Source organism: Tribolium castaneum, chromosome 1 (assembly GCF_031307605.1).
Source record: "Tribolium castaneum strain GA2 chromosome 1, icTriCast1.1, whole genome shotgun sequence".
Classification (NCBI taxonomy): Eukaryota; Metazoa; Arthropoda; class Insecta; order Coleoptera; family Tenebrionidae; genus Tribolium; species Tribolium castaneum.
Genome location: NC_087394.1, coordinates 14,168,587 through 14,240,675, shown reverse-complemented (window position 1 = coordinate 14,240,675; position 72,089 = coordinate 14,168,587). Strand labels below are relative to the sequence as shown.

Here is a 72,089-nt window from a genome sequence, read left to right as displayed (position 1 = left end):
ACCCACCACGACTGTATTCTTTCGGGGAAGTGACGCAGTAATTCATCCAGCAACACTTCCTCCGATAAAGGTGTTGTTAACATGTTCGCCATGTCGACGTAATAAGCAAAATGCGACAGCATCGTGCCCCTGGTTTCGTCATAGCGGCCTGTAGCGATTTGAAATCTGATGTCCCGTTGACGCTTGGCCGACCAGTAGGTCCGGAGAAAGTCCCGTCGAAAGTCCTCGTAACCACGCCACTTCTTCTGGAATATTCCCGTCCAATGTTTGGCATTGCCTTTCAAGCAATCCATGGCGACTCCCAAAAGACGCTGCGAGTCGAGCCCGAAAAAACGTCCATATTCTTCAATGGCTCGTAAGAATTTCACCGGATTTTGCCTTTTCAGGCCTTCGAAAGATGGTCGTTCAGGAGCTGGAAGTGGGCGATCCAGCAAGCTCCGGAGTACTCCGGAAATTGCGGCCACATTGTCTGTTGTGATTGGCATAGGTGGTGAGGCCATCACTGCTCCCGAAGTCGCTGATGTGGTCGAACTTCCCGGCTCTTGCACAAGAGGGCTCGCAAGAGGGGCTGGTTCCGGAGCTACCGGAATTTCCGGGTCGGGTTCTGGCGAAGTCGTCCCGTCGCTAGGTAGTGGAGTGACTTGCCAACCATCGACATCAGCGGCGGCGCTGGTACTTGGACGTACCTGAAGGATGGCTTGCGGTCTTTGAACCGCTGTCGACGTCGATGGCGCCGCGAAGTTTGGCACATTCCTTGGTTGTTGGGAGTTTAACCAACGAACGAACCACGTCGGCATTTCTTGCGGTGGGGCTCCGGCGTTTCCGGTGTTCCTGTTGTTTTCCATGTCGACAACCTTCAATCTCGGGTATCGAACGATCAAATAAATTGGAGTCCTAGAAATTTTAATAACACAGCAGTATCTTATTTACGGCAATTTTCCCCTCGGAAATGACACTTTATGACTTTGAATCCTGGTCACGGCACCAATAAAAATATATATGTAGTGAGACTGTGATTGATGATGGTTGATCGATGTTTAAATGATTTACAACTTATTTTAATTGATTTATTTAATTAATCTTGAATTTTACTTTTGTTTTCTTTTTTCGAAATGGTTTGGCTCGTCTAGTTAATTGATACGCTACATGATCATTTCACTTACCTACGTTGTGTTGTTTTGATGTACGAAGTCACTCTTATAATGATATCGTAATTTGATCTTAATTCTTATCAGAAAGGGTTCCGGATTTATCCGTAACGCAAGTCCGGATTCAAAGTAGTGTCAAAACGCATGGGAGAAGAAATTTAAACCACAAGTTTCCTCCAAAGTTATTTATTACAAGAATAATGAATATTCCGTTGGATGGATTACAATAATCAATGGTTATGAAAGTTTGATCAAATTTGGCCAATTGTTATTTGTTTTTGTATAGTAATGTCGTCAAAACATATCTCAGAGTCGTAACCACAATTCGTTTGAAATTCCAAGTAAATAGTTTCGAAGTTGCTGAGTGATACGAAAAAGTTTTATTGATATGATATGACGTTAATATTTAACATGAATTAATTTAATTCGATAATGTCCAAATAAATTAACCTACGTTTCAGATGATATTGTTCGAACTCATAGGATCTAGGCAATTGACAACGCGTTTCTAAATTACTTGTACCAAAGGCGGATTATAACATGCTCGCGGAATCTTTGATACGTGCATCGCATTGAATTTTGCGCCCTAGTGCCGAAATTCCGTCTCCGGTAAAAGTCAGGTGATCAACACCTAGAATGAATTTCGAATAAAACCCGGACATACAAGCTTTTACAAATCAATCTGAATAAATGTAGAAGTAATTTCTCTCTAAAGTTTTCCGTCCACGAGCTTTGACAAAGACTTGTGCAGAACTTTGCCATGTCGCGATATCAGTTTATTACAGATAATCACGGATGATTATGTCTGCTCGATCGTCCGTAGTAGCCTGCAAGTACGTGGAAGTACTTGCCGTTGGGACGGGAATTACAACGTCCATTCTAAGTACAACGGGCGGAAACTACGACCTGCCACCGCGTCTTAGACCTTGTTAAAGTTGGGGAAGAGCGTCCCCGGGGACTACGACTCTTCCCATGAAGATGGCCAACTCACGAGCCTGTAATTTCTGATCTGGACGCAAAAGAGAAACACTCTTTTGCTTTATCGCCTAACGCGTTGCGGAAGAGAAATCGTTCTACTCTAAACCTATCCTTAACTAGCAACAAATCCTTCTATTTCGTAATATTTTGGTGTATGCAACCTTAAATTATCTGTGTACAACAGTTTGAATAGCACCGTGGGTTTTGGATTTAGACTTTTGTTGTAGTTGAATATTTGTTTGATGCCGTTTCACTCAAATTTGTCGTAACAGATTTAGAAGTTAGAAGCAAAGAATATAAAGAACTTTTAATATTGTAATTTAAAGGTGGGATGGTTGAATTGAAAAATATGAAATTGTTTGTTGCGAGTTATTTTAAGTTGAAAATGATTTATTTAAAATTTATATAGCTGACGTAAGACGAAGCACAAGAATTTAAATAATTACTGGTCTTTTCGGCATTTCCGATGCTTAATAACTTGGTGGTTACGAGAGAATTTATGAAATGAATGATAATGATCACTATTTCGAAATGACTTAAATGATTTAATATTATAATATTAAATGAATAAAAAATTAATTAATCCTTTTGAGGGCCTACCTAGAAATTTTAATCCTCCTAACGCAGGGGGTTAGCTGCTTCCCAGGTGTTGTAGTTCGCAGCACTACCTAATCGAACGAACACTAAACTTGTCTCGTTTTTAACTTACTCACTAATCACTAACGCTATCACTTAATTCAAGAATTTAAATTAATTTAATTTAAAATTACGCTTAAATGCACTTAGTACAATTTAGACGCACTAAAAGGTAAACGAAGATGTTTTTTAAATTTATAAAAATTTAAAAGGGCAACACGACAATCGACTACCTCGAAAGACCGTCAAAAATCGAATCCCTCCTAAAGTCAAGGGCTCATCTTGCGTAAGCTACACTAACTCGCTTACCCCACTACCCTTGTTAAGTAGTTTCCACATATGCGAAATTTTGCAAATTTGACTCTTATGATGTCTTGGCATTTGATCAAACCTTGTTTAACTTTCTAAATATTATTATTAATTAACAGCTGGGGTGTTTTCCGATTAACAATTTCATTATAATTAAACATTAAATTTGGTAATCGTCGATCTGAACTGAATACAATACAAGAACGCTATGGAATTTCCCCAAATATCCTGAAAGAGAAATTAAACTCCAAAATTGGTTGTTGTCAGGTCTGAAGTTGTTTTTGGGAACACAATGAAATGAATTTTGTGTAACAACAAATTTTGTTTGTTTAAATAACACAGAAAATATAAGGAAGAACCCCGTGAGGAAACTGTAATTTTGGTCGTACTACCCCTTGTTAGATGTCGCCCCCAGTACTACACCGGTACTATTTTAACATTTCCGCGTTTTTCTCCAATTTCCTTAGGGATTTTCCTGTCTACTTTCCTCTTAGGATTATGTTAGTAACGGGCAGCAATCGTGTCATGCAATTTTTTTGCTTACAATAATTTAATTAAATAGAATGATTTATACATCCGAATTTCGACGGCTGCGCCTTAAATATTAGGGTTAAATTTTACATCAAAATGTTCAGAAAAATTTCGCGTGTTTTTCTAAACTACTGGTTTCGTGATCTGATGTTGATTTAACAAAGAAAACGTTAATTTCGCTGCAATTTCTTATAAGGAATGCACATGTGTGCTTGTAATTTGATATTCTTTTAAAAAGCTCTGTTCTGTAACGAATTTGTCAACACCCCCTATTCAAGCGGCACTTGCCCAACGTCGTTTTGGCTATACTAATCTAGTTAACAGACATGAATTTCAATCGACCAATTCGTTCTTGAAGTTTTGCAACAATTTGTTAACAATTACGCCGAATAAAATAAATTATTCAATTTTATTTGATGACTGGAGTACACTGCATAAAGACTCAACTTTTTGGTACGAAACGTTACGGGAATTTTTGAATAAGATGAAATTTTGATTCTTTCTCGAGTTGTTTACTGATCATCAACGTGCCTTAAATTGGCTCATAAATTCCTTTCTTTTTGAAACGTGACTAGTTAATTTCTAAACAAAATTTTGGATTTAATTTTAGGTTTATCAATAAATTTTGGCTATTTTAAACGAAAGTAAATTAATTATGCTTTTGTGAGAAAATCATTGGATTAGCTGGGCGACTGTGGTGCAGAGCCAGGCCGTCGCCAACCCCCATATCTTTGCATATCCACTTGTTAAAACACATGGCCTTTCGACCACCCAATTTGGCGATTTATAACGTTTTTAACAGTTCTTGGAAAGTTTCGTGGGAACGATAATTTTCTAAACATTTTAATGCTAACAAAGGAATAAATAAGTTAAATTAAAATTTGTTGCAACTTTTGAATTGAAGTTGAATTAATATTGTCAAAGAACTAAACGTTTAAACTGACTCCGAATATTTTGCGCTGGTTAATAAAAAAAATTTTAAATACCGCGATCATCACAGTACCTTCAGGGGGAATTTAAAATTCATGTTTGTTAGAATCTGTTTTTCAAAAAAATCCTATAATTTTTTTAAATAACAACTCACGTTTTTGTTCATTGCATTTGATAGCATACTCCTACATCTTTCTGATGTGTGTAAAAAAATCTAAAAGAAAAAAAAAATAGAAGAATAAAAATATTTCAAAAAGTAGTGAAGAATTTTACATGAAGGGCTTTATTTTTCTGATCTAGTTCTACTTCATTAAAAAATAAGGGAATAACAAAAAGACTATCAAAATTTATAAACAAAAATGTCGGTTGTCATATAAAAAAATTAAAAATTAGGTATCATTATTCAAAAACAGTAATATCATAAAATAAATACTAATATGGTGTCAAACCATTTTACTGCAAAATAACCCATAACGAAGAAAAAATTCCACAAAATGCGTTTTTTATAATAATACCTTTTTTCACATAACTTCTTTCCTGTAATAACCTCATGTGTCTCTTGTTTACAAGTATTCTTCTATGGTTAGCAGATAGAGATGTCCATTTTCCAATATAAATAACGACATATCCCCAACAATCTGTGAAGCCAAAATTTCCAAAAATTGAAAATTTGCGTTTAATTTTGATTTCTGCATTCTTACGCCATCTACTGGTGCAAACAAGTATTAATTGTTTATATATCAACCGTTTAGTTCAAATTATGAAAAGTGAGGGCCAGAGTCTCCCCCTTAAGCTTGATCTTTCTTCTTTAAGGTGGTGAAAGACCCACTTTACTAGGATTCTTAGTTTTTATGTAATATTATTCAAATTAAGTTTCAAAAACTAAGCAAAATCGACCAATAACAATTTATGGCAAAACTGCTATAAATTAAAAAACATAAGTTTGATTTGTAGCTAATTTTGGAATCTATATACCTACTTGAGAACAATTTTGGGTGAGTCAGGAAATTAGTATGTACGGCTTTTGAAAAAAAAGTTTAATTTTCAAACATTATTAAAGATCAGTAATATACGTTTCCAAATCGTTGGGGTGTCTAGTTAGTGCTTGTAATTGTTTGTAGTTATTTTAGAATCTAGAATTCTATCAAAGTAAATGCGAGCTCTCGTGGTTGAGTTCCTATTACACAATTTTTTGTTGCTGTAGGATGCAGCAAATGTGACAGCCATGACAGGATGCATAAAAGCAAATAGTCATTGCAGACAGGTAGGATGAAAAGTATTATTCTATATGTCACGTCTCGACTTGTATTGTTTCCTTGCGACTATAAGGCGCCAGAGGTACCTGACTGTCGCGTACTTGGCATAGCAATTAGCTCCTTACTTACGAGTCAAACTGTAAATTTTCCCCGTCCTATAATAAGAAATTCTCCGCCAACACTGATTTATAGGGTAGTTTTCACATAAGAGCTTTATATGTGCCATAAAAGAGAGAATTGCGAAGAATGATAGTTGCAATTGAATTCGTAAAAATTTGCGAATTTGCTTTAACAGCTGAGTAATGTTTATTTACACTTGACGGCGCTTTCTGCTCGCTTTAACAGTGCTGTAAATTGCCAATTACATAAGCACGATCGAGTACTTATTTGAAGTTACTGTGGAAAACTGTACATATTTCTAAGAAAAGTAAATTCTCAATATAAACAAATTTATGTATTTGTATTTAACAACAATTTGAGAAATTTGAAATAGAAATATACGTGATATAAATAAACAAAATGTTTTATTTAGAAAATATTATTTCATGGTTTATATTTGCTAAAATATTTAAAGACTTATATTCTCAGTAAATTAAAGTAAATTTAATTTGATCAATTTTATATATATTATAATCTTTAATATACCACCCATTTTCAAGTTTAAAAATTGTATGTAAGGTAAGTGTAGTGCTATCTATCCTATATGGGTAACACTTTGACAAACGTATTCTTGCTACTCATCAAGAGATGGCGCTTCAAACATTACCTTTCCACTGTAAACTCTCCCATAGCGATTAAACACTAGCGGCTAGCCCCTGCCGGTCTACAAATGTTCGTTCAGTCGAAATGTTGCGAGCGAGGTCGGAACAGTACGAACGGAGACCATAACGGACTTCTCATTTCAGCTGGGCATATTGGAATAGTGGTTTTTATGGAAATATGTTGCGCGTGGCTGGGGCTTCGCCCCAGTTAACTAAAAGGAAACAAACCCCACGACCAATTAAACTCGAAAACGTGGAACTCGAAACGTGGAATAGTGTTTATGTTTATGAACTGTACGCCACCCTAGCTCCATAAAAAAACACTATTCCACGTTTCGAGTTCCACGTTTTCGAGTTTAATTGGTCGTGGGGTTTGTTTCCTTTTAGTTAACTGGGGCGAAGCCCCAGCCACGCGCAACATATTTCCATAAAAACCACTATTCCAATATGCCCAGCTGAAATGAGAAGTCCGTTATGGTCTCCGTTCGTACTGTTCCGACCTCGCTCGCAACATTTCGACTGAGCGAACATTTGTAGACCGGCAGGGGCTAGCCGCTAGTGATTAAACTACAGAGAATTATTTCAATACTAAAAGACGAAACGAAATACACAATCGGTTTTCTATACCCAAAAAAATAAGAAATGAAAGAAAAATGAGGGCGCTTTAGCGTTTCCTCTCCGCCAAATGATTTAAAATATTGAAACTAGTTTATTGATCTCTATCTATCTATATATAGTTTCAATATTTGAATATATATCCAGCGTGCTCAAAAACTGACGCACCAACTCAATGGTGTGTGGTAGAGAACTGGTTACATATAAATGTAAAAATAGTAAAAAAATTCTTTGTATTAAACTTATTGATAAATAACGGATTTTAGATTAATGATATGTGGCTACGTTGTCTAACAGTCATGATCACAATAGAATTTGATCAACAATGAAAATAAATTATTTTTGAAACGTTTTCCTAGGAAATAATTCCCAGTGTTGGCACATCTACGTATTGTGATTTTTTTGATGAATTTTAATTTTTTAAATTAAAGAAACTGCTAAAGTCTGATAGAAAATTTAAAAATAATTATTCATCGTTTTGGTAGGGAACGATTACCTAGTGTGAGGCACAGAAACATAAAAAAATAATGAAAACTAAAGATGTTAACACAATAAGTTTGTAGCTCCAGGTTTTTTAAAATATGACTTTAGGAATTTTTTCAACATTTTTCCCGTAATCTGCACTTGCTTCTCAATAACGTACCACTGAGTTGGTGCGCCAGTTTTTGAGCATCCTGTATATATATAAAATTGCTTTTCCTGAATGACCTATCAACGCACAGTCTAGACGGCTCAGGATAGAAACCTGAAATTTTCACAGTAGATAGCTATTGTAACGTAGGAGTGTACTAAGAAAGGATTTTTGGATAATCACCCCCTAAGAGGGTTAAATAGGGTATTAAAGTTTTGAATAAAAATCCGTCAGTTTTTAAGTTATATCTGTGAAAATTAGTATTTGGGCTTTGGGTTAAAAATAAAGAAAGAGGTGTTTCAGGATTTTTGAAAAATCAACCCCTAAAGGGGTTAAATGGGGAGTTGAATTAAGAATTAGAGTTTAGAAAATCCGTCATTTTTAAACGTCCATTGAACTTATGTCCTTGAAAATTAGTATTTGGGCTTTTTGTTAAAAACTAAAAAACGTGTTTCAGAATTTTCGAAAAATCAACCCTTAAGAGGGTTAAATAACGTATTAAAATTTGTATAAAAATTCGTAACATTTGAATTTACATTGATTAAAGTCGGTATTTGGGTTTTCAGTGAAAAGTGAAAAAACACGTGTTTTAGTTGAAAATACCGACCCCAAGAGGGTTGAGCAGAGGTTGGAATTTGTATAAAAATCCGTAAATTTTACTTTGTATCCATGCAGTTAATATTTGAGTTTCCAGTTAAAGATGAAAAACGTTGTTTAAGAACATTTGGAATTTCCACCCCTAAAGGGTTCAATATCAAAATCCGTCATTTTTTTACCTGATATCTATGAAAATTTGTATTTGGGCTTTCGGTTAATAATAAAGGAAGACATGTTTTAAAATTTTCGAAAAATTAACCCTTAAAGAGGGTAAACAAAGTGTTAACATTTGAATAAAAATCCGTCATTTTTAATGTTATATTAAAGTTTTATATTTGAAAATTATTATTTGGGCTTTTAGTTAAAAATAAAGAAACACATATTTTTGGATTTTGCAGAAATCAACCCCGAAGGGTTTTAAAAGGAGTAATAAGATTTGGATAAAATTCTGTAACTTTTAAATTTACATTCACAAAAGTTGGTATTTAGGCTTTCGTTGAAGAATGTAGTCTTTTAGTTGTTTTGGTAATTCTACTCACAGGGGGGTTAAACAGGGGATGGAATTTGTATACAAATCCGTTTTTTTTTAATTTTTATCTATGCAAAATGGTACTTGCGGTTTCGTTTAAAGATGAAAAATGAGTGTTTTAAAAATTTTGGAAATTCCACCCCTAAAAGGGTTATATATAAAAATGCGTCATTTTTAAGGCATATTAATAAAAATTGGTATTTCTGTCTTCGGTTAAAAAAATAAAGAAAAGCGTTTTTCAGGATTTTTGGAAATTTTACCTCATATGGAGATTAAACATAAAAATTCATAATAATATTTTTTATGAAAATTTGTATTTGAGTTTTCGGAATAAAATAAAAAACACTTGTTTAAAAAAAATTTTTGAAATTCCACCCCTAAAAAAGTTAAACATAAGAATCCATAATTTTTAAAGTTTTTAAATTCCCGTTTTTTTTATCAAAATAGACTTAATTTTTCAGGTACTGTGATGACCCAAAGGATCCCCACCTTCTTTTCGTCCGCCTTGACTAGAGAGAGGTAAAATTCAAATAGAAAAATACAAAATACAAAATGGCCGATGTTCATGATCGTCATCAAAATGGAGGAACCTACGTTGTGTTTTACAAAAAAAAGGCGGACCGGATCGTTGTAATACGCTTATGTGGGGATTTGACTTGGAAAAGTACAATAAAACACCTGTGGGGAGGAAAACATTGTTTAATTCCTGCAGTTGATAATAATTTTCAAAAATCAAAATGAAATATGAATGATTCTAACAATTACATCAAACAAACCAACAAGAAACAATCGGACAATTGAACACAAACAAATTAAACAACAAAAACAAAACGTGCAAGTAGCTGGCATAATTGGCGTAACTACAAGCCGACGAGAAATAAAAAACCATAAGCAAGTAACAGGCGCCATGGCATTACTATCGCTGATAAAAAAATAAATAAAACGATAAAAATGTTAAATAAAATGATATGTGACTCAACTGCAGAAAGGACCGGTTAAAATTTCCCTAAACGTATCCACAAACAATGATAAATCTTTTCATAAAATCAATTACAATATAAATTGACAAAACATAACATAAATACAAGATCGCTACGGCTAACCGTTCGGAAGATATCGTCAAAAAAATGGTCTCGTTACAAGAATGTCTCAACTAAACTTACGTCATTATCTGTCAATCTTTTGAAGTTATTTCTTAAAAGTTGAGTGTTTCTAAAGTAAAATGACCGATGGAAACTAAATCTGCAAGAATCAGATCGCTACGGCTAACCGTTCGGAAGATATCGTCAAAAATATGGTCTCGTTACAAAAATGTCTCAACTAAACTTACGTCATTATCTGTCAATCTTTTGAAGTTATTTCTTAAAAGTTGAGTGTTTCTAAAGTAAAATAACCGATGGAAACTAAATCTGCAAGAATCAGATAGCAACGGCTAACCGTTCGGAAGATATCGTCAAAAATATGGTCTCGTTACAAAAATGTCTTAACTAAACTTACGTCATTATCTGTCAATATTTTGAAGTTATTTCTTAAAAGTTGAGTGTTTCCAAAGTAAAATGACCGGCGGAATCTAAATCTGCAAAAATCAGATCGCTACGACTAACCGTTCGGAAGATATCGTCAAAAAAATGGTTTCGTTACAAAAATGTCTCAACTAAACTTACGTCATTATCTGTCAATCTTTTAAAGTTATTTCTTAAAAGTTGAGTGTTTCTAAAGTAAAATGACCGATGGAAACTAAATCTGCAAGAATCAGATCGCTACGGCTAACCGTTCGGAAGATATCGTAAAAAATATGGTCTCGTTACAAAAATGTCTTAACTAAACTTACGTCATTATCTGTCAATCTTTTAAAGTTAATTCTAAAAAGTTGAGTGTTTCTAAAGTTAAATGTCCGATGGAAACTAAATCTGCAAGAATCAGATCGCTACGGCTAACCGTTCGGAAGATATCGTCAAAAATATGGTCTCGTTACAAAAATGTCTTAACTAAACTTACGTCATTATCTGTCAATCTTTTGAAGTTATTTCTTAAAAGTTGAGTGTTTCTAAAGTAAAATAACCGATGGAAACTAAATCTGCAAGAATCAGATAGCAACGGCTAACCGTTCGGAAGATATCGTCAAAAATATGGTCTCGTTACAAAAATGTCTCAACTAAACTTACGTCATTATCTGTCAATATTTTGAAGTTATTTCTTAAAAGTTAAGTGTTTCTAAAGTAAAATGACCGGCGGAATCTAAATCTGCAAAAATCAGACCGCTACGACTAACCGTTCGGAAGATATCGTCAAAAAAATGGTTTCGTTACAAAAATGTCTCAACTAAACTTACGTCATTATCTGTCAATCTTTTAAAGTTATTTCTTAAAAGTTGAGTGTTTCTAAAGTTAAATGTCCGATGGAAACTAAATCTGCAAGAATCAGATCGCTACGGCTAACCGTTCGGAAGATATCGTCAAAAATATGGTCTCGTTACAAAAATGTCTTAACTAAACTTACGTCATTATCTGTCAATCTTTTGAAGTTATTTCTTAAAAGTTGAGTGTTTCTAAAGTAAAATGACCGATGGAAACTAAATCTGCAAGAATCAGATCGCTACGGCTAACCGTTCGGAAGATATCGTCAAAAATATGGTCTCGTTACAAAAATGTCTTAACTAAACTTACGTCATTATCTGTCAATCTTTTGAAGTTATTTCTTAAAAGTTGAGTGTTTCTAAAGTAAAATAACCGATGGAAACTAAATCTGCAAGAATCAGATAGCAACGGCTAACCGTTCGGAAGATATCGTCAAAAATATGGTCTCGTTACAAAAATGTCTCAACTAAACTTACGTCATTATCTGTCAATATTTTGAAGTTATTTCTTAAAAGTTAAGTGTTTCTAAAGTAAAATGACCGGCGGAATCTAAATCTGCAAAAATCAGACCGCTACGACTAACCGTTCGGAAGATATCGTCAAAAAAATGGTTTCGTTACAAAAATGTCTCAACTAAACTTACGTCATTATCTGTCAATCTTTTAAAGTTATTTCTTAAAAGTTGAGTGTTTCTAAAGTTAAATGTCCGATGGAAACTAAATCTGCAAGAATCAGATCGCTACGGCTAACCGTTCGGAAGATATCGTCAAAAATATGGTCTCGTTACAAAAATGTCTTAACTAAACTTACGTCATTATCTGTCAATCTTTTAAAGTTATTTCTTAAAAGTTGAGTGTTTCTAAAGTAAAATGACCGATGGAAACTAAATCTGCAAGAATCAGATCGCTACGGCTAACCGTTCGGAAGATATCGTAAAAAATATGGTCTCGTTACAAAAATGTCTTAACTAAACTTACGTCATTATCTGTCAATCTTTTAAAGTTAATTCTAAAAAGTTGAGTGTTTCTAAAGTTAAATGTCCGATGGAAACTAAATCTGCAAGAATCAGATCGCTACGGCTAACCGTTCGGAAGATATCGTCAAAAATATGGTCTCGTTACAAAAATGTCTTAACTAAACTTACGTCATTATCTGTCAATCTTTTGAAGTTATTTCTTAAAAGTTGAGTGTTTCTAAAGTAAAATGACCGATGGAAACTAAATCTGCAAGAATCAGATCGCTACGGCTAACCGTTCGGAAGATATCGTAAAAAATATGGTCTCGTTACAAAAATGTCTTAACTAAACTTACGTCATTATCTGTCAATCTTTTAAAGTTATTTCTAAAAAGTTGAGTGTTTCTAAAGTTAAATGACCGATGGAAACTAAATCTGCAAGAATCAGATCGCTACGGCTAACCGTTCGGAAGATATCGTCAAAAATATGGTCTTGTTACAAAAATGTCTTAACTAAACTTACGTCATTATCTGTCAATCTTTTAAAGTTATTTCTTAAAAGTTGAGTGTTTCTAAGGTAAAATGACCGGCGGAATCTAAATCTGCAAGAATCAGATAGCAACGGCTAACCGTTCGGAAGATATCGTCAAAAAAATGGTCTCGTTACAAAAATGTCTTAACTAAACTTACGTCATTATCTGTCAATCTTTTGAAGTTATTTCTTAAAAGTTGAGTGTTTCTAAAGTAAAATGACCGATGGAAACTAAATCTGCAAGAATCAGATCGCTACGGCTAACCGTTCGGAAGATATCGTAAAAAATATGGTCTCGTTACAAAAATGTCTCAACTAAACTTACGTCATTATCTGTCAATATTTTGAAGTTATTTCTTAAAAGTTGAGTGTTTCTAAAGTAAAATGACCGGCGGAATCTAAATCTGCAAAAATCAGATCGCTACGACTAACCGTTCGGAAGATATCGTCAAAAAAATGGTTTCGTTACAAAAATGTCTCAACTAAACTTACGTCATTATCTGTCAATCTTTTAAAGTTATTTCTTAAAAGTTGAGTGTTTCTAAAGTAAAATGACCGATGGAAACTAAATCTGCAAGAATCAGATCGCTACGGCTAACCGTTCGGAAGATATCGTAAAAAATATGGTCTCGTTACAAAAATGTCTTAACTAAACTTACGTCATTATCTGCCAATCTTTTAAAGTTATTTCTAAAAAGTTGAGTGTTTCTAAAGTTAAATGACCGATGGAAACTAAATCTGCAAGAATCAGATCGCTACGGCTAACCGTTCGGAAGATATCGTCAAAAATATGGTCTTGTTACAAAAATGTCTTAACTAAACTTACGTCATTATCTGTCAATCTTTTAAAGTTACTTCTTAAAAGTTGAGTGTTTCTAAGGTAAAATGACCGGCGGAATCTAAATCTGCAAGAATCAGATAGCAACGGCTAACCGTTCGGAAGATATCGTCAAAAAAATGGTCTCGTTACAAAAATGTCTTAACTAAACTTACGTCATTATCTGTCAATCTTTTGAAGTTATTTCTTAAAAGTTGAGTGTTTCTAAAGTAAAATGACCGGCGGAATCTAAATCTGCAAAAATCAGATAGCAACGGCTAACCGTTCGGAAGATATCGTCAAAAAAATGGTCTCGTTACAAAAATGTCTCAACTAAACTTACGTCATTATCTGTCAATATTTTGAAGTTATTTCTTAAAAGTTGAGTGTTTCTAAAGTAAAATGACCGGCGGAATCTAAATCTGCAAAAATCAGATCGCTACGACTAACCGTTCGGAAGATATCGTCAAAAAAATGGTTTCGTTACAAAAATGTCTCAACTAAACTTACGTCATTATCTGTCAATCTTTTAAAGTTATTTCTTAAAAGTTGAGTGTTTCTAAAGTAAAATGACCGATGGAAACTAAATCTGCAAGAATCAGATCGCTACGGCTAACCGTTCGGAAGATATCGTAAAAAATATGGTCTCGTTACAAAAATGTCTTAACTAAACTTACGTCATTATCTGTCAATCTTTTAAAGTTAATTCTAAAAAGTTGAGTGTTTCTAAAGTTAAATGTCCGATGGAAACTAAATCTGCAAGAGTCAGATCGCTACGGCTAACCGTTCGGAAGATATCGTCAAAAATATGGTCTCGTTACAAAAATGTCTTAACTAAACTTACGTCATTATCTGTCAATCTTTTAAAGTTATTTCTTAAAAGTTGAGTGTTTCTAACGTAGAATGACCGGCGGAATCCAAATTTGCAAGAATCAAGTCGCTACGACTAACCGTTCGGAAGATATCGTCAAAAATATGGTCTCGTTACAAAAATGTCTCAACTAAACTTACGTCATTATCTGTCAATATTTTGAAGTTATTTCTTAAAAGTTGAGTGTTTCTAAAGTAAAATGACCGGCGGAATCTAAATCTGCAAGAATCAGATAGCAACGGCTAACCGTTCGGAAGATATCGTCAAAAATATGGTCTCGTTACAAAAATGTCTCAACTAAACTTACGTCCTTGTCTGTCAATTTTTTTTAAGTTAATTTCTAACGACTGAGTGTTTCTAACGTAAAATGACCGGCGAAATCTACTTATTAGATTTGACTTTCTAGTTTCTTTGATCTCCTGGTAGTTGACTTACTAACATTTGTCTGCAGCACATTTCTCTAACTATTTATTCCCTTCTCTAGTAATTCTCTTTTCTAGCTCTTCTTTCGTTTGTAATTTTTGATTTGTTTTAGCATATTTCTTCTCTTTTGCTCTTCTCTTCCCTGGGGCAGTACTCAGCAATGCACATATGCCATTACTAAAGAAAAATACCAAACTCTACGATTTTGGTAGGGCATTTAAATAAAACACGCATGTAAAGAATCAAAATATTTAATACTAACATAATTAAGGCATGTTACAGTAATATAAATTTTGCCTTCAAGCATGACAGCCTCTTGAAAGAGGAAAGGCACTGTCCACTTGGTCTCCATCATTTCGTATGAATATACACTTTGCTTTACATAATCATAAGTAGTTCTTATGCAAAAGAAATTATTTAAAAAATATTGAGATAAATTTGAAACAAATATACAAACAAATCTTCTATAAATAAGTAATGAAAATACTACAAATTAGTGATTTGTAATAATAATAATAATAAGAACGGTACCTGAGTGCAAAATTATAAATAATCAATTGGATCAACTTACATTGTAACCCATAACTAACAATATTGACTAAAACATAGACCAGGTAATTGAATGCTAGAAACACATTATTTTCACTATGATCCATTCAGCTTGAAGTGTTGCATATTATACATAACAATAACAATAAACTTTAAACAAGTGTTTCATAGTTAGGTAACAGGAAGAATAAATAGAATGAAAATAAATAATGATAAAAGATATCAACACCAGACACAACAAACATTCGTTTTTTACTCGCAGGTAAAATTCAGAGGCTCTAAAAATACATAATCAACATTATTTTAAGCGATTCCGTTCCAAACATCAATATTAATTGCAACCGTTTCTCTAATAAAATTCTTTAGATGAGACTTGTATAAAACACAAAGTAACTTACAAAAAAACTATATAATTTTATTTACAACTTTTTGGTATTTTAATGAATTAAGATTCAGCCTAAGAAGTGCACTTAATGATAATGATTTACCTAAATGGAACTTAACACTAAATGTGATCATCAATCGAATTCATCAGCATTTTAAGGTTAACATTTTATCACAATCGCAATAGCGGTGAGCCAAAGCCCCGCCTGCCCCAATTATTGCATAAACCACCGCACTATGTACACAAATACTTCCCACGAGAGGGCCGAGCTTTGGTTCCACCGTTAATGTCTTTTGAAAGATCACACCTAACGAATTGAATAATTACCTATCGACCGATTTTGCTTTTTTTTGATTTCCTAAGCGGCGCCATCGTCTTTTTCCTCTTCGAACTCGACGATGTCGACTCTATACTCTCTCTTTCGTCAACCTTCCGCTTCCTGTTGTGTTTCACAGGAACCGGATCGAGGTCAATCTCCTGGCGCTGTCTCCTGCGAATGCGTTCGCTCCACCTCGTCTGCACGTAAACCTTCTTCTGCCTCTTCCTCCCCACCACCTTCGTATCCACCGAATTCTTATCCGACATCACGATGCCACTGGAACTCGTCGACTCCCGGCACGGAGACACCGTTTCCGGGTCCAGGGGATTCGAACTCATCGTCTCCAGAAACTCCGTCACTCGGTTTTCCCCAAAGTTGAAAACGTTGCCTCCGAGTGCGACTTTATCAGTCTTTTTGACGTCAACAGATAGTTTTGGTCCGCTTTTTAGAGAGCCTTCACTCGTGAAACTGGACGAGGAGGTGCTGTTGTCACCGGAGGAGCTCTTCTTCATCCTTCGCCTCTGCGCCAGCTTGGCACTGAACACGTCCTGGAGCCGGAAGCCCTCACGCTGCGCCTTGTGGAAGGCGTTGAACGTGGTCTGGAGACTCTTCTCGGGGGCGGTTTCCAGCAGCACATCGGGCGTCATCAAGGGGGTTGAGACGAAATGTTGGCTCCCTTGCACCCAGGGGTTGGTCTCCAGGTGGCTCATGCGCAGCCTTTGGCCCGGGTTCACGGTCAGGAGCCCCCTCACCACCGACTTGGCCTCGTTGCTAACACCGGTCCAAGCCGACGAATTGAAATTAAAATCGCCCTCTTTGATGCGCTCCATGATGGAAGAGACGTTTTCGTCCCTTGAACGTGCATGGAAAGGTGCCTTCCCGCACAGCATCGTGTAGAGAATCACCCCCAAACTCCACAAATCACAGTTTTCGTCGTACCCTTCCGGGTCACCCTTTAGCACCTCAGGGGCGGCGTAATGAAGGGTGAAACACGGCGTATGCAACGACTCCTTCTCCTGCTTGAGCCTCGCAAAGCCAAAATCAATCACCTTAATCTCAGCACTGTCGTCATCATCGGTAAAAACCAAATTCTCCGGTTTAAGGTCCCGATGGACGACACCACACGAATGCATGAAGCTCACAGCCGATACCAACTTGCGTAAAATCCCCGATGCTTCCGATTCGGTGAATTTCGATTTTTTCCGAATGCGTTCGAACAGTTCGCCACCTTTGAGGTACTCCAAGACCAGGTAGGTGTGCGCTTCGTCTTGGATAACATCGTGGAGAGTGACGATGTTTGGGTGGCCTTGACAGGCGCGCAATAGATTAATCTCTTGTGAGCAATCTTTTTTCCTGCTGACGATTTTCACAGCGTATTCTTTACCCGTTTGTAAGTTGACACATTTACGACATACTGAAAAGGTGCCATCGCCTAAAATTGGCTCGTTTAGGTCGATGTCGTACGTTTGGAAGAATTGCGAATTGTTGATTTTGCAACTGATCAGTTTTGTACTATCGTGCTGTTTGGCCGGTTTGAGGATCTCGTCCGAGATGGCGTTTTTGGTGAAGAGGACAGAGGGCGCAACGTATGAATAGCCCTTGAAGATTTTATCGTAGTTTGGAGGAACGACGGCTGGTGAGTCGGTTGGAGGCATTTGGGTGAATTCTTCGCTGAAGTTTGACACGTCCAGTTCGCTCCTAAAATAGTATACATTATGATACAAGTTTTATAAGGAAGATTTTAGTGCACGCACGGGTTTAGAACACGACGAGCTTGCCAAGAGTGTCATAAAAAAGTATGTGCGACACAATGCTTCATAAACGAGATATACAATATTTTTTCTACTTTTTACCTTTTTTAACAAAAAGAAATCTAAAGAATGTTGTAGCATTTAACAGCATTAATTTGCGTGGGCCATAAAATAAAATTAAGTCCATTGCCATCCCTGTCTAAAACATTTCGTAAAAACAAATTTACTGATTAATTTTGAAAATAAGAAAAAATTCCAAATTCTGAAAACGGACAATTTTTAGTGACAGCGAGACATACGACATTTTTGTCATACTTTGAAAATATGTAGTGTTTAACCCCTATGTTACCCATCATATCAACTTTAAAATTTTAAATAGCTCCACTCCTCTTGTGGCACCTCAAATGAACTGCCAAACTGCATAAACTGCTCAAAAAATGTTAGAGACTTTGGTCTTTTAATATACACTTATACTTATACAGGGCGCTCAAAAACTGGCGCACCAACTCAGCGGTACGTTGTTGAGAAGCAAGTGTAGATTACCGGAAAAATCTTGAAAAAATTCCTAGAGTCGTATTTTAAAAAATCTGTAGCTATAAACTTATTTTGTTAACTTCTCCAGTTTTTATTATTCTTTAATGATTTTATGTTTCACATCAAGTAATCGTTCCCTAATAAAACGATGAATAATTATTTTTAAATTTACTATCAGACTTTAGCAGTTTTTTAAATTAAAAAAAAAATAAAATTCATCAAAAAAATCACAATTAGTAGATGTGCCAACACTGGAAATTATTTCCTAGGAAACCAGGCCAAAATAATTTACTTCTATTGTTGATCAAATTCTGTTAAGATCACGACTGTTGCCACATTTCATTTATTAAAAATTCGTTATTTATCAATAATTTTAATACAAAGAATTTTTTACTATTTTTACCTTTATATGTAAGCAATTCTCTACCACACACCATTGAGTTGGTGCGCCGATTTTTGAGCACCCGGTAGACTGTTTTAAAACAGCATTGGAATATGATATAACAAATCAGTAAAAAATATGGATCAGCTTTTAGCTTCATAAATTTTATCACTTGATATTCATTAAATTCATTAATATCTTTAGTTTTTCTTTAAAATCATTTTCAATTAATTTAAATTATATAGCAACCTAGTTTTTGCACAAGTTCTCTACAAATGCAAGATAGTTCTAAAAATTAAATTAGTAAACCCGAAAAAGTTCTTACTAATGTCACCAAACATGCACAAGATTTTTAAATGCCTCCTTTATTTTCTAAAATATCTATTAAAAAATAATCCTTGATTTATCTTAGAAGTTTTTCTTTTTAAAAAACCTAACCATTTTAACGTTTTTTTTCTATGTCTTTGAAAAAAGTCAGTGACACCGTAAAATCTTACTGTATTGTATACTACTCACGCTTTCTATTATTCTACTATTTCTCTTCGTAAGTTTTCTATAAAATGAATTGAAACTATTAAAAACTTCTTCAAACTCATTAGCCAAACAATTAAGAAATTACAAAAAAATTAGGACAAAAATCGAATCAATTAATTAAAAAAAATGCAAACCGTCTATTTACCAGGTATTCTCTTAATCAAAATAAAGATATTTTTGCCGCCCCTAAAATTCTGCCGCCCTGGGCTATAGCCCATTCAGCCCATACGTAAATATGACACTGATTAAAGAGGATACATTCTTCTACTCCAAAATAGAGGAGAAAATGTTTTAAAATACTACTAGTTCTTTATTTAATTCAGAAAAAATGGTGAAAACTGAACTCATTTGAACATTATTTCCCTTTAACAATAAGTGTTAAAGAAAAAACGAAATACATTTGGCCCTGTAGTGGACTCTTAGGAATAAAGTGGTTTTTGTTTTACCTTGAAATTGTCAATAGTTAACTCGTAAAACTCTTAAAACGAACTTGAGGTACTAACCTATGAAATTATAGTTATAGTTGGGGCGCAGATATCTCAAAAAAGGACTCGTTTACTGAACATTTATTCTTACGCAAAATTTTCTGCTAAATTTAAATACCAAGTTAGTTTTTTGTGAAGATTTTTAAAAAACTTAAAATTCGTTTACATCGTTATATATTCCTTTTGGATAAAGTTAGATACTTCTTTTTTTGCAAAAGACTGCTAAATGAATGTTGTTTTGAACGTAAATACACAACTTTTAGTTTTGAGAAAAGAAAACTGAGAAAATTGAGCAACACTACGAGTACAAAGGGAAATACGCAGCATAGCCACTTCAAGTGCATATCATAGTAAATTTAAATTGCAATAACTTACTGAGTGATAAAGATATCATAATTATTCTTGCACAAAAAACTTATGTAAGTATTAGCTTCATTTCACCTCGATTTTGTATAGGTCTCTCTTTTAAAATAAAAAAATTCTCGCATCTCGAAAATTTCACTGCACAAATATGAAACGTCACAATAATAATAATAATAATAATAATAATTTATTTTTCATATCAGTGACATATGTGCATTAATGAGTGATACAAGTTAAAGAGTAAAAAAATTTGAATTACAAAAATATATTGATACCAAAGTCGTTTAAGCAATATAGTTCCGCAGTGACTAATTTTTGTTTAACTATATTTTTAAAACAGTGCAAATTTAGTTGTTTAATATGACTGAGAATGCTATTATAAAATTTCAAACATTGGTAAGTACAGCTTCGCTCCAAAAACACAGTTTTGTGATAAGGATAATTAAAAATTTTATTTCGTCTAATATCATGTGGATGGTCTATTAAATGAGTATTAAAGTATGACTGGTATTTACGGATCAAACAAAGACATTCATATACAGGGTGCTCAAAAACTGGCGCACCAACTCAGTGGTACGTTGTTGAAAAGCATGTGTAGATCACGTGAAAAACTTATTTTGCTAACTTCCTCAATTTTTATTAGTTTTTAATGTTTATATGTTTCGCACTAAGTCATCGTTTCCTAACAAAACGATGAATAATTATTTTTAAATTTACTATCAGATGTTAGCAGTTTTTTTAATTTAAAAAATTAAAATTCATCAAAAAAAATCACAGTTTGTAGATATGCCAACACTGGAAACTATTTCCTAGAAAACCGTTTCAAAAATAATTTATTTTTATTGTTGATCAAATTCTATTGCAATCACAACTGTTAGACAACGTTGCCACATATCATTTATCTAAAATTCGTTATTTATCAATAACTTTAATACAAAGAATTTTCCTACTATTTTTTCCCTTTATGTGTAAGCGATTCTCTGCCACATTCCATTGAGTTGGCGCGCCGATTTTTGAGCACCCGGTATATATAAAGACTTGGTACAGTAAGAATACCCAGTTGTTTAAAAACATTCCGGCACGTTTCTCTTGATCTTTTACCTGTTATCGCCCTAACAGCCCTTTTTTGTAAAATGAAAATATCTTCTGTTTTTGCTTTACCCCAAAAAATGATACCATATTTAATAATTGAATAAAAGTAGCAATTGTTAACATCTAGCAATGTGTCTTGATTTAAAAATTTTTTTAGGTCTTTTTATAGGTAACAAGAACCTAATTTCGCACTAATTTTATATATGTTTTCCAATTTAGGTTTCTGTCAATTAATAATCCTAGGAAGGCGGTAAAATGGACTCAGGATAATTATTTTTATTGAGAGGATGTTGAATTAATATACAGTTAGTTTTTTCCAAATTTAATTTTAGTGAGTTGATTTGAGTCCATGATTGAATGTCTGTAAAATTGCTCTCAGCTTCTGTAAGAATATCAGTAAGATTATTGCATGTAATCAGTAAACTCGTATCATCGACATAATTAATAATGTTGACAAAGCGATTATCAAACATGTGCAACAAGTCGTTAATGTAAATAAGGAATAAGAGTGGTCCAAGTATGCTGCCCTGTGGAACACCTGATTTAATTTGTAGACCAGGTGAAACATATTTTATATGGTCCTTTATAATAATGATTTTCTGAATTCTGTCAATAAGATAAGAATGTATCCAATTATATGCAACCCCCCTAATACCGCAGTTTTCGAGTTTATTTAGCAAATTATCATCATTTACACAATCAAAAGCTTTTGATAAGTCTAAGAACATACCCAAAAAAATGTTTCCTTTGTCAATGTTATCATATATTTCTGAAACATACTTAAAAACAGCAGTAGATGTAGAGTGCCTTGCTCTAAAAGTGCAATTTTCCCAGTTTTCAGTTCCAACTAAATTACCCTAGTTTTTAGTACTTTTTAGTATAATTTTTATAGCACTCTCTTAAGCTACGATACGACGCAAAACGCGTACGAAACCAAAATAGAAAAAAAAATGCAAAAAAAATCACCAACGTTTACCTAATAACTGGTTTGAAAGGCGCCGGGATCTCCTTCCTGGCCAACTTCTCCCAGTCCAGACTCTTGAAGAATGAGTGCTTTTTCAGTTCTTTGGCGTCTCCTTCGCCACCACCTAATCGCTTTCTTGGATCCTTGACTAATAATTTACTAATAAAATCGGCTACATCTTTTCCTAAAGCTGTAAGAAAATTCAAATTATTACAGATCGAACATCTCAAGGACCTTACGAAGAAGACTTACAATCAGGTATCGGCGGAGTAGTTTTTAGGATTCGTCTGGAGATTTCTTGTTGAGTGTTCTTTTCACCCTCGACGGTGAAAGGGGAAGCTCCAGTCAATAATTCGTAAGTCAGTACGCCCACGGACCACCAGTCAACGGCCTTTAAATAATGAATGTTATTTGTTACGAGTTGTATTCCCACAATTAAAATAAACGCAGATAAAAAATACGATTCAATTTGCCACATTGAGTATAAATAGACTAGCTTCAAGGAGAGTGATCACAGGTCGTTACCCAAACTTTGCACTGTTTTTGTATTTTTTCAAATGTCATTTCATACACGGCATGTGCATATAAAACTTTGGTATTTGTGCCAACTGTCAAACACTTGGGTGCAAAACAAGACAATATGGAACACAAATATTAATGACCTTAATACATTTTTATTTCTGATACTATTTTACATTTTATTGCACACATCGTGTCTCTCAGTGTGATTCAGCCAAGAAATTGCCAAAGAACCTGCCTGTCAATAAACTATAATAAAAAAAAACAAAAAAGTAAAAAGATTGTGAAATTTTGCATTGAAATTTAAAATGTTTTCGTCCCTTTGAAAAGCAAATCCAACACTGCTAACTGAAGTTTAGGGGTTAAACTAAAGGTTTGTAGCTAACATTGTTAAAAAAATTAAAACCAAATGTTACCGAATTTTGTAAAATGAGGTTATACATTGACAGAGCCACATTTTTGCTAGAGCTACAAAATCAATCATTTTAGATTCCGATGAAATAGAACAAAAAACATTACAAATTTGAGTCAAAAATTCGGAAGTAAAATTACCGTTGGGGGCGCCACTGAGCTAGGTCGAAAACAGTAACCATAAATGGCGGGAAAATGTTTATTCGGATATTTTGAGCGTTGTACGAATTTTGAGGCTTCACAATTATTGCATTGCCTATGCGGAATGATTATTGTATCTTTGATGCAAGAAACTTATGTTGACAAATGAGAGATGACGAGGAAAACACGAATAACGAATGACTGGTTCACTTTCTTTATTGGAAAATTATTACAAAGACATTGAAAAGCCTACCTTTTGGCATAATTTACGTTTAAATGTATCAGCAGTTGTAAATCTTTATTGTAGTTTGTAGATTTACTGCAGCATTTCATGATTTTTTCAGTGGAAAATTCTAACCTAAAATTCACAAACTTCACTAATTTATTGGTTTCTTGAGCTCAACTTTGTGTTCGCTGTGATCCATTACTATAGTCTTTAATTAAACAACTGTTTGATAACACTTTGTAATAAAAATTTAAATCTTTTTCACTTTTTATCCACTTTCAAATCCCAACAACAAACACTTTATACCACGAAAAACCGCAGAACCAAAGTCAGAGCTAATATTTACCACCACGTACTTTTAAAATGATTCTCTCCAATGTAAGCAATTAACACTATACACGCAAAATTGTTAAACAATTTATTAATGTCAATTAAATGTGGAATTACGAAAATTTCGTTACTGTTTTCGACATAGTTCAAAAGTCATCACCAGAGGGCGTCCAGTTAATTTTATTTCCGAATTGCAGTAGCTTCAACTTTTCAGATATTTTACCACGTTTTTTAAAAGCGAAATGCTTAGTTTCGTAATACTTGTGAAAAATATCCCATGCAACAGAGTTTAAGCACAAGATTTCGCAAAACCGGTCCAAAAAGTCACTAAATTATTTCGAAAATGGTGTTATTTTAAAAACCAAATACCTTAGTGTCGTAGTCAAAGAAGGTTATAAATAATGTAATTTAAACTCCTTTGAAAAGCTTAAACTTAAACTTTAAACTTAAAAATCTTTCGAGACGTCGCTAAACCAGACCAAAAATCATTAAATCCTTGGAACGTTTTCTTTAAAAAACAACCAAGAAATCATCGAATTCTTTTACTATTTTAAAGATGTAAACCGTTTTTTAAAACTTTTATTTAACATGCTTTGTTGTCTGTAAGTCTGTTTCATATTTTTGAAGCCAAATTTGGAAGGGTTCCTGTTGTCCGAATGAATTGAAATTTTGCATACTTACGTAATTTGCGTGACAATGCTATACTATATAATTAATTATCCCTTAAACAGGTAACCAGTCTAAAACGTCTTATAAATTTTAAAATCCTAACCTGTAAACCTTTTCCTTTGACGGAAAAACATTTTATTCTTCAACACTGTCAAAATTTACGGTTTTTTTCTCGTGTAAGAAGGTTTTTTTAAGAGATTTAAAGCAATTTTAAGCCTTGTTGAGTCTAATTCGAGAAATAAAATGTATTCATCTCCTTTTTGTGTAAATCGATTTATTTATTTCACCTCGTGAATAATAAACCTCTTGTAATCACTCGACGTCTAAAAATTCACATGGCAATAAAACGTCTGATTTACACTCAAACTCGTTGAATAATCTATAACTTTTATATATTTTTCATTAAAAAAATAAAACAATACTAAACCTGTTTTAAAAAAAAAACATTATCTTACTGTTTGATATGAAATTAATTTAAATTTACATCTCCAAACGTAATTATATCGCGAATCATTTTTAGAAAAATGATAAAGTTAGGTCATAAACAGTATTATTTTTATGTTTTTCATCCAAAAATGCACTTGACAATTAGATTCTCAAAATTTTGTTAAAAATACTCAAAAATGTCAAAAATGGTGTTATTTTAGAAATTTTTAATATGACAAACTCAATTTTTTTACACATTTAATTTTTTACAACTTTTTACAAGTACTTGTCATCATAAAATACGATTTAATAAAAAAAAATTACAACTGTTTAACTGATTCCTCTTTTCTGTAAATCTGCTAGAAGCTTGCGAATTTAAATTTTTTTCTTTTTTTTAGAGAAAAGTGAATAAATTTATTAAATAAATACTTATCAACATAAAATACGATTTAATAGAAAAAAATTACAACTGATTCCTCTATTCTGTAAATCTGCTAGAAGCTTGCGAATTTACATTTTTTCTTTTTCTAGAGAAAAGTGAATAAATTTATTAAATAAATACTTGTCAAGATAAAATACGATTTAATAAAAAAAATTTAGAACTGATTCCTCTATTCTGTAAATCAGCTAAAAGTTTGCAACTTTACGTTTTTTTCTTATTTTCGAGGAAAGTCAATAAATTCATAAAATAAATACTTGTCAATACGATTTGAAAAAAATAGTAACCAAAAACTCAGCATACTTAGTTCTGAGCAACATCAACAAGCTTCAAACCATTTCATCAATTCGATCGTTTGATTGTTATTCAAGTTTTTTTAATTCAAGTTTTAATTTCAAAAAACCCACAAATTTCCGATAGGTCAACCTTAAGTTTTTTTATTATTAAAGACTACAAAAGAAAAAAGAAGCAAAAGGAAACTAGTTAATTTGTTAGCAGTGAAAATATTATTTATCCACTGCCACTTTATTAAAATTTGTCTCATTTTCCTGTGTTAACACTTGTACACAATAAGTCTTCTATCAATTTAATTCATTTAACATTGAATAAAACACAATTGTATGTAAATGAAGCGTGATACACATGTGTTATTCCACAATTTCGAAAATTTTACAATCGTTATTCTTCCATAAAAGTGCGCCAAGCATCTTCAAGGAAATTTTCCAAGGCGAAAAAGGCCACCTATGTACACACACTCGCACGTTGGCCAAACATTGAAGGTGAAATATGGCGCCTAAAGTGGAGTACCAACAAGAATTAATAAAAGTTGAACGCAAGGATCGTTAGACAATTTCATTGTGTTGTAACGAGCAGGTACAATAAACATTGCGTACAATATGATTCTGGCGCTGCTGCTATCAATCGCTGACACACTTTTCTGACCCAGATTGCTGCAGGATTGCAAATGTTTTGCACACTCGCGTTATTTCATGGCAGAAATACCACGACGGACGGTCTACATAATAATCACCAATTCGACTTTTCCCTCAAATACCACACCGAAAAGGACACTTTTTCCAAGTGTAATGTAATGGTTCCCGGATTGCATAACTCAATCACATCAAGGACTTTCTAATAATAAAATGTGCTCTTTCTCTCTTGTTTACACGTTTCCGAAGTAGTTCATGATTAGTGTAATAATTTATTTGAATTTCATATTATAATGTTGGGTTTTTTGCGCCACAATGCACAGTTTACACCGTTCCGTTTAACTAGGTCTCGACTTTTCGACCGAAATATTCGAAATATCAATTTTGATAGTGCTAATTTATTTTTAGATTAACAGACCGCTGGCATGTGGTGCGAATTATTTTTATCCATGCTTTCTATTTATCGCTCAACTGTAAATAAACATTTTCTTCGATCCTTGGGACTGGTATTCGCGCGTGCAACGCCGCACATAAGAGTGCAATCAGCGTGCCCCAAAGTCTACCAACCTAACTGTAAAGCGGAATAAACAGTTAACAAAATGATTTAAAAAAAATCCAGCCGATTGCGGACGGTAAGTACACTGGAAAACGACAGAAGTAGGTCAGATTCGGAGTCAGCCAAGTGGGACAACGATAGAGAAACGGACACTTGAGAAACGCCAGACGAAGAAGGAAGATTGGCCACTGTTAACAGTGAAAGTAGGATATACTGTATTTACAGTACATTACTAGTTGCACCATTATTGCCAATATTTTGAAATCCGTCACCTTATTACTTCCTTTTTCAATTAAAAACAACGCGAAAGAAGAAAACGATTTTCATTTCAACCAGCAATTAAAAATTCCGAATGTGATCCCACGTTCTCCTCAGTAACTGTTCTTTTGCTCACTTCCTGAACCTGCCTCGATACAGCCAAGAGTTATGGAAGGAATTTCTCGATTAACTGTCGTAACACTTTGAGCTTAGTGAATTTACTCTCGTTTCTCACAGAACGAGGTGTCTAGCCGAAGGCTCCAAATAATCATTGATTTATACATCCGATGATGATTTGCGTGCCTGGAATGCACACCATTAATTTGGTGCCACTTCAAGGACCACGATAACGCACAGGATGTTGCAAAAGGAAATTGGAATGTCTTGTTGTAGACAAACACTGACGAATTTCAAGAACTCGGAACAATTTTTTCAGTTAAAATTTTGCAAGATGTGACATTCCATTTAAACGGACGGGACACTTTGCACTAATCTTTAGATTTTGTTTTCAGTTTTTGCGAACAGTATCTGCACAAGTGAATTTTTATTTACAGAAACTTAGTATCATTTAAAAAATTTGAAATACAAGCAGGAAAAATAAATCAAACTGATGACGGACGGGACACAAAAAAGACCTCACATTTTTATCGTTAAACAATCGTTATACAATTCTGTTAATTTAATAGGCACTAATTCCAACAATTATTTTTGAATTAAATAGTGGAACCTGCTGAAACTTTTAAAACCACAAAACCGAAAAATAAGACAATGTGCACCGACTTCTGATTAATTCACTTTTTGTTTACACATGACGGACGGGACAAAAAAAATTGTGTGTGAAACTAGCTCTAAAAAATTTATTGAGACAGGTTTTAATTATTAAAGACTTTAACAATATTAAAATTCAACAGTGGAAATTAAAAATTTTTGATTTTGTTTAACGGCGAAAGAAATAAGAACAACATTTTATGTTTGCTATTATGGACGGGACAACAAAAATTACAGTGCCCTAGAGGTGCGTAATCGGTCTATAACTATTTTATTATTTGAATTATTGCCATGCGGTTTTTACTATCCGATAGATCGACTTAAAGTCCACAAATCAAAGATATTTTTCTTGCACACAGGGTGTTGTATACAGGGTGGTGAACCAAAGTTATTTTTTTTTAAATAGAACAGCCTACATATTTTTGCATAATTGGATTCAGCACAAAAATAGTGTAACTTTAAATAAACTATTATGGTTCTATCTTTTTTCGTTTCGGAATTATTCAACTTTTCGTTATAAAAAAAACAATTTTTGAAAAATCACTGCAAAGTCAACTATGAATATTTTCCAAAAAATTTGCAACAGAAAAGCTCAAAATACCTTGTTATTTTTTAGCAATAGTCGACTGTGACTTGAAACATGCCGATAATGTACAGGGTGTGCCAAAACGCAAGAGGTTGAATAACTCATTTTTTTCAAATAGAACACCATGTATTTCTTAACACGTATCAATAAATATAATATAATATAATACAGGGTGCTCAAAAACTGGCGCACCAACTCAGTGGTACGTTATTGAGAAGCAAGTGCAGATTACGGGAAAAATGTTGAAAAAATTCCTAAAGTCATATTTTAAAAAATCTGGAGCTACAAACTTATTGTGTTAACTTCTTTAGTTTTCATTATTTTTTTATGTTTTTATGTTTCATACCAGGTAATCGTTCCGTAACAAAACGATGAATAATTATTTTTAAATTTACTATCACATTTTAGCAGTTTTTTTAATTTAAAAAAATTAAAATTCATCAAAAAAATCACAGTTTGTAGATGTGCCAACGCTGGGAATTATTTCCTAGGAAACCGTTTCAAAAATAATTTATTTTTATTGTTGCTCAAATTCTATTGCGATCATGACTGTTAGACAACGTTGCCACATATCATTTATCTAAAATCCGTTATTTATCAATAACTTTAATACAAAGAATTTTTTTACTATTTCTACCTTTATATGTAACCAGTTCTCTACCACACACCATTGAGTTGGTGCGCCATTTTTTGAGCACGCTGTATAATATAATGTATAAAAAAATTGAAATATTTCTTATTTTTTTCTTTTTTGATTTATTTTATTATTAATTCTTGATGAGCAAAATTCATTTATGTATCAAGTAATAATTAGATTACTAATGTAATTAGTCGCATTAGTACCTATCAAAAAATAAATTACCTATTTATCACTCATCAGATTCTAGGAGAACTAATTTTCTTGTAATAAATTTTTTTTTTTGAAAAATTTTGAAAAATATTTTAAATTTGCTATGCAAAACCTTATATCGTCAGAAAGCTTATCAAAAATTCTACCAACACATAAAAAAATACAGGGTGTTTCATTTGAAAAAAATGAGTTATTCAACTTTTTGCATTTTGACACATTCTGTATATTAGCGGCGTGCTTTAATTAAAAGTCGTCTATTTGCTAAAATGACAAGGTATTCTAAATTTTTTTGTTGCAAATTTACCGGAAAATATTCATAAGCGACTTTGCAGTGATTTTTTAAAAATTGGTCTTTCTTATAACGAAAAGTTGAATAATTCCAAAACGAAAAAAGATAGACCCATAATAGTTTATATAAAGTTACATTGTTTTTTTACGTAGATTCCAACTATACAAAAATATATAGGGAGTTCCATTTAAAAAATATAACTTTGGTTCACCACCCTGTATACAACTCCCTGTGCATAATAAAAATATTTTTAGTTTGTGGATTTTAAGTCGATCTATCAGATAGTAAAAATGACATGGCAACATTTCAAACAATAAAAAAGTTATAGACCGATTACACACCCTTGGGTCACCCTGTATAAAGATACTAATCAATTTACTTACCGATTTCTATTTTCTAAACTACCAGAAACTAAAAAAAAATATTCTTCAAAAAATATTTAGCAGTTGTAGTACGTCAATATTTTATGTTATCGTTTACAAGGCAATGTCTGAAAATTTTAGAATCCAATGAATTTAAATGATATCCTCTTCCAAAAACTCTTTTGTCGCAAAATACATTAAATATATAAACCGAATCGTTTATGATTTCGTTTATGAGATATGATTTTAACATCGTTTGTTTGAACGTCCTTGGTGCACCAGGACTGTGGTTTTATCGTCCAAAAATATTTACATTTCCATTAATACCGTCCTTGATATTTTCATGCATACGGACAATGTCTAATGAGCAAAGTATGTGTTGCACTTTGAGAATTTATTTTTATCAATTATGAGAGTTATGCGGCAATTGCACTTTGGCTCCGTACCACCATCACGTAGGTTTGCCTCAGTTGTAGGTCAAAAATGTGGAATAATAACAATCCTTGTCTAGGAATTCGTTCAAAGTTGGTTGAAAGGTCATTTCGATTATTATTCAAATAGTTGTTGGTTACTCATCTTGGTGGGACATTAATTTGTTTATCCACTGCACCTATAGAAAACCTCCATTATCTAACTAGGTTTGTAGGTAACCGACTTGTTCATATGGGTTGTAGTATATTAACGTAAATGGCCAATTGAAATTAATTAAAATTGAGGCAAAAATGCACACTTTCCATGACTAATGAACACTGCACTGTTTCAAAAATCAATCCGTCCGGTGCGAACAGCTGTTTACCTGCGAGAAATACTTGTACAGTCTGGAAAATAATCGCAGAAAAGGCCAGGTGGCTTTACACTCACTGGCGGATTTTGTCATCCAAGTTTTAAATACCTTGCAAGAATTCGTGACTCATTAACATTAAATCCAATCACACAAACGTATGTAAAACACGCGCCACGGACCCGGGACAGGACAGGGTCCTCTTTATGACACGCAGAGGTCATTGTTCAATATTTTACATAAACAAATGGCTGGCAAAACCTTCAAGAGAGAGTGAATTTGACCGAGACAGATAGTGCAACAAATCTTTAGCTAAAATCTAACCCAGTTTTCATTCGCCACCGAATCGGGTCAACTTTGCCCAAGGGCAAAACGCAGTCACGCAGAAGCAATATCGTATAACAAGACCTGACATAATTACCGATTGGCTAAATAATATTGGCTTCGAAAAATAGTATATTAAAGTATAAGTGGATACTGAGGTCTTTAAAACACGCACGATTTTTCGAGCACGACGGCGTAGCCGGAGTACTCGAAATAAAGCAAGTGTTTTAAAGACCAGTTATTCACGAATACTTTACGTTTTTTTTTATTGGTACACTTTGAAATCATTAACAATACGAAATTGGAAATAATGTAATGTGAGATCAGTATACCTTTCGTTGTCATTATAATAAAAAAAAACATTAAAAAGATGCCATTTATACTAGAGTTCCTTTACTGGGACAGTTGGGACACTGAACGTCAAACCGAGCCAATTTTGTATTATGTGAATAAGGTATATATTTCTATCCTTTTTTATTAAAATTTTTGTTAGTAACTTATGTCAGAGGTTTATGTCGAAAATAATTTTAAGGTCATAATTTTTGTCAAATGCATTTTTATGACATAATTTTACGTTAAATTTAACCAGGTACATAGAAAACAGGAATTTTGGGATTACTGTTTAAAGAAAGAAAATATTGAATAATACCTACAAATACTAATATGCACGTTTCTGAATTTTTTCGATAATTATATTAATATTAAATTCATAACTTAAAACAAACTTCAATGGTAAAAATGCTTTTTTTTCAGTCACAATTTTTAGTTAAACATCTCGTCACAAAAATTGGTCATCAAGAACCCTTCATATTTTCCGCCGTCTTTTTAAATTTCCCAAAAAAATGATATTGAAGGACTTCTCCTGTGAAAAACGTAACAAAATCGTGAATTCCAATAACTTTATAATTTGAAACAAAATCTAAAGTCACGTAGAGGCGGCCAAGCAGCGACAAGTTCAACTTTCCTAAAAATTAGACCCAATTTTGGATTCAAGTGCCTACGTATTTTGTAAATGCATAGACAAATTCCCAAAATCTCATAGATTTTGTACATAGCATTATGTAGACAATTCACTTCTCCAAATGCTTGTTAATAATAAACGTAAAAATTTGGCAGGATAGGTTCAATTTCTCTCTCTTTCATCGATGATTACCATTTCTTAAAGTTAAGGAAAAAATGTTTATGATGAAAAGTTTAGACGTAAAATTTTTGTACTTCAACGGACGTATATAAAACAAAATTTCGAAAATTGACATTCAGTGTCCCAACTCTCCTAATATTCGGAAATAAAATTAACTAGACGCCCTCTGGTGATAACTTTTGAACTATGTCGAAAACAGTAACGAAATTTTCGTAATTCCACATTTAATTGACATCTAATAAATTGTTTAACAATTTTGCGTGTATGGTGTTAATTGCTTACATTGGAGAGAATCACTTTAAAAGTATGTGGTGGTAAATACTAGCTTTGACTTTGGTTCTGCGGTTTTTCGTGGTATAAAGTGTTTATTGTTGGAACATGAAAGTAGATGAAAAACAGAAAAAGATTTCAATTTTCTTTACAAAGTGTTATCAAACAGTTGTCTAATTAAAGACTGTAAGTAATGGATCACAGCGAACACAAAATTGGGCTCAAGAAACCACTAAATTAGTGAAGTTTGTGAATTTTAGGTTAGAATTTTTCCACTGATAAAATCATGAAATACTTCGATAAATTAACAAAACTACAATTAAGATTAACAACTGCTAATATACTTAAACGTAAATTATGCCAAAAGGTAGGCTTTTCAATGTCTTTGTAATAATTTTCCAATAAAGAAAGTGAACCAAAAAGTCATCGTTATTGGTGTTTTCCTCGTCATCTCTAATTTGTCAACATTCGTTTCTTCCACCAAAGATACAATAGTCATTCCGCATTAGCAATGTAATAATTGTGAAGCCTCAAAATTCGTACAATGCTCAAAATATCCGAATAAACATTTTCCCGCTATTTGTGGTTACTGTTTTCGACCTAGCTCAGTGGCGCCCCCAAAGGTAACTTTACTTCCGAATAGGAACTCTAATTTATACTTCACGTTTCTTGGGTTATTGATGTTGCCATGGGCACATTAAAAAACGCGCGTTTTTTTTTTAATAGATTAGGTACCAATAAAATTTAAAATATTTTTAAATCGGTTGGGGAGAGAAACTTACAATATCGTGTCCTTGGGTGCCTCCCTTGACCACTTCGGGTGCCATATACTCGATTGTGCCACAAAAAGAGTACGCCCGCTGGTCATTGTCACCTTCCCTAGGTAGTTCTTTGCTCAATCCGAAATCAGTGAGGACGATGTGTCCCGATTCGTCGACTAAGATATTTTCTAGCTTGATGTCCCTGTATATGATACCCAACTGAAACAGGAAAAATAATATTCATAAGTCGACATCCGCCTAAATTGTACCCCAGTTATACAAAGCATTGTGCATCATGACTAGACGGCCAGGTGTTGTAACAGACTCAACAGGTAATCAAGCGATTTTCGCTTTTATATTAGGATGCGATAAACACCTTGTATATACCATATTGTAACAGCTGTGGTTTAGGTGACCAGAATAATGTACCGCTATAAAAGTGGTGCTCTTAATGCAGACGCTTAAATTTAAAAGTCAACTGCTGGAACGTTAATGCAATAATTAATCTTGGCCAAAATTACTGAGTTGCTGAAAAGTTCGTAAATACTTGAGCAAATAACTAATTTAACCAATAATGAAAGTAAAGTGAACGAAACAACTGAAAGTTTGCAATGGAAAATATCGGCTTGCTCCTGGAAAGGAATTCTGTTGACATTTTCATTGATTTGCTTAATTTACAAAAATTATCAGCGAAACTGTCCCATTTAAAGACTATGCGAAATTAAAAAATAGTAAAAAATAAAATTTCAAGGCAGCTTGAAAGCGTAAAAATTGAGCTTCTTACAATAAAAAGCTTTAAACAGGTTTTACAAAAACTTTGCGGGTGGTAACTAGAAAACTAAAAAAAAATCAACAAATAAAAAGGTTTTTAAGTTTAGTTTCAAATATCTTTACAGAACAAATGTTGTGACAAATCAGTGACACAACTTGTGTAACTCTGGGACAATGTTTTCTTTGTTCATACTTTGTCTAATATTTTTTCTCCTATTCCGTTCCTATTTTTTTGCTTTCGAATGTTAATATGTAAATGAAAGAAACTAATTTTTATATTGTTTTGCCGTACATGTAGAATAAAAAGTTTCTGATTGATATTTTAGCAATAACTTAAATTTGGAAGACCGTTATCGATTTTGATGTTATTGTCCAGCAGTAATGTTAGTAGATCAAAAAACATTTTTTTATTTGAATATTTATCTTGTGTTTATTTTATGCATTTTCAACTACATTAGTACATTTTGTATTAAAAACAAATAACAATATATTTAAAAAGAAAGCTATTTTTAAAAAAACTTCTTACAATACTCATATTTAAAGAGGTGGATAATTATATTAAGTTTTATTTTAAGTAAAAAAGTAAGAACTACATGTTACTCCAGTCGCTGTAGAGCTTTTAGTTTTTTATTTTTAATAACGTTAGTAAAATGAAAATTAAAAATGCAATTGAACTTTGGTAAGTTTCAAACCTTGGATAACTAGAATGATTGCGAATTTCAAAACACGAAAGCGGCAAAATCCCAATATTTATTATTCGATAACTCAATCAGTCAAATTCTGATAAGTCGAATTTCTTGGTATCGCGAACCCTCGACCGAAACTTGCTTTTCTTTGTCGAACCTTGCCTGATACTTTATAAGTTTTTTTTTTTTTTTGAAAAACCAACATCGAAACATCGTTTGCATCTTCTGGGTAAACTGGGGCGAAACTATATAACATATACCTTCGGAAATTAAAAAGATGAAAACTTAAAATTTAAGGTCTTTTAAAAAAATTTTTTGCAAAAATTGTTTCTACTCTGTAAATGAGTATGTAGAGTATTCTCGACTTTGTTGGCAAATGTATTTGTTTGTTGTCTAATTGTTAATTTTCTATTGGTTCCACTGCTTTTCTTTTGTTCTAAATAGACAAATATATCCATTGCCGCAATGGTAAAAATGTGCAGCAACATTATTATTATCATTATAAGTCTTACCCGTAAAATTACAAAAAATAACAAAAAAAAGTTATTGGCAGCATACTATGTAATATCAAATTACTCTTTTTGTTGAAAAATATATATTTTTCGTATTCTGCTTATGAAAACATATTCTATTAATTCACCACTTACATTCAAAAAAACTTTCATTCAAAGTTTCTTTTTTTTTAATGTAAATTGTCTAATTACATAAGCAACATGAGATCGAAAAAGAACTAATTTAGAGCAAGTCGTGCCTGCGAAATTTAACTCACTTATTATTGTCAAATGGAGTTTACAACCAAATAAAAAGCCTAGATTGTGGAATGCTATTTTAACCAGTGAAAAAATAAATGAGGGTGGAAATATTCAATTAGTGAATGATACCTAAAAGAATTTCGGAAAATTTTCTAATCGTTTGTTTGCTAACATAGAAATAGTATTTCTGGACACCTCCTTAGTCTCCTCCACTGCCTTTGGCAACACGATATTTTAAAAAGAAATGTAGCTAAAGTTACACTTGCCGTTCAAAGCTTGCTACAATTCAGTATATTTTTCATCTCATAGTATTTCCTCCCTGTACAGAATTGTACTTAATTTAGAAAATTTGAAGCGACAAATACCTATAGTATTTAAATCTGGTTAAATAAAAGAATAAGTTAATTAACAAAAATTAACAAAATTAAATTAACAAAATATAATTTTAAATGTTTTTTCTATAACACCCAGTATAAATTCCATGTTTTCCAATTTTCACTTGTTTTTTTTTACTTTTCATAACATTATAGCTACATTAAGCTAATAAAGTTTCAAAACCACTTCTATTAAACGTTCCAAAATTTACATCAATTCATTAAATAGCTGTGAGGATTCAATCTGAAAACCATCCCGGATTTTCAGAAAATCGTAACAATTGTAAGAAAGTGAAAGAATTCCAAAGTGATTTTCTCGAAACCCACTTAAGCTCATTTGTAGTAAAATAATGATGACTTTTCTTATCTTATCATTTTGCAACAAATCTTAATTCAAGGGTAGGAGATAAAACTGTAATATTCATCAATTTTTATATGAAAAAATCCTTTTGATTTTATGCTGCCTCTATAACATTTCAATTTGGTATTTTTTAAGGCCAATAAAATATTCCATGAGCGGTTTGAGATAACTCAGCATTAAACTTCCACTAAACCCAAGAATGTTTAGTTCGTCCGGACAATAAAAGGCACAACACGTGTGACTAGTATGTGATATACTTAGTTCATAATAACGAGGTCAACGACGTGGTTCTAATAATTCCTTAATTTGTTATCATTAAAACCGTACATTACCTATGATAATGATTTATCGTTTCGACGCCGGACAAACAAAATTTTATTTAAACAATTCCCAGACGATTTATGCGCCCAATTATTCAGCAAGGATCGACATCTGCATCTCAAGACAACAATTTCCAATCAAATGACACGCACGCATTCGCTTGTTGATAAAACAAGCGAATTGTTCCTGACAGGTAATTAAATAAATTCGCTCAATATAGAAATATTTTGGTCAAACAATGAACCGACATTTTTAAAGGGTTAACGACCCAAGTCAGCCCCCATGCCATGTATCTCCGCAGTAGGGGTTGAAGCACAAAGCGTGTAATTCTACGCCAGCGACAAAAATTGAAAACTGAAACGGTAACTCATAAATAAGATCGGAAATTAGTTTACACGTGTCGTGAATTACCGCAATTAAAATTTAAAATGTAAAACAACAACACAACCAGCCTTTCGTTATTTTGCAACAGCGTGACATCCTACTTTGCACAATTCAATTTTTATTAAGCATTTTTGCGCACGTTCAAGTAATCATCGCTTTAAAAATCAGATTATGACCTTTGATATGATAACAGAGTTGTCAATTCTGAAAATTAATCAATTCAAGCTTCAAGCGTGCACTTTTTAGATTAGAACTAAACGAACTTTATGACTTAATCCCGATCAATAAAATCATTTAAAGAAATTGCCTATTAACCGTAATTGTTTATTCCGATGACATAATTTTACAGCCAAGACTTGGATTTATATGCAATTTAGAAATGAAAAAATGTCCGACTGAAAGTCACATAAATAAATTAAATAATTGACTATTTTTACCCACAAGTAAAAAAACCAGCACAAAAATCTATCTATAAATAATCAGTGAAAGTACGATTTCACCATTTGAATATTTTGACAGTAGCAACAATTCCAAGAAATAGTATCTGAGAAATTCTCCACAGGTTTGGGAATTCACAAGGCGACCTTGGTTTGTGGAATTGTAATAAGAACGAATAACATGTTTACCATTGTCGTATCAGTTTGGTATTTTCTCTTGTAAAACTCTAACCAAACGCCAGTTGATAACAGGACGAAAAGTCGGAAAGAATGTGGTGACGGATGGGGAGAGGGTTGTAAAAACAGCGATAATACGAACGTTATCGCCTGGTTTGCTAATAACAAGATTACCACCCGGTGATGACTCAAAAGATATTTTTCTCAAAGCCAAGAAACCATTAAATATTAAACCGAACCCCAAATTCAATAAGTTAATTACCGTCTATTATTTGAGTGAATTCATGGAATAATCTATTATGCGACAGTGTGGTGGATAATAATGAATAAATGATTGTTTGACCTAATAGACAGTAGTTAAAATTCAAGTTGGTAAACTGAGGAATACAGACGACACACAGAATAAATTAAAACGATAATAATTGTAGTAAATGTCCCGAACAGACGTGCGTTAAGTTGGCCCAACCACTTTCAAATTTTTAAAATGCACATACGGCATTCAAATGTGCTCGGAAAGTGCTGAAAAATGCTGCTATTTATTTAAAAAATGCTACTTAGTTTAAGAGATTTTTTGTGTTTTTTTGGTTGGCTAACTTAACGGTGGCCCAACCATTTTATGTGCTGGACGTTTTGTTTATGCCATTTAAAAGTCCTTTAAAAATGCTGACAAATGCCGTGCTGGGAAAATAACGGAGTTTTTTAAATTTAAATAATGGTTGGACTAACTTAACGACAGCCCAACCATTCATGTGCTAAACGATTTCTTTATGTCAACTAGAAGATCTTGAAAAATCTTTAAATAAAAAGTGTTAAGAAAAAAAACGAAGTTTTTTATTTAAATAATGGTTTGGCTAACTTAACGACAGCCCAACCACACCGAGTGCCTTCGAGTTTTTTATGTCAACTGCTCGCGAGTGCTGTACTTAATTCAAAAAGTGCTGAGAAAATAACATTGGTTTTTAATATCGAAAATTCTCCCCCTTAAATGCAAGAGCTGTAGTGCTTACTTTGGTACATCATATATCGTTTATTTTTTTTAAGTAGATTCACATGAATTGGAATTGTTTAATAAAAACACAATAATTAGTACTTTATTTAAAAAACATTTCATTTTAACATAAAATAAACAATAAAAAAATAATATAAATATTATACTTTTACAAACAGTGTTCACTTTGTCTTGAAGAACGTCATATATTTCCCATTTTTCATTTGGCCTCTTACAATATGCAACAAAATGGCCTACATCACTAGCAAGAATTCCTTCACTGATAATTTCCCCTAACCCCTGGAGTTTGTAGTTTAGGTTTTTATGGGTTAATGCTATATTAGCAGGAATTTGGCATAACTGAACACTGCTATTTGTGTTGGTCAATGAAACTGATGCCCAGTCAATAAATATGTAGTTTTCATTCAAATTTGATTTCACGTTCAAATACTTTTCGTCACATTTTAGACAAAAGCAAGTTTTCTCCATTGTTTTTGTAACAAGCTTAGCTACTAAATTATTGTCACTTAACATAATTTCTGGTTTCATTGTAACCACACTTAGAGCAAACCGTGATTTCTTTTTTAGACCAATCTTAGAAATTATTAGTAGCTAATCTATCTATTAATAATTGCTGCGTACATACGCAAGAAATTTCTATTAGAACATCGGGCCTGAGGACTTCATCAAAAATTTGAGACAAAATTTTAGCTCTTAGTATGTGAGAATGTCTAGATATTTTTACCTTGACCAAATTCTGTAAAAGTTCGGCCAGAAAATTATCATCTACAACACCCTCTCTAAATGCGGGGCAGTCACAGTACCATGAAGACAATATTTGAACAAGTGCATCAAATCCACACGTATTAGTAAACATAAACATTTTTTTATTAACCGTGATTGTTCTTAATGTAGAACAGTTTCCATTTTTAATTAAATATATAGGAATTGTTTTTGTCCGTGCCGAAAGTTCCATAAATTCCCATTCTTTTTGATTTTCCAGATAAGATCTTCGTGGACGTTTAGGTTTAGTTGCACCTTCCCCTTTCCAGTTTTCAACTGTTCTATCTTCTTCATCTTTCATTGTCTCGTCGTCATCGTTTGTTGTTTCCACTTTTTTGGAATTTTTATGTGTTTTCTCTAGCAAAGAAAGAAGGTCGTCTGCTTCTTTGGGTACAGCTGAATATAACTTATCTTCATTTTTGTTAGTATATTTAGGGAAAATTTTTTCTTCGCCTTTCCATACTAACATGCTGTTCTTGTTCTTTGAATATACTAGACGTATAGCTCCTTCTAAAGTTTCTATGTGCATTTTCAAAACTTTTCTAAGCCTAATAATTTTTATTTGCAGTATTCGGAAATAAAATTACCGTTGGGGGCGCCACTGAGCTAGGTCGAAAACAGTAACCATAAATGGCGGGAAAATGTTTATTCGGATATTTTGAGCGTTGTACGAATTTTGAGGCTTCACAATTATTGCATTGCCTATGCGGAATAATTATTGTATATTTGATGCAAGAAACTTATGTTGACAAATGAGAGATGACGAGGAAAACACGAATAACGAATGACTGTTTGGTTCACTTTCTTTATTGGAAAATTATTACAAAGACATTGAAAAGCCTACCTTTTGGCATAATTTACGTTTAAATGTATCAGCAGTTGTTAATCTTTATTGTAGTTTTGTAGATTTACCGCAGCATTTCATGATTTTTTCAGTGGAAAATTCTAACCTAAAATTCACACACAGTACTAATTTATTGGTTTCTTGAGCCAAACTTTGTGTTTGCTGTGATCCATTACTTATAATCTTTAATTAGACAACTGTTTGATAACACTTCGTAATCAAAATTTAAATATTTTTCACTTTTTATCCACTTTCAAGTTCCAACAATAAACACTTTATACCACGAAAAACTACAGAAAGTACTTACCACCACGTACTTTTAAAGGGATTCTTTCTATTGTAAGTAATTAACACTATACACGCAAAATTGTTGAACAATTCATTAAATATCAGTTAAATGTGGAATTACGAAAATTTCTTTACTGTTTTCGACATAGTTCAAAAGTCATCACCAGAGGGAGTCTAGTTAATTTTATTTCTGAATAGCCTTTGCCAGTATTTTTGAAAATGTTTTAGTTCATATGTATAAATAAATCGTAGAGCACTCGGTGTAAGATTGGACTGTCCGGCCACCGTTAAGAAGTTAGCCCACCAATTTTCGATATTAAAAACCAATGTTATTCTCTCAACACTTTTTGAATTAAGTACAGCACTCGCCAGCAGTTGACATAAAAAACTCGAAGGCACTCGGTGTGGTTGGGCTGTCTTAAGTTAGCCCAACCATTATTTAAATAAAAAACTTCGTTTTTTTTCTCAACACTTTTTATTTAAAGATTTTTCAAGATCTTCTAGTTGACATAAAGAAATCGTTTAGCACATGAATGGTTGGGCTGTCGTTAAGTTAGTCCAACCATTATTTAAATTTAAAAAACTCCGTTATTTTCCCAGTACTTTTTATTTAAAATACGGCATTTGCCAGCATTTTTAAGGACTTTTAAATGGCATAAACAAAACGTCCAGCACATAAAATGGTTGGGCCACCGTTAAGTTAGCCCAACCAAAAAAAACACAAAAAAATCTCTAAAACTAAAGTAGCATTTTTTAAATAAATAGCAGCATTCTTCAGCACTTTCCGAGCACATTTGAATGCCGTATGTGCATTTTCAAAGTTTGAAAGTGGTTGGGCCAACTTAACGCACGTCCCGAATAGCCAAAGTTCAAACACAAATCCAGTAAATGCACCGAAACTCTTTGTTCTATTTGTGAACAACCTTTGATTGCTGTATTACTTTTATTGCGAAGGACGTTCTATTTATAACCACTTGCGTTCAGGCAAAATGAAGCGTTTTCAACAACAAATACGAAATTGCAGGATTTCAACATAAACAAAGAATACTTACACTGTGGAGGCGTTCGAGTGCTAAAATAATTTCCCCTATGTAAATGCGGACTTCATCTTCTGTAAAATGCTCTCTTTGGTATAAATGTGTGAATAGTTCTCCTCCGGCCACATAGTCTGAAACGAAAAAACAGTAAACAAATGACCGGCGTCATCGCGGGGATTTACAAACAGGTAAGTTCCAGCAAAAGCTCATCTGCTGACGCAGTATTTGTGACATTATTGTTGCTTTTTAATTGAAAATTTGCTAAACAACAACGTCAATCCACCATCAACGTAATTCTAGTTACGTGCTGGCTTAAATTATGGAACAATCACTTTCTCTTGTAATTAAACGACAAGTATTATGTTCCACTTAATATCGAAATATTTGTTGTTGACAAACCAATCTCCTGAATTTCTTGTTGACATTTTACAAGTGTAGCATAATTTACACACAAGTAGCCTTGTTTTATTTCATTTATAAATCAGTTTGTTTACTGTTAGTGCACTTTTAGTTTATTTAAATGAAATGTATCCCTGCTTGTGTACTACAACAAAATGTAGCATTATAGAGCCAGAAATACAAACACAAGCCACTAGTATTCAGTAAATAAACACAGCTCGGTGTTATCATGCATTTGTTTACGGCCCGATAAGGTGTGATATTGCCCGAATAACCAATTTTTTTGTGTGAAGCGACGTTTACTACAACTTTATTATTGCATTCAATTATAAAACAATATTGTATTAATTTATGGCCGCATTAAATTTGTTGGTTTTGAAGGCCTTGTAACCTTGATTCACTTATTAAAATAACATACGAAATTCTCGGCGTGTGGTAGACCTGTTCAATTACAATGCATCTGACAACACCACATTTATTTACAAATCAAAATACGTCCGATTTGAATAATACAAAACAAATTGTACGTTTTTAATGCGAGAGCGTGCCATCATAAATGTAGGCACGCATACGCGTTTTACACACTAAAGTATAAAACAAATTTACACTATTATCGCTGATTATTTATTATTAGGTACACCGCGTAAAGTAGGTGGTTAACTGCTCCCTAAATTTGAGCAAATTTATTATCTTGTAAGAAAATTTGAGTTTTTTAAATAAATATAACAAAGATAAGCAGTTGTTTTTCATGAGCTTAAATGCCGCCAGTTTTAGAAAAGAGAAAGTGCATAAAATATGAAAGTGTTTATCTCACTCACTTTCACTAGGTACTGTGTTTACTTGACTTTGTGGTGGCATTACCTTGGGACTACTAATTTAGTGAATGTATTATTATTGGTTAAGAAATTTTGGCTAAATTTTAAAAAAATTGGACGCGTTTGGCAAAAATCCATTTGTTCGTTCGGCCACAAAAATTAGTTCGTTTACCTGAAACCATGTGACCTTGCTTTCAGTTGGGTTTACTCGAAATAACTTATTTCTCGGTTGGTATTTTCCCAACCTAATCGTAATTTCTAGAAAAATGTGCAATTGTTACAAAGCGTATTCGCGTATACAGGGTGTCCAGCCCAGCTCCCGTCTTCTGTAGCTTAGTTATTATTAAAGTTGGAGTTTTGATATTTTGTAAATGGTATTTATACTCCAGGACACATTTCAAGAAAATATTTTTGACTATACAAAGTGTCCCTAAAAAGTATGACGTCATACTCATATTTTTGAACGGCAAGCTATTATTTTTTTTTGTTCTCATTATGATACCATTTTAGCTTCTTACATGTGCCTAAAGTTTTTTCAAATCGGTTTTACATCTTTAGTTTTAAAAATTAACAAAAAAACAGAAAAATTCCTTGTTTGAAGACATTTTTACTATGTAATTGTTAAGCATGGTCTAACAGATTTATTAAGTGAGTTTGATTGATTTGAGTTACTACAGGGTGTGTACAATTTATTTCCAAACATTTTAATTTTTAGAGCTCATTATTTTGCTAATTTTAATGGAATCCCCTATTTATTTTTACATCATTCGAAGCAGAATTAAAACACGCTAAACTTTTTATAATACAACCATAACGTAAAACCTAACAAATGTGGAGTTATTTGCTGAAAACTATTTTTGTCAAGTATTTTAATGACAATTTTAATGAATACATATCGAAGATGGTTTCAAAAAAACCACACATTTTTTGTTATCACAACCCTATTACAAATCGCAACACGTCGGAGTTATTTGCTAAAAACTCATTCTGTGACTGACAAATGACTTTAATGATTAAAAGTGGAACATTGTTAAGGTTTTTGGAAAATACCTCCGAATGTGTAAGAACTTGCAATAGAATTGTAATAACAAAAAATGTTGCTTTTTTAATTCCGTATCGAACGATATAAAAATAAACAGGCTCAGAGCCATCTTCAATTTTTATTCATTAAATTTGTCAATAAAATAGCTGACGAAACAAGTTTTTATCAAATAACTCGAAAAGTGCTAAGATTTACATTAGAGTAGTAATAAGAAAAAATGATCGATTTTTATTTCTGCATCGAATGGTATAAAAATAAACAAGGGTTGCCAATTGAGAAAAGTAAAATAATAGGCTTTAAAAATTAAAAAAATTGAAATAAATTGCTTTTTAGCTTCTTACAAGTACCCAAAGTTTTTTCAAATCGGTTAAGGAATTACTGTTAAAAAATTAAAACCAAAAAAAATCGGTTTTACACCTTTAGTTTTAGAAATTAACAAAAAAACACAAAATTCCTTGTTTGAAGACATTTTACTACATAAGTGTTAAACAAGGTCTAACAGAATTATTAAGTGAGTTTGATTGATTTGAATTACTACAGGGTGTGTACAATTTATTTCCAAACATTTTAGTTTTTAGAGCTTTTTATTTTGCTAATTTTAATAGAATCCCCTATTTATTTTTACATCATTCGAAACAGAATTAAAACACGATCCACTTTTTATAATACAACCATAACGTAAAATCTAACAAATTTGGAGTAATTTGCTGAAAACTATTTTAATGACAATTTTAATGAATATATATCGAAGATGGTTTCAACATCGTTCCTTTTTATGGTAATCGATGCGAAATTAAAAAACAAACATTTTTTGTTATCACAACCCTATTACAAATCCCAACACGTCGGAGTTATTTACTAAAAACTCATTCTGTGACTGACAAATGACTTTAATGATTAAAAGTGGAACATTGTTAAGGTTTTTGGAAAATAACTCCGATTGTGTAAGAACTTGCAAGCAATAGAATTGTAATAACAAAAAATGATGCTTTTTTAATTCCGCATCGAACGATATAAAAATAAACAGGCTCAGAGCCATCTTCAATTCTTATTCATTAAATCTGTCAATAAAATAGCTGACAAAATAAGTTTTTATCAAATAACTCGGAAAGTGTTAAGATTTACATTAGAGTAGTAATAAGAAAAAATGATCGATTTTTATTTCTGCATCGAATCGTATAAAAATAAATAAAGGTTGCCAATTGAGAAAAGTACAATAATAGGCTTTAAAAATTAAAAAAATGGAAATAAATTGTAAACACCCTGTAATAATTCAGATCAATCAAAGTCAGTGAATATTAGTGTTAGGTATTGTTTAACACTTACGTTGTAATAATGTCTTCATTATTCTATTCGATTTTTTATTAAAAAACCCCATTTTTTTGGTTTTTATTTTCTTTAACAGTAATCCCTGATCCGATTTGAAAAAACTTTAGGGACAAGTAAGAAGCTATGAAGGTTTCATAATAAGCACAAAAAATAATGGCATGCCATTAAAAAAATTCATTATTATGACGTCATACCTTTTTTGGGACACTCTATATAATCAAAAATAATTTCCTAAAATGTGTCCTAGAGTATAAATAACACCTACAAAATATCAAAACTCAAACTTTAATAATAACTGAGCTACAGAAGACGGGAGCTCGGCTGGACCATCCTGTATATCATTTTTTCAGGTCACGCAAATTCACAATATCAAAATAGTGTAAAGAATCGAAAGTCGCTAAGTTATTTAGGTTGACCAACTGTTTACTTAAACGACGATAATAATACATGAATGTGATCGACTCGGCCCCAGCTGCGCTCTAACATAACACCGGATACCGAACACATCTTTATCCAGATAGGGCCTGAAAATTCCACATGAAACCATCCAATGACGCTCTCAATTACACATATCGCAGGCCTGAATATCGTATGAGTCAGTTGAGAAGACCCAAAAAAAAATAATAATTTCAATACGCCGGCCTCAAGCCATTGCACCAAAGTGGAATGAATGACTCACGGGGTCATCTCCAATGTAACGAAAGCACTGCTAAATGAATAATTTCCGAAGTGGTTCTTTGCCCACACAACGAAACTGTTTTACAGTTACGCCAAATGTTATTAAACTCGCGGTCTTAATTAAGTTTAGCCGCACGTGGTGACCACCACGTCTGGACCTAATCACCTTACCACACATCTGTTCGGTTTACCTACCGAGGATTAGGTGTAATTTGGCATCCGTTTGGAAGGCGTAGTGCAGTGTAACTAAAAACGGATTGTCTCGGACGGCTTCTAGGACTTGGCGTTCGGTCTTTGTGTGCTCCGTCGTTTTCTTCTTCTGCACTATCGTCGCCTTTTTCAGTACTTTCATGGCATAGAGACGATTGTTGTCGGCACCGCCGCGTTTTCGCACTAGGAATACTTTACCGTACGCTGAAAAAAATACATGCATCTCAATAGAATTCGGATTACTACGCTAATTTTAAATCATAAATTATGACCACAAGGTAGTGTTGAAAAAAAATCACTCTGCACCCACAGACTGATTGATGCACATGTTAATTATTAAAGTTTAAAGATCTTGAAACAAGCCCACGAACTCACTAATTTGCTTGTTCGTTACCTAATTCGATATTAAATCCTAAATTATTCTGAACACATTACCTAACCGAAAACTTTCTAAATTTTCTGGCATATACAAAAAAAAAACACTGAAAATTCCTTATCACCGTATTTTTTTTCTTAGACAATGTGATTGCAATATTGTTGCAATATAGTCTGAATTATTAACAATTTTTAATCGTTGGAAAACAGGTCGTAAGTGCAGTAACACCGTTTCATCCCTTGGGGATGAAATAAATAAGAAATAAGAAATAAGAAATAAGAAATAAGAAATAAGAAATAAGAAATAAGAAATAAGAAATAAGAAATAAGAAATAAGAAATAAGAAATAAGAAATAAGAAATAAGAAATAAGAAATAAGAAATAAGAAATAAGAAATAAGAAATAAGAAATAAGAAATAAGAAATAAGAAATAAGAAATAAGAAATAAGAAATAAGAAATAAGAAATAAGAAATAAGAAATAAGAAATAAGAAATAAGAAATAAGAAATAAATAAATATGAGCACTTGGGACCATGCCATATTTACCACCTCGTAAATACTATCCTTAAAAACATAGTTTAAACTTTAAAGCAACATGTGTGACTTTTTAGAAATGTTCGTTATGTCAGATTTTCACTAAAGAAAGTTTTACAATAAACAGTATAGAATTAAATGCTAAATGACTCGCTACAAGCAATTTTCGTTCTACTGAAAAGCCAATGATACTCAATTTATGTAACACACTGAAACTAGACATAATCTTCTTGTTGAAAAACCGACATAACGAATTTTGTATAAATAAAGGATATTAAAAATTATGTAAATAGAAGTAGGTACTACATAGTCACTGCTACTCATAATTAAATTATATTTTAACCCAAAAAACCTAAGAAAACAACATATGGCTCTACAAAACAAAAACGAGTCAATGGCAAATTTATACACTCGAACTCGATTATAACGAACATATAAGAAACTTCAGAATTTGTTCGTTATAACGTTCTAACCGAACGTCGACCTTATGAAGTAATTTTCAAGTTAAATGAGTTCTAAAGTTTGAAATATATACGGAAAATAAAGTATTAATCTAGTATTTTATTAAAAAAAGATACATAATTACATAGGTATGATATGATAATATGGCAAATATTCACTTATTTTTGTTTGTACTTAACTTTTTTGGCTGTTTTCAAAGTATTTATAACTTTTGGAATCTTTTTGCAGTGTCGGAAATGTTTATTGTCTGCTACAACGTAACAAAAATGCACGTGCGTTCGTTATAAGTTATATTTGTCTAAATATTGGACACTTTAAAAGCTAGCATTCATTGTAAGCGAGGTTCGTTTGTTCGTTAAAACCGAACCAATTTGTTAGCATTAATATAAAACTTTAAAACAAGATTTTTAGTTTTGTTCGTTATATCCGAGCGTTCGTAGAAGCCGAGTTCGTTATAACCGAGTTCCACTGTATTTTTAAGTAAAAACAGTTCGATTAGTATTGCGAAAAGAAGTTCAAAACTAACATTAGTTTCATTTTAGGTTTCATCCCATTGCTGCTACCCTTATTTTAAATTTTTTAATGGCATCTCCTACTTTTTGAAATGTTTTTGGAAAGATGTTGAAAATCCATAATTAACTTCAAATTTTGATTTTAAAATCTCAGTAATCATTGATTTTAAACCAATTTAATTTAAATAAACCTGAACGTTTAGTACTTTTACTGTACAAACTGAACAAATTTTATTCCGTCAATGGCAAATTAATACATATTTATTAAAAAACAAGCACAAAACAAAACCAAATCGTCTTCAAATTGAGTGCAGAGACATGTAACGTATTGAAAAATTCCTCCATTTTTAATACATGCGCGACGGGTGTGGAGCACTCAAGCGTAAAATTTTTTCACTTTTTTTGGGACATCATTGTCTTGAACATAACGGAAATACCTTTTACACGTAGTTAATAAATGGCTTCAGCGTAATATCAAATGAACTAAATTTTTGAAACCGCAATTTCAGCGAACTTAAAAAAAAACCGTTTTATTGGATGTGTTTTGGTTTTTCTGACAGAAAATTTGCATTTACTACAAAATCCAGTAGCTATTTACCAGAAAACTAAATACAGTCACAATCAAAATGAATGTCACCCCAACCAAAAGGGCTGGATAGCAAAAGTTCGACTAAAATCTTCAACAATCTTCAATCTTCACAAATTTCAAAAAACAGGTTAGTTTACAAGCTATCCAGCTAGTTTATAAAATAGCCAAACGTACACAAAGAGTGTCATTCTTTTTTATTGTGACTGTACATAGCATTTAGTATTTGTTAGGTTCTCAACCTGAAACGTCTTAAAGCATCAATCATATTTGAAAAGTTTCAGTTTGTACATAAAATTACACAATCAAGGCCTTAAATAGTAGTAATGTTTATTTCATATTTAAAACACTCTATGTGTGTGCATATTTTAAAAAGTAAAAATATGTTTAACGTATTATGCAACAAAAGTTTTTATTATTTTCATGACACTAGTGAACATTGTAAATTTAATTCCACTTCAACCCTCTTTGCAAAAATAACTAACAAAAAATGTAATAACATCCTCAAAGGAAGAATATTCAAAAAATAATAGTAATAAAGAAGAAACAAAAAAATCAAATAACTAAAATGTAATTAACTGGTTTTAACTGTACCTTAAAAAAATGTTTGGCCATATTTAAATTGTAGACTTTTAAATTAGTAAATGACAACAGTTAATTTTTATGCTCAAATTTATGCGGTTTATACAAGTGTTGAGTGCTCTGTACCCAATAATTAGGTAAGCGAGCACATTTCAGCTAAATTTGCAAAACAGCCTTAACGAATGTAAATTTTAACTGATGAAATTATTAACCGTCAATATGACGTAATTAGTTATGCTAATAGCCCGAACAGTGAAAGTTTCGTATGCAATTCAGCAAAATAATCTTTTCAAAGATATAATTAACCGTTTTCAAATCATACATGATCTTCGAAATAATTGTTCCTCGAAAGTGAATTTAAACACATGACTTTGTTTACGAAACCGTCTATTTGTGCATTTACCACGAATAATGACGATATTTTTGACGAGGGTCAAAATACGCCTTCGAATTCTTTATAGTATGCTTAAAGTTCGAGCTTTGGGCGCACTCCACCTGGCAAACTACGATGAGATTGAATCTATAGTTAGATACCGTTAACCGTTAGCATCAAATCATCATTTAAATAGCGCTACAAGAAGTAGACAATACAATTGTCGTTCCAAACAATCAGAATTCTAGAATAACGTTTCTTAGTCGATGAAAAGAAAGTCATCGTGTATTTTAAAGACGAATTCGCCTATTTGCAATGAACGCGAGTGTAACGACCTTCCTCTAAGGTCGTACGCAACACTGACCACGACCGTAGGTAGTACTGCCTCAAATCACCTGCAAGAGTACCACGCACTTCGTATGTCGCACAGTGATCGTCTTTCTCGTCGTGTGATTGGCTTTCGAGTATCACCTGGAGGTCGGTTGTATGCACACACGTTTGAAAGCGTGTTGGCAGGACGTTGACATGTTGGAATTGGTCCAGGATGCCAAAGCTCCGCACAAGGTGTCCCACCAAAAACTATTTCGACTTTGAATTTTTTTGGTACAATGTTTTATGTTACTAAATGTACGTAACGTCAAGTGATAAGAACAATCCAGCAGATAAGCCGGTTCATTCCATGTCGATGTAATAAGAGAACAGAGTTCGAAGTGCGTTAATTAAAAAATGTATAACGTCAGTAAATTTCGTAAATTAACTAACTATCGCTGATTTGCCAGGATATCTCTTCGTTTACATTTTTTTAACGAAATAAATTAGGAATGCAGCCAATGCCAGATCATGAAACTGATAAATTCAATTTATAATTTACAACTCATGTTTTACAATTCCACAACTGCAAACAATTCTTGATTAGAATGAGTCGACAGTTATTTCATGTTGTTTCCAATTAATAACACCCATTTATCCAATAAATATGCTGTTCAATGCAACGATTTTCCTGGACGTATACGTAATACCGACGAGTATCTTTAGAAACATTTGTGAAAAAAATTGTTAAAAAATAAATTATCAAATGGGTTGATCCAAAAATAGAGCACAAATTGTGTAAAAAAGGTTGACATTATAATATTATACTGTCAATTAATCTTACGAGTAGATAGACACGGAGATTTTGCACTTTTTGCATCATTTAGTCTTTAGCATGGAGGGAGAAACTTGTGGAGAGAAGACGCCCTATACCTTTACCGCCAATATTAGGTTAGTCGCGATCTACAAACATAGCCTATTTTGAAGTTACAATCTAAGTGTGTAATCATTAATCAATGCGCAAGTCTGAAGGTGTTTCTACAATACGTTCAAAAATGGTTGTTTATCAAGTCGACTATGGAATGTGCCGCTTCGTCCAAATTACTGTAGTTTCTGAGTAATGTCATCCCTGTCAATTCGTTAAATTACTCATTTATTTCCGTGATTATTGTTGCTGTGTAATTCTTTGGTTTTAAGTAGAGTTCCTATATTGGGAGAGTTGGGACACTGAATGTCTGTCAATTTTCGAAATTTTGTTTCATATACGTCGGTTGGAATGTGTAAAAAAACTAATTGGGATAGAAATCAGTGGTGTTACACTTGAAATTTGGCGAAAAGTCAAATAAATTTGTCAAAAAATGTTTCCATTTTTCGTCGACTAACTGCGTTTAGAAATGGTTTAGACTGGCAGTCGTCGTCAATTCACTGTTTTTTTATATGAACTCCAAATTTTAAAAGAGATTTCTTTGCAAGTACAAGAATTTTACGTCTAAACTCTTCATCATAAACATTTTTTCCTTAACTTTAAGAAATGGTAATCATCGATGAAAGAGAGAGAAATTGAACCTTTCCTGCCAAGTTTTACGTTTATTATTAACAAGCATTTGGAAAAGTGTATTGTCTAAATAATGTTATGTACAAAATCTATGAGATTTTGGAAATTTGTCTATGCATTTATAAAATACGTAGGTACTTGAACCCATAATTGGTTCTAATTTTCAGGAAAGTTGAACCTGTCGCTGCTTGGCCGCCTTTAGCATCTACGTGAACTTCAGATTCTGTTTCAAATTATAAAGTTATTGGGATTTCACGATTTTGTTACGTTTTTCATACGAGAACACCTTCAATTTCATTTTTTAGAAAATTTAAAAAGACGACAGGAAATATGAAGGGTTCTTGATGACCAATTTTTGTGACGAGATGTTTAACTAAAAATTGTGACTGAAAGAAAAGCATTTTTAGTATTGAAGTATGTTTTAAGTTATGTATTTAATATTAATTAAATATCGAAAAATTTCAGAATTGTGAACATTAATATTGGTAGGTATTCAATTATTTTCTTTTTTTAAATAGTAATCCCAAAATTTCTACGTTTTCTACGTCCCTGGTTAAATTTGACGTAAAATTATGTCATTTTATGCATTTGACAAAAATTATAACCTTGAACTTATTTTCGACATAAACCTCTGACATAAGTTACTAACAAAAATTTTAATAAAAAAGGATAGAAATATATACCTAATCCACATAATACAAAATTGGCTCGGTTTGACGTTCAGTGTCCCAACTCTCCCAATAAAGGAACCCTAGTTTTGAGATACGAAGCTTTTTTGCATTATTTTAACAGATCTGTCACTTTGACGGAATTCACAATTTAAATTAAGCGGCACATTACGTTCACATTTCATAGGTGACTTGATGAACAACCATTTTTGAACACATTATATAAATCAGCCGATACCATAGGGGTATTTAACACGTAATAGTGTTAAATTAGAATATGTTAAAGGGAAGAAAATAAGTGCGCACACTTTGAAAAGAATTATAAGGACCATTGTTTCTCGCTTATGCTCTCTCCACAAGTTTCTCCCTCCATGGTCTTCAGACTATGTTTAAAAACCACACTAGTTTACGACGTTTTTACTAATAAATAAAACCAATGTGTATCGTTATAATAATAATAATAATAAAGTCTAATACTGAAATTTCGACTTCAAGTTTTTTAAATATTCATTAAAAGGTATCAGTATTTGACAACTTATGCAATATCAAAAATGTTACAGAGTGCTTTTTTGCATTTGTATTATCATGTCAGTTTATCTTAAAGAAGACTAATAATAAATGAATAACATAGTTTTATCCTAAAAACCTAATACCTCTCTTCATAAAACCTTAAATCTTGATGGAAACATTCACCATGTTCATCGCTTAAGCTTCCCAGATACTGTTAGGATAATTTAAACACAAACATAGAAAAAGTTGTTTGGGCTTAATTTACATACACCTGATGATATTTTAAAAGAAATAAAATATTTAACAATTTGTTAATCACGTCAATAACGAATGCCAAAGACACCACAAAAAAGATAGTTTCAAAACTTAAAAAAAATTAAAAATGACAAAGAAACAAACAAACTAGTGCTATTTTTGCTTCAAATGTAATCACCCAACATAACAATAATATGCATCCAAATCATGCTTGATTTGTTCATAAAACCAACTCAAAGACAATCAATTTTTTTTATCAAAAAACCTGCATTGTTCGTAAATAAACGTTTTACAAACCAATAATTTTATTTTTAGTTTTATGTTTACGATTTTGTGTAGTTGTGCCTAAACCGAAAAATGGTTATTTTTCTTCGATTTATCTGCTAATTTACCGGCATCCATTTTAAAGAAATTAATTATTAATTTTAATAATTTGTATTCATGCATTCAGCCATGTGCCTAGTTAATAGTATAATTAAACAGTTGTTTCTATTAAGAAAACTTGATTCAATGCTTTGACAAGTCTTTCAATGACATCAGGAAATCCATCAACCTTAATAACTAAAACCAGTGAAAGTGTTTTTAGTTACCACAAAATATGAAAAAAAGTTAACGCAAATATTTGAAATTATATTTTGCCGACTGAACACATTGCACAATAATAATCATTTGACATTTTTCGGAGTTGTTAAATTAAGAAAGCCAATTGTATCACTGGCCAATTAGAAATCAAAAATTTGCTTATTCATCGCGGTAATTACTCGACGTGAATCTTTATGCAAAAGCTTTTTGAAACAAACAATTCATGACAAAGGATCTTATTGTCAGTAAACATGTTTTCAGCAGAGTTAACAAGATAATAATTTAAATTTAACTCACCTCCTGTTCCAAGAACTTTGAGCAGATCGAAGTGGGACATATTGACTCGGTCCACTCCTGACAGATTAACTGCAACAATAAATGAGATGATTCCATTAATAATACAGACAATATCCACGAGCTAATTACATATTAATTAGCCATATGCACTTTCTCTCCAAAATTTCACCATACCCGCCGCCTAATTTGCATCAGCAAGTAAACGGAAAATATGTAATCAATTCGTTATGTAAAATACCTCTATTCACAAAATTTAAGCAAGTCCTCGATACGTTTTTAAGTAGGTGAGTGTAACTTTCTGATGCAAATAATCAGTTTCAAATTGAAATGTGAGAAAACGCCCCAAAAACAAGATTGAGACGCTTTATCTTGCTGATCCTGGTTATTGTCACAATGTTGGTAATTATCAAGTGTATAAGTAACTCAATTAGGGGCATAAAAGCCACAATTTGTACGGCTTGTGGAATCTATCAATTTTTAATGCGGCATTTTACCTCGTTTCTTAATCGATCTTTACCACTCGAAATTAGAAATAAGTACCGCTATTATAGTGGTATCATGAAACCAATTCCATATTCCGTTTAATCAAATTCCTAAAAAGCCCCTGTCCGATAATGGCTGTTTTATTAGGTCATTTATCATAATACACAAACATCTTATGAACTGGACATGCTGGAATGTTATTGTAGCAGCAAGCAGAGCCTATTAACATGATTGATTTAAATATTTCACTGCAATGAAGAGTTACTGCTATAAATACATTCTCTAATTAAAGATCGTAGATTATCGTGCAAAGCAGAACAATGTTGACACTCGAACAGCAACTGTCGTATTATTATTATTAACTCTGAAGGTCTATTTTGGCACGTGCAACATTGAGCCAGTTCAAGGCTTCAAAATTGCAAAACGCACTCAATTTTAAACCATCATGTCAGCATTATCGCTCTGTAATAATACTCATATTTGTTATTAATGACAGATGGATCAATATTAAAACGGAAAAACATTCACTCAGACCCATCACTGAGGAGGTCTGCAGAAAAGGTCCCCCGGGTTTTAAACTAACATTTCACGACTCCTTTCTCTTCACGAAATAAAAAAAAAGTGAGCAAAACCAGGCGCACTTTGACAATGTTTAATGTTAACGCTCACGAAAGAGTCACTTCAAAAACATTATCTAATCATACGTTATTATTACCATAAATGTAGTTTATTTTGCTGAATGATAAAATATCAGCAAGCAGATGCGATAAAATGCATGAGACCATGTCGACTAACCTGACTCTTCATTAACTTTATTTAGGGTTAATTTATTTAAATGTTCAGACATGGTAAACAATTTCAATTCAAATGGACTATACCTAGCATTATTTTTTGCAAATGAAATTCAATACAAAACGCAAAGTGGTTCATTTACTTTTGTTTGTAAATCAAAAATGAACCCTAATACATAAATAAAACAGTTTGGAATCTAAGTATCGACTAGTTCTAATACATAATATTTAAAAGCAATTATTCAAACTAGTTAACTAATTAACACGTCCTTTTTTTATTTCGAGACTTAATCAAATAATTACCGACTGTCTTATAAATAGTAGCACTAATTTTTCACGTAAATACAGCGTGCTCAAAAACTAACGCACCAACTCAATAGTGTGTGGTAGAGAGCTGGTCACATATAAAGGTAAAAATAGTAAAAAAAATCTTTGTATTAAAGTTATTGATAAATAACGGCTTTTACATAAATGATATGTGGCAACGTTGTCTAACAGTCATGATCGCAATTCGCAAATAAAATTAACTAGACGCCCTCTGGTGATGACTTTTGAACTATGTCGAAAACAGTAACGAAATTTTCGTAATTCCACATTTAATTGACATCTAATAAATTGTTGAACAATTTTGCGTGTATAGTGTTAATTGCTTACATTGGAGAGAATCACTTTAAAAGTACGTGGTGGTAAATACTAGCTTTGACTTTGGTTCTGCGGTTTTTCGTGGTATAAAGTGTTTGTTGTTGGAATTTGAAAGTGGATAAAAAGTGTAAAAGATTTAAATTTTTATTACAAAGTGTTATCAAACAGTTGTCTAATTAAAGACTATAGTAATGGATCACTGCGAACACAAAGTTGGGCTCAAGAAACCAATAAATTAGTGAAGTTTGTGAATTTTAGGTTAGAATTTTTCCACTGATAAAATCATGAAATACTTCGATAAATCAACAAAAGTACAACTAAAATTAACAACTGCTAATACACTTAAACGTAAATTATGCCAAAAGGTAGGCTTTTCAATGTCTTTGTAATAATTTTTCAATAAAGAAAGTGAACCAAAAAGTCATTCATTATTCGTGTTTTCCTCGTCATCTCCAATTTGTCAACATTCGTTTCTTCCACCAAAGATACAATAGTCATTCCGCATTGGCAATGTAATAATTGTGAAGCCTCAAAATTCGTACAACGCTCAAAATATCCGAATAAACATTTTGCTGCCATTTATGGTTACTGTTTTCGACCTAGCTCAGTGGCGCCCCCAACGGTAACTTTACTTCCGAATAAAAATAAATTATTTTTGAAACGGTTTCCTAGGAAATAATTCCCAGTGTTGGCACATCTACACATTGTGATTTTTTTGATGAATTTTAATTTTTTACATTAAAGAAACTGCTAGAGTCTGAGAGAAACTTTAAAATACTTATTCATCGTTTTGTTAGGGAACGATTACCTAGTGTGAAGCATAAAAACATTAAAAAATAATGAAAACTAAAAAAGTTAACACAAAAAATTTGTAGCTTCAGATTTTTTAAAATATGACTTTAGGAATTTTTTCAACATTTTTCCCGTAATCTGCACTTGCTTCTCAATAACGTACCAGTGAGTTGGTGCGCCAGTTTTTGAGCAGCCTGTATATTCCGAATTGTTGATTGACGATTTTGATGGAACTTTCAGGTCTAGGTAAACAAGGGTAATTCCCCCCAAATGCCAAAACTCTAATACCCGCTTTCCCAGAAACCTAAGCTCATGATAATGTAAAATATACTCATTAAAAGCTTTAAAAGTTAATGGCAATTTTGTTGCTAATGTCTGTGTGACAAAGGTTAGACGGATACGCATTTATCAGTTTGCCAAATATTTGAACGATAAGGAATTCCTCCAAAAAACTACGTGTGCGGAAGAAAGATCTCCACGATATGAGGTTATCTATTAATTAAATTAATCACTCATTGTGAGATATTTGGAAACATGTTTACATCAAAACAAAGGAAGAACATGAAAGGCACCTATAATAAGGCTTAAAGTTCTAGATTAATGTATTTCATAGATAACCTAATACGAATGGTGTCACCAATATAAACACCCTCTTCCTTTCATCCCGGAAGAAAATAATTAGATCAACTTTCCATGACCAAAGAACTCCACAATGGCTCCAATCTAAAGTATTACAATAATAAGCGACATTTCAACTCGTTATTATCAATACGGCAATTGGAGCACTGATATTATTGCCACAATATCAAGAAGGAAGCACTAATTGTTTCTTTGCATTTTATTAACACTCAGCATACATATTTATAAACAGCGATTTTTCCTGACCGTAATATTTTATTCAAAATCCACAGCCACACGTTTTTGTGCTAATAAACGATTTGGAAATATCTAACGCAATTTATTGCTTACAAGGATATGAGTCAGGAATTTTCCGAAGAAAACATGAGATGTATCCAAGTGCTTTATTACAATTATGATGGTTAGTTAATGCGAGTGTTGCTGTTCTGTAGGACACTATAATTAATAAGTTATTAATTAAGAAACTTTTGGTGTATTGCAAACCTTGGAATGTTTGCACACAATCCAAGGTTGGCGGTGTTACCTAATGTATTTAACTAAAAGTAAGGTCATCTGAAAAATATAAAACGAAATAACTGTACATTTTGTAAGGCGTTTTATCAACTTTATATAATTACAGGACAGTTAAAAAATAATCAATGCAAAATAAAATTCATGTTATTTATGGCTCAGACAATTATATCTGTTTTAATTATTATTATCGCTTCGTAAGGTGACAACCACTAGTGGTAAGGTTTTTTGATTTAACATTGTAATGTATTTTCATCCTTGACATCAATTACCTGTACCTAATATAAGAAATAAATTCCACCTTAATAGATGCACCAACTGTCTTCATTTGCCGGCAAAATTTTTGCAGATTCTAGAATATGCAAATACGAGCATTTTTACATTAGAAAGTGAATAAATTTACTCGATTCTATTATTATTATTGCAAAAAGCGTAATATTCTCATAATCAGAGATTTACGTCCTTCGAGGTGAATTATAAAAAGCAGTCTTTGCTACACTTCATCGAGCTTTCATTAGACAACTAGGACAACGGATTAAGGGAACATTTTTTAGTATCCTGTAGACACGAACTTTCTCTGCAAGGCAATGAAGTTACATGCATTTTTCCCTAAATCCATTAATCACTACCTAAATTTGCTTTCAGAAGCGACAGAATTCCTTGGAAAGGTCACACATGTCTTCGACTCTCTTCGATATTAATGATGGAGTAAATGCAACAGGAAGGAACATAATTAAAACACCATTACGTTATCGCCTCCAGTTTCAGTGCTTTCAAAATTTTGTAGAAGAGTTTGTTCCTTCGATGATTTTTTAATTACACCAAAATTAGAGAATGCAAAATATTGACCACATGTTCCTTCAAGAGTAAAAAATTTCAAGTTTTTTTTCGTGGATTCTAAGTAAACAAGGTTTTCCTTGGCGACTACGAAAATTTACTTATTCTGTTATCAATTTTAATGCCTCTGGAGAACAGCAAATTACTCTTTAATCGTTCATAGCTGTTTAGGAATACACCAAGCTATTTTTTAGACATAGACCCATTGCATGATAAAAATTTTGAGTCTTTTATCTAAAAATCTCTTCGGTAGTTTTCTGAATTATCTGATCAAATGTTATCAAATGTTAAATATTAAATTCCAGTTCTCCAGTTAGATTTCCTATGCAATTAACTTTGAAATTTTCATTACTTTCAATATTTTTCTAATTAAGCAAGAAACGTTTGCTTTGTGGCATTTTTTCTCTTTTTAATAATGTTCATTTTGCGACAACAATTTAAATTTACTTTGTGTAAGTTTTTTTTAATTCTTGCTATCTGGTTCTATAATTGTAAAATCAATAAAATGATGATTGAATATTTTTTTAAATAACTTCTCTGTTGTAGTACTTTCATTTTTAAACGATTTTTTGTAACTTTTCATTTTTGTTGTTGGTGTGACAATGAATGACAGGCAGAAGTTATGGACAGGTTGAAATTAGAAAAAATTGTTTACTACCAATACAGACTAATTCTTATCTGTCACAGTTTTTTCAATTTTTTATACAAAATTTCATTTAAATTATTTTTTTTGCATTTGATAACACCAAAGGTGTGAAAGGTCTTCTAAAATCTTCAGTATTGTGAACTGCCAAATTGCAAGGCAACTATGATTTTTTTGAAAATGATCAAAAAATTATTATAACTGTTCTTTCAAATAGAATGGCCATGGTTTTTTCAATGACAATCAAAATAACATCGATTTTTATGTAGATTTTTATCAATATCTACATCTATCCAGCAATTGAGCTGAAAACTAGATAAAATATTGATGTTTGAGAATTGTTGACCACTTTGCAAAGCCTACTTAATTATTAATTAACAATGAAAATTACAAAATAAAATCCGTTTTTTATGAGTATTTCAAAAACTGTATATAAGTATAGGTAAGCATAGGATGTGCTGCTAAAAGACACCCTAAATGTCTCTTGATTGCCGTTAAGATAACCATTTTGAAACAATTATACTAGCCTTAAATTTTAAGTTGACAATTTTCTAAATTCTAAAAGACTTTTCAAATCGTCGGTTATCGAATACAAAAAAAATATTTATTTATAGCAAAGGGGTCAAGAGCTGTGATGTTTTAAATAAACCCCTGCAACTTGGGTAAGTTTTACTCAGTTTGAGAAGGTAAATTGAAAAATGTAATTGAATTGTGTGGTTACTATTTAAAATTTCAAAGCTGGCGCCAATTTCTTGTAGTTCCGAAAGTTCATCAACCTTGAAAATAATTTAGTTGAACTTAAATTGGTCGATTTAAATCGTATGCAAAATTTTAAAGGTTTAAATACCTATTTTAGAAGAATCTCTAATGTAGACCTTAAAATAATCACCCTGTATAATTTTGGGCTTTGATTTTGATCGATTTGAATAATTTTACAACATGATAATATTATCTCTCCAGTTTCAAAACTACTGCCTTATTTTTTAATAAAATCAAAGCCAAATAGCTGCGAAATTGGTGAAAACATGTCATACACGTCCAATTTAAACGTTGAACCGAAAGTAGCTTAAAAGCTTTGAAACATTACTGAGGGAAAGTCGCAATGTGATTAAAATATCAATATTTCCTGTATATGGCCTTTTGTTTATAATAATTACGTATTAATTGTCAGCTTGTAGTCATACATGGTTAAACTCCAACAACTTTCTATGTTAGTCCCGAAATTATGCAAATTTATGAATGTTGTATTAAAAAAATGAGTAAAGTTAATTAAACTTTATCAAAGGACAAACCAGTAACCTTGTCTGGCTACTTAAATAACTGTACCACTCAAGCAGAGACGGAAGTTTAAACAAATGAGGTAAAAGTTTACTGTCTGTAACAACTTTGAGAGAAAATATAATGTCATGGGTTCCACCTCTCATTTTTTCTACTACTTTCCTCCAAACAATTAGAATTAGCTTTTGTTTGTAATAACTCACTATTACAATAGTGTTATATTAATTTTTAATTGACGGTTTAAACAATATAATGTCCAGAAGCGTATAGATACACACAACAATGCAATTTGTTGAGAATAGAGGAGTTTCATACAATTATGTTACGTAAGTCAGCTTTGAAGTTTAGCAATACATTGTGGAGTGAAACATACGCCGACATAATTTAATTAGGGCCAAACCAACGCTATGATAAAAATGTGGAGTAATTGTCCCGGATTGGGGCGCATGTGGTGCTCCTTTACCTTTGTCGTGCTGTGGTGTCCTAATTGGGTTGTCGTAGTCCTCGTCCTTGTACTTAATCTTTTTAGGACAATCACTAGATGTAGTACATGTCCTTTTACCCATGTTAAAACAACCATCTGTGTCCGAGGAATCACCTTCGAAAAAGCCACTTTCTTTGGTTTTTTTATGGGACCGCATTTTGCCTGATTGCGTTGAATTACACCAAGTACATATTTAAAAAATTGAGTTATTCCCCGAATAACGAGCTGACTTGAGCCGAAGACTTGTGCTGGTAGTATCACAAAACTAGGTCGTAACAGTAAATTTGATTCACTTGTACCGTTTCACAGTCCGTGGCGTGCCTTTTCGGATTCTCACAGGAAACTCTTTAAACTTGTCGCCAATCACTATCACAAACTTTCAGATAGACAGTTTGTCAGGTTAGGTTTTCGAACTTCAACACATTCTCGAAATTCACTTTGTTTGGGCGGGTTTTGCGTGCTAGGAAGAAGGTTTCAGGCTTAGTTAACTGAACATGAGGTAGGAAATAATTGAGAAATTCAAAAATACAACTTAATACAACCGACAAACGCGTCTACAAAGTAACTGATTTTAGACAGTTGTCGATTCCATGTTGTTTCCATATCCCCACCAATCAGAGGCGCCGAACGCACATCTAGCAACAGCCGATTGCCCCGAACGCACTTCGGACACGCTCGGAGCACGTTTTCGGAATCAACAATTCCTACTTTTGCCATGTTTTATTGTTGTTGATAACAACACGGTTAATCATTTATAATCAGTCAATTACCGATATTTCTGATAAAATCTGTTTACTGTTAACCCAACAAAGGACGAAAATAGACACAAACAAGACAATTTTCAAAATTTAAAATGTTTCATCACAAGTTTTTCAAACTATAATTGCAAAACATTCGAATAGAAAGACGCAACTACATATTTAAAAATAACCACAAAGTTGTGATCTTGTTTATTTCCAATACGCCTTATTGTGTGAATAACAATTTGTTTTTGTTTTTCGTTTTATGTGAAATTTACTATGATAATCTATTTTCAAAATATTTCTGTTTACTTGAACTACATGGATTTAAAGTTTTACAAAAACATACATTAATTTATGAAAACAAAATAGAAAAACACCAGCAGGTAATACATAACATCAGAGGCATCCAATTTTCTGCTGTCGTAAAAACATCAATCACGATAAAAAACTAAATATAGTTAAAGCATGCAAAAATAAAAGATTAGGATATTATTATTAAGTTAATAACATTTCATCAGAAATTATCTATTGGTTCCATTCAATTTAAAAGTGGTGCGTTATGCAACCAAATATACACGCCGAATCAATATTCTGGAGCAAGACGTGGGAAATATAAAAATAAAACAACAAAAGCTGAATGACGCCGATAACGAGTGCTTGCGTCGTTAAAATGTTATAAAACGGACAGTTATATAAAATACATAAAAAAAATGTAACTACGCATCTAAAAACCTTCATTTTAGCCAGTAGTTAAGGGAATCAAGTTTTTGCACCTTGAAATCACTTCAACCTCCAAACAAACCTTCTTATTCCTGTGTGAAATCGTTCTAAAATAGGATTATTAGTCGCAGTTACTAAGGAAAAGTTTCAAAACTCCAAACTGTGCAAAAATTTGGTTGGTAACATTTACACATCTTGATTACGAGGAATTTGTAAACAGTATATGTATTTTCTATTCCACTTCCTAGTTAAATACGTCGGAATTTTCTATATTTTTATACATTCGTTATTTTCTCGTAATTAATACATCCATGCAATCAATTAATTCCTGATCAAAGTGGGCCAGGATTTTGTAACTGAATTAGCAATATTGATAATTCCATCCATTCTCTGTCTGTTTTTAATGTTGCAATGTTGCCAATTTGTTTTTATTTGAACAAACAACATGTCTATGTAAAATTTGGACCTACATAACCATAATTTGTTCGATCCTTCCATGAAAATATTTTCAACATGGCGGCCCTTTTTATTACATTTTTCTATTACTTGAGTAATTCTAAAAGAGTTTTCATCACCTTTTCTTATACCTACCTGAGTTAAGCCGTTTTCGAGTTACTTATTCACACTTTTTTTAAATTTAAACTTTCTCTTTCAAAACTTAATAACTTCTTCATTATCAAATATGTTGCCATCAAATTTAAGTACAAAGAAAGCTTTTAGGTCACCTCTCGCACATCTCTGATGTTTTAAAATTTCGAAAAAAATCCACAAACACTAAATTTTAAACGTTACGGTTGGAGAACTTCAAGTCAATTTAACTCAGTTTTTCTTTTCTACATAAAGAAGAATTTAATTCTTCATAAATTATATACATTACACATGTCCTATAATACCTATGTTTTAAGTTATTTTAATTTTTTAAACATTTCTAAAAATTCATTAGTCAATATTCATTAATCACTACTAACCATAACTGTTTTTCTACTTCTCGAAATTAGAATTATAAAATTAATTCATAAAAATTTAATTTAAAAAACACTTAATTTTTTTCAAGTTTTCAAACCTATGCGAAAAAAGTTATAGCTAACAAATTCCACAGTGCTAACAAAAAGTTAAAATAACTATGTACTATCTATCCATTCAACTGATAACCCATATTAGCCATATTAGCCAATCTTAAAATTGGTTAGATACCTACTTTTTGAAAAAAAAACAATTTTTAAATAATTAACATGAACGTCAAAAAACAATAAAAACATAAACAATGAAAATATGATCATCCTTGTCTAGAACAGTCTCTTTTGATTTTGCAGTAAAATTAAGAATTAAATATCGTCATTCCCAAACCAAAAATTCGACAATGGTATTGTGTGCAAAACTCTAACAATAGTTTACGCATGTTTGCAAAATCTACAACCAGCAAAAAATTTTAAAAGGTTTAATTAGAAAAATTCAAAACTATATAAGTTAAGTCAATCAGATGATTGACGATTGATTTGAACGCGTGTTCAGAATAAGCATTGTGCCTAAATTTTACTACACTGGTAACACATAAATATTAAGAAAATAAGTCAGTATCCATTTGAAGAACAAACAAGAATCAGATTTATTAACAATTCAGGAAACTAGAAATATCTCCCGTTTTTATTCAAGGTTTCAATATTTGGTTGTTTTTCCTGGATTTTTCAGGTAACTAATCCTTACCCTACCTTACCTGCGTTTCTAATCCCTAGAAAATTACACTAATTGGAGAAATGTTTTCATCTTATGGAAATCTAATGACCACTCAAATTCAGATTTCTTTGATAGCTCTTAAAATAAGTAGTTCTTCAAGTAAAAAAGCTGAATTAATTTAAAGTTCAAATGACATTTGTCACGTGGTTTATAATCGCGTCACCCCTTCTGCCTGCAGGTAATTTTCCAATCATAAATGAGAAAGTGTTTTCTTTTTGTCAATATTAACTGAAAGGTTCCAAAGCTGATTGCATCCACCATGGAGTAAATCCTGTTCCGGCTATAACTAGCTTTAATGATTTATGAACTTCCAAACTTCTATACCTCTCGATTTCTCTTGCATTATACTAATTTAGAGATTCTACACTGGGATATTAAAACCAAAAAGCTTAATAAACAGAATTATAAATCTTCATAAACAGTGTTCTTCAAAATGTAAAATAATTTTGTATATTTTTGTACTTAATAAAAAATAAGACAAAAATGTGTTTACTCAAAAATGGCAATTCGTATTTAAAATTCAAATGGATAATAAAACTTCTATGATCATTTTTGTAAAGAATTACAGATATCTGCACTTTATAGATTAAATCTAATAACAACATGCACTTTGGTACTTCATTAATTCAAATTTGGCGCCATCATTGGAGTAAAAATGGCTGACCATTGCAGCACTCCCCAATTTAGTAACACTACTTTTACAAATGCAAATTGCATTTGTCGGTTTTAATTTTCCAATCTATAATTCCGAATTACTCAACTGATACAAAGAAAATCTGAATTTGAGTGATCATTAGATTTCAATAAGATAATAAGAACGATCACTCTTATGTATCCATTCTCATTTATTTAAGATAAAAACTTAGTTTCCTTGATAACAATGATAGCTTACACAATTAGTATTCAGTTCCAGTATAGTAGGCCATATTATACTAAATAATTAAGTACAACACTCGCTTACTTCTCTCGCTCGTGTTCTAAACAATCCTCGTGTAATAAATACAGGGCATATAGTATTGATTGAATAATCCGAATCCCTTATAATCCGAGGGACTCTATAAAAAAAGTATTGAGAAATAGATGAACAATAATTTTAGTGATATTTAATGGGAATTTAATTAATTTATGTTTCTAACTTTGTGGTTAATGTTTATTATTTAAGTATAAGTTAAGTATAAGAAAATACAAGTGATTTTTTTAAAACGAGCCACCCTGAATATCTCCGAAAATACGCAAAAAATTAAAAAATCCCGAGACAGGTCAATTTTTATTTAAAGAGGGACACCTTTTAGTATACTTTTAAAAGTTGTAGAACCAGTCCCCTCTGTAATACAAACAACCCCTTGAAAATTTTAAATGGCATGACCCCCATTATGATACTTCAAATAAAAGTTATTTTGACCAGAAATTCATTTGTGTATTTTTTTTGAGTTTCAATAATATTTTATAAAGTAACATGTTGCTCAATATTTGATAATCCACTGTTGAAAAATGGTTTTTTATCAAAAAGTCGACTATAGAATTTAATATCGATGTGCCGCTTGGTTCAAAGGACTACTGTAGTTTCTGAGAAATGTCATCGCTGTCAAATTTTTGATTACTTGTTTCCTCATTTTTATGCATTTTTCGACATTGTTGTTTCAATTGTAGAATTTGTCTCGATTTGTGTTTTACATTCTCGTGCTTACTTGACTAGTCTGAGCTGTCGTTTTTCTGTTTGACGCGTTTTTGCTTTTTTTGACGGTTCCATCACTTCTGACAGAATTCACAATTTCGGTTTAGTGGCACATTGCGTTTAAAATACATAGGTGACTTCTACAATAATTTGTTCTGCTATTCTGCTAAATGTTGTTATGGGCAAAAAAAATTTTAAAGGAGTTGTTCGTATTACAAAGAGAGTTGGTGCTACAACTCTACAAAAGTACACTAATAGGTGTCCCCCTTTAAATAAAAATTGACCTGTCAACGAATTTTTTAATTTTGTCCGTATTTTCGGAGATATTCAAGATAGCTCGTTTTTAAAAAATCACCCTGTATTTTGTACTTTGTATTTATAGCACGCATAAACAATTATTATTATTTTTTATTAATCCGGACGCCCCAATTGTGTAAAATGGTATCCATAATCCGAATGTTTGAATTCAGGAATCTGAAGTACAGAACTACCACTTATTCATTTTAATTGTTGATCAATTTGTAGAAAGAACCTGGAGCAGTAACTGTTTAAAATAATACATGTTTAATTTTGCGTATCTGGGTTTATTAGGTTAAAAAAAAATGTGTTTTCGTCAAATATAATAAAAGCTACATCCAAAAATCCAAAAGGTTTTCTACAGAGTCTCAAAATTGACAAACTCGGAGTTCAGAGTGTTATACTTGAAAATGCTTTCAGTAGTTGAAATATAGAAACAAAATAAAGATTCGGGCCTTCCCCACAATGATACAATTTGGTTTGAAGGTGTACTTCAGCAGGTGCACTTTGTACTGGGTTATCTTCAAATGCAGGGTAAACATTGGGGTATTTACTGTTATTTATGGTGTAGATGAGTGTAGAGAATAATAACGTAAAACAATTTCTCGAAATAGTATATTATGATACGAGTTTTATAAGAAGCATTTTGTCGCACTTACAATTTTAGGGCACGACAAGCGCAGCGAGGAGTGCCATAATAGAGTAAGTGCGACAAAATGCCTTATAAACATCATACAGTATTTTTTCTACTTCTCACATTTTGTACCAAAAAAAAATTTATTTCGAAATTTAGTGAATTTTGTGGCAGTTGACAGTGCGCGCAGACAGTGAAATGAAATTAATAATTTGGACCGTCATTAGTTTATTCGCAAAAATGTATTCTAAAAGTGTCCAAGCTGTTTTGCAATGTATCCCTTATCAAATACGGGCTTTTGTGGCAAATACGTGGAATTTGAAAATTGGCCGAAGGATAATGAGATCTCAAATTACTTACTTGCACTGGCTTTTTTTAAAGCTATGTTTGTACATTACTCGAAAGGTGTTCGAAAGGGCCACATATCAGGGCTGGTACAAAAGCCTCTAAAGGTTCGTATTTGATTAATTTGATTAAATTATGCACTTGAAACAGGTGCCAATTGACACTGACAGTTCTTTCGAATAATTGTCAAAAAACTGAGTTGTCAACATTATCCAACTAAATTACCCTGGTTTTTAATGTAATTATTATAGCACTGCGTTAGATATTACGATACGAAAATCGCGTATAGTAAAGACCTTAATACGAAACCGAAATAAAAAAAATAGGATTTAGACGTTCATTTATAGAGCTTATTCCAAACCTAGTGGCAAACTGACACTGTCAAAAATGACTGAATTTTAGCATTAAACATATTTACTATTAAAAAAAATATTGCCCATTGGCGTCGTAATAAAATGTTAGTGAAACACACTTTAAAAAATTATAATAAGATACGTAAGATGAAGAATAATGAACAAATTATTAATAATAATAGTAACATTTTTATGCATCTTTGTCTACAAAACTTATAATGTTAAAATGACAAGTAAATTTTGGAAAAAAAATTCACGACCATGTATTTCATTATCTTTACCAAGTGGGTGCATTTCAAGAGTCTTTTATGTCACTGTCAGTTCGCCACCAGATATGGAACAATCTCTACCTAGAAAAAATAATTTTTAGTAAACCAACAGTTTTCTTAACGACATTTTCAATCTATTTCAACAAGGTAAGTGCGCAAAACAATGAGCTCTTGTAAATAAAAGCTCTGTAAGTCAAACTCGTTAAATAATAGTATATTAAAAAACAAGTTTCATAAGACCAGTCTTAAAGCACCAATTCAGTTTCAAAAACGAGTAGCGTTAGCCACGAATTTTTTGAAAGAATGAGTGCTTTATGGCCTTATGATCCAAGTTTTTTATACTGTTTTTTGTAATTTGTCCCCTTTTTGCCGTTTTTAAACAAATTTTGTTATTTTAGTCGATTTAGGGATTTTTGTGACAGTTGGTAATATCTCACTTTTGAAAGTAAAAAATGGATTTGAAATTTCTGTTTTATCACAGTTTTGTCAAAAAACAAGAGTTTGGATGACAGTGGAGGTAATCTTGCATGAACGCCCACTGACGGTGCGAATTTGCATCTTGCCAACCTAAAAATTTTCGTAAAATGTTCCGTTAAATAATGACTACTATGACATCGCACTTGATGAAGTTAAGGTGCCCATTAAAGCACATATTACAAAAATAACTACTAAAAATTAAGTACGTATAGGTAAGTCGCCTGTTATTGTATATTTTTTTATTTACAAAAAGATGCACAAATGTTATCTTTTTGTAATGAATGACTGACTCGACTGTATCATTATTATTAACTATAGAATTGTGACGCAGAAGTGTTGCCAAACTAAGTTACAGCCGGTAACATTACTAATTGTTGCCAACTAAATTTCAAAATCATAGACCACTTGAATCGGAAATCTAATTTACCAAATTATTATTATGTTTGAGGATGACTTGCAACAAATCCCGTAATTAAAATCTAAAAAATTGGAAATCATTAAGGAGGAACACATTTAACTAAATTAACTAATAATAGTAGTGTCACCAGTCAACACATTAAAATAAATTGCCTTGCATATGTAATCAGTATTAAATTGGAATCGCTTTATGTTTTAATGATTGACCATCGCGCTACCTTCACATTTGAAGGCAGCTAAAGTGCCAAAAGTGGAAATGGTTTTACTCATTTGATAGGACCGTGACCACAATGTGGTTTTAAAAGGCGCGCTTGAAGATTTATAATTTCAATATTCATTGTATGGCAAAAATGCCTCACAATGCAAACACAATCATCTGTACTGTAATACTCGAGACATCGGAACTGTTTTAAAAATAAATTCAAGGTGATTAAATAACAAGTTGGCTGCGATAAGATAACTGTAGTTAGAAACCACACTTTGATTTTTGAATGTCTTAACAAAACACCACCCACGCATAAATATTTACATTCTTGCTAGCAAGATGCGGTTCTGTACTTACCGTATGTGATATCGTGTGTCACAGTCTCAGCCAGTGATACGATGACGGTCTGTGTCATGTTCCGGATAGACGGTGAGGTTCCGGGTGATCTCGACAGGGGCTTTGGCGTTTTGGAAAATGTCGCATTGTCTTGTTTTTGCACAGACGACTCCATCGCCATCACAACCACCACCTGTTGCTAAAGACAAACACCCACTGACCCAGATGTAAATAAATTCACTTTATATTTATCGTGCGATTGAAACTGATTTTACGCCATTTTTTTTAGCTTTGATCGGTTTATTTTATGTGAACAAATACTCGTTTAATTATTCTGGATTAATTTATTACTTCAATCACTCGGTATTTGCCGATTTTAGCCCATGTTTTGGGACTGCTACTCTCGGAATCGCAATCGCAGTAGGCTAGTCCAAGTCCGCTTACACTTCATTCAAACAAACTTTTCCTTTCACAACTGAAATATTGTACAAGTTGTTCGACCAACGCACTTCATAGATAAATCCTACCTATTTTTTCCGCGTCTCCACCTTTCCTTGGAAATATCTGTGTAAATATTTGGGGAATTCGCTTGATGTGAGCAAATTTGAGGTTTCAATGCTAAAAATATAATTCATTCAAACCATCTCATGTGCGGATATTTCTGTAATTGCTGGGATCAGAGGTGGCATTGAAATGATACAAACATTGAAGAACGTGAATATCTTCTACAATATTATCGCATTTTTAATTACATCATCCTTGAATTTCATTGGAAATACGTTTAATCAGGCATTCGGTTATTTATTGACTATTTTATTTTTATCTTGGGCGAAAAAAGAAAAGAGCGCATGTTTTGGAGCAAGCGACGAGTCGCTAAATTTAATAACTCGACGCTCGGCGTCGCCACATATCTCTTTCAGTAAATATTATACTAACATATTAATTATTTATAAAATAACAACCGTTAATTTTTTAACAAAGTGATTTTAAAGTTACACAAGTTGACAGCAGTGCTGAACTGACAGTGTTTTTATTATTCAGTACCGCCAACTTAACTTTATTTCAAAATCAAAGGACGCTGAAGAATGACTTAATTGTATGAGTATGCATTGCATGCATGATATTTACAGTTTCACAAATTGCTAAAAAGATATTTCTATGAACTTTGCTAAGTTCCATTCAGTTTAATCCGGAAGCAGATAAAATATGGAATGGTGAGTTTATAAAAAATAAGGATGTGACTACAGTGTTATGTATTTTACAAAATGACAAATACGAATGGTACTACAGGAAGCCAAAGAAGTTATAATAAAGTTACTAAATATTTTAAAATTATTTTGCTATAGAATTGATTGCCAAAAGGTGAGAGGTACAGAAACAACAAACAACAAAAAAATCAGAAGGTGTTATGCTAATGCATAATGCTAATCTCTAGATCTCAAAATTCAAAACCACGAAACTGTTAAAAACCACCTTCTTTAAGAAATAGCTCAAGATGTTTTTTCTAATAATTCGAAAAATTATGTATAGGTAGGTACTCTACGACTATGTTCCGTAATTTTTAAATAGACCAACAAAATCCTACCCATGGTAGAATCAAATGAGTACAGGGTGATTTATGATATAATTAAGTAGATATGTATTATTATTTTAGGGACTGTTTATAAAAGAGTGTAGGATCACAGGTGGTTCTGGAATTTGAATTTGCCGCATTTAATTATTTTATATCTATGAAATTTCTGAATTGAGGGGGTTAGTGGATGAAGGGGCTATGTGCAGGGTGATGCATTTTGCATATCCGAATAGGGGATCTCCGAAATTAAGAGGTTTAGAGAAAAACGTCCGTTTTTCGAGAAAATACTTTTGGTCAAAACCGCATCCCGCTATGGTCTTTTGTTTTCGACTTATAACATTTTAGCGTAAAAAATCGTTAAAAAATCAAAGCTTCCTTTATTATAAAAAATTTGAAAAAAAGACAATATACAGCCACATTTTTACAGTGAATTTAATGTTATCAGCGATTTTTTTAACCATTCGTTTAGCTGTAATAATATGGAGTTTTATAATTTTTTAAATGGGAATCAGACGGCCGTAATATTTTTTAAAATCTGATTTTCCTGAAATACATCCTATAGTATAAATAACAAAATACCAAAAGTCCAACTTTACTAATAACTGAGCAACAGAAAACGGGAGCTGAGCTACACCACCCTGTATATAATAGAACAAGTATTCTTTACGTATCTGGTTGGCTGTTTTTACTTCAAAACTTAAGACAAGTACATTAAGTCATTAATGTTTTTCTCTATGGATGTCATTTTTTTCAGAAATTTTCCACTCGATTTTCCGAGCTTTTTCTTTCGTGTTGTAATACGAATGTTCTATTAAAATCACCTTTATATGTAATGTGTAGTAATTTTAACAAAATTAGCAGTAGTTGTGATATTCATTTTCATTCATTTATTTACATTAAAAATCATATAATTAGTTACTTTAGTGGCTAGGTAAAATTTAATTTTAGTTCTTGTTTCTTAATTTATTATTATAGTATTGTTATTAGTCTGTTTTAGTTTATTTAAATTATTAGTTTTTGCTTGCAGCACGATCATTAAGTTTAAGTTTATTTTCTGTAATTGGGTGTTTCACCTGTTGAAAATAAAATAAATATTATTATTATTATTATTATTATTATTATTATTAATTAAAATTATAATTAATCAAGAATAAAAAAATCGTAGTAATTTAATCCACCGCGTATACGATAAAATGACCTTTTATCCACTAATTATTTCATGGTAAAACGCAATTTTATCTTCCAGAGAAATATGATTCACAAGCACTGTTTTTGTTTTTGACATTTTTCTCATTGTTAAATTTTTGACGAACGTTAAAAATAATTTTCAATCAAAATAACTCAGTAATTCAAACGAAATAATGGAGGCTGGAATAAAATTTTGTATTGTACACCACGATAAAATTTACCATTATCTTCTCAAGCTCTCCAAGATAATATCAAACTTTATCGTCTTGTATAGGTATAAAAATACGAAAATATTAATTAAATAATATTCTTTGGCATCAAGGATAAAATCGTATTTTAACCACTGTTTACTTCATGGTAAAACGTTTAGAGAAGTTAAGTTTTTCTGTTTTTGACGTTTTTTCATTGAATTATTTGAACTTTATAATGGTCAATCAAAATAACTCAATAATTCTACCAAGATAATAGAGGTTAGACT

General features: G+C 32.2%; 2 protein-coding genes across 3 annotated transcripts in view; both read right to left on the bottom strand.

Moving 5' to 3' along the window:
- The window catches only part of LOC135267899 (uncharacterized), a 1,278-nt gene extending 433 nt beyond the window's left edge, over positions 1-845 (bottom strand). The window contains exon 1 of the mRNA XM_064359742.1: positions 1-845. This exon is cut by the window's left edge and continues 433 nt beyond it. Coding sequence (XP_064215812.1) covers positions 1-845 — 845 coding nt within the window.
- A 14,266-nt stretch (positions 846-15,111) lies between these two features.
- On the bottom strand, positions 15,112-69,187 carry LOC658616 (ribosomal protein S6 kinase alpha-5). 2 transcript variants are annotated; one of them, XM_008201450.3, is made up of 8 exons: positions 68,872-69,187; positions 53,547-53,615; positions 45,932-46,150; positions 41,489-41,604; positions 33,292-33,489; positions 22,487-22,625; positions 22,247-22,424; positions 15,112-17,827 (listed from the first exon to the last, which is right to left on the bottom strand). In XM_008201450.3, exons 1-8 carry the CDS (start codon positions 69,029-69,031, stop codon positions 16,138-16,140), a joined length of 2,769 nt encoding a protein of 922 aa, XP_008199672.1. In that variant the 5' UTR covers positions 69,032-69,187; the 3' UTR covers positions 15,112-16,137. The 2 variants fall into 2 exon arrangements, with proteins under 2 accessions (XP_008199672.1, XP_970085.1); XM_964992.4 differs by lacking the exon at positions 68,872-69,187 and adding an exon at positions 60,625-61,245.
- Positions 69,188-72,089: the final 2,902 nt, after the last annotated feature.

Bases quoted from the DNA above. Each gene is read 5' to 3' on its own strand.
- LOC658616 (XM_964992.4), bottom strand. From the start codon at position 60,802: ATGCGGTCCCATAAAAAAACCAAAGAAAGTGGCTTTTTCGAAGGTGAT. The intron at 46,151-53,546 runs GTGAGTTAAATT...TATTTTTTTCAG, and splicing joins CAAAGTTCTTGGAACAGGAG to CGTACGGTAAAGTATTCCTA. The intron at 22,425-22,486 runs GTAAGTCTTCTT...ATTTTCTTACAG, and splicing joins TACTCCGCCGATACCTGATT to CTTTAGGAAAAGATGTAGCC.